Genomic DNA, 72,089 nt, shown 5'->3' with positions numbered 1-72,089 from the left:
CTCGTCACCATGGCAGGCTAAATTCAAGGGCGCCGTTTCCATGGTGTGACTGATTCTCTTATGCATCTCAAGAATTAAGTCTCTATGAGAACTGATGAAAAAATATTCAGGCAATATTGGAGTCGGTATGCTTATTTAAAATACATACAGCGCTGAAACTTGGCCGAACGTGACTCACATTTCAATTATCTAGTATGCCACTATACGCTAAATGCACATTATTTGATTGAAATTGGTTCAATGAAAAATTAGAAAGTTTATATTCCAATTTCCCAAAGATCAGTTTGTTGGTGGTGGTCAAATGGCGACCCTGACATATTTTAAAGAGTCGCATCATCGTCATCACTGCTGCAATTGAACCTTAACTCAGTCAAGCGTAAACCAGTAAAACCCAATTTTCTAAATTTTGATTCATTATATGATTAATTAATTTATTTAATAATAATTTGACTTGTTTTATTTAAGATTCAACAGTTTAAAAGTATAAATCTTGAATTCTTTCTTCTACCCTCCAGGGCCTCAGTAATTTGCCTAGTTTGAATATAATTTTCCGTTTCTTCCTGTATTTTTGTGTGTATTTACGCCTTTTATTTCGTTTAAGCCAGGTACATAAACTTTTCAAAAGTATTTTTGCTCTTAAAATGTATTACACACAACATTTAAGGTACATATATGTTCTTTTTAATATTGATTTTAGTTTAACAAAAGCCAGTTTCTGATTACTACTATGGAATTTCTAGTAATTTTCATGTCAGCTACCACTTCTACATGGCACTCTAAACGCCACCAATAGGGTGCACGGCAGGGGGTGATTCCATGCAAAGTATGCAGCGCCAGGGATGTTTTAAATGTTAGTGATAAAATAAACATGCCGTAATGTAAATAAAGGAGGGAATGGATAACATTTCAGACAGCTACACTTGTTACGGTACCTAAAAGTAAAATATTTACTATCTATGCCAGATGAGCTGCCAGTAACAAGGACAAATAATTAAAAATTTCTCAAAAAATATATCACACTGGGCTTCATAGAATTAAATTATTTTAACCGAGCACTTTCATTTTTCAGAATGGAAATTACACATTTTTTAGGGCTGTCAAACAGGATGCCTTCCTGCACGGGTACGACCGTCGTGGCTGAGTTTGGTATTATCGTATCCGGCAGTACTTTACCTAGGTTTTTTCAAATTCATTTTAATATTATTTTTGCCTAGCATCTCAAAAGACTTAGTACCTCTTTCCCAATGTCCATTCCTTTCTTTCTTTGAGCCGGTAAGTTCCCGAGATTCTCTTAGCAAACCTCGGGTAAATATTCCATAATAATGGAAAGATGCATGAACACATGCCTTGTGTTCCTTAGGGTGGCTGTAGAGTAATGCGGTCGTAAGCATAATCTAGAATAAAAGGCTCTGAATAGTTGAAGATCAGTTTTAACACAGTCATACCATAGGATCTAATTAGAACAATGAAAATAAATTGGGAAATGCTAGTATCACTGTTTAAGGTTTTCAAAATCAACAGGTTTTCTATTTTGAGCGAACAAAAATAGCATTTGGCAAATATTATGACAATAAATTTTCTTCTCTCTCCAATGTGTCGTCGATTCTTACTATGAAAAATAAATGGGAAAACGCGAGAATAGAAATGAATGAAAATGTATGGGTATCGTGTTTTCAAACACAGCTACCTCGATAATTAAGTACACCCAGAAATTTACGCTTCCTAGTTGGATGCTTTATTCGTGGACTTCAATATTGAAGCGAGCTGTAGAAAGAATAAAAATTTTAAAGGGTATTGAAAATATTTCTCCAAGTCTTAATTGTTGGTTAAATATATGTTATTGAAACTCATTTGCTGTGACATTATAAGTGCTAATTCCAGTTAATCAGGCCACGCATTACGGGTGACGTAACTTGCAGCCATCGTTAGACGTTCGATTTATGAAATAGTATGCAATACAAAGAAGGTCAGATAGTTTAAAAAGCATGTAAAACATTTACCATTGGAATGCAACAATTTCAGAGCGTAAAAATCATTCGCCTTGACCGGGATTTGTCGTATTTTGTGGACTATTATGAGCATTCTATAGCTTTTTTAATTCAAGAGTACTGGGCGAAACATGATAGAATGAGTAATATATTATTTTTTCTATTTTAATCCTCATTTACACGTCAATAAGGCCGTAAAATTTAGTGAAGAGTTCTATCCCCATTCGTTGCAAGTTCAATTGAAAACTGACAGGGGACAATTTAAAAGCGGAAGTTTATTCGAATAAGCTTATCCCCACGCCAATTTTTTCCTTATATTCTTTGATTAAATGTTTTTCTTAATTCCTGCGGTAAATCACACACGATTCAGGTGACATGAACTGGAATTCAACCTTGAATTAGGTTGAATTTGATCTATTTAACGATTTTAAAATAAAATGATTATAAAAAGTAGGAATAGGAATTACTTTGAGTAGATATCAGTTTAAAAATCACGCAACGTAATTTATGCACGGTCGATAAGGTATTTTTTCATTGTTGTTCCACCGCTTTCATACGCCTGTAGTTCAGTAAAATAACCTCGTCTTTGAAATAACTGAACACAAAATACACTCAAGACAGGATTTATTAGAGATGGAAAAAGTCCAATGCATTAAGTGGTCAAGTCCACAAATGCCCAGGCCGGGAAGGAGTCTTAATACGAGGTAGCAACGTGTAAGTTTGGATTATCCTAACTAAAGTTGGGATAATTCAAACCTCCAAATGTACTAGAACCTGCAAACAAAGAATTCCGCAGTGATCAACCCAAAAGTTATTTTGATAGTTGAAAGTAGAGAATATCTCTTTTAAATTCTTCGACGTGATACAAATGCTTAAGAGTGAAACTTTCATTCCCATTGCCATCTGAAGTTTCACAGGAATGTTTTAGCTTGATTTTGAGTTTCTAAAGGATTTCAGAGATATCAGCCAGGACCTTCAAGTCAGCAGACAATATCTCCACCTACAAAGTATGTCCCAAAAGTAGTTCGACTGATTTTACTTAAAAAAATATCGACAGACTTAATGCATTCACCCAAAATCTTTGAATTAGCACCCTTGTGCGTCAACACACCGCTGCCAGTGGGGTGAGTCCACGCCTCGTACGCCTCCTGCAACGCTTCCACTTGTGACATCCCTTCAACATGGATTCGAGACGGGGAAAGAGGGAGAAGCCTGATGGAGTAACTTCAACTGTAGGATGGCTAGGTGGAGGGTGGTAGCAGGGTCGAGAAGCTCTCGTCTGATCCGCGTGCGAGTTTCCTTATGCTTGTCCGGGAGCACTCGCGACACCAGCTTCGCGCACACGTTTCTCATGCCTATGTATTCGGTCACAAATTGATGCACATCGCTTTTTGGGACGCTTAGTTCATAAAAAATCATGCGATCCCTTAATCTGCGATCCCTGTTCAACAAAGTCTTCGCTCATGCAAGATTTCGTCATTTTTCAGGTCGAAGGGCGTCCTGAACCTTCCGCAACTTCTACATCTTCCTCCCGAAAAACTTGTGCCACTCAAAAATACCCAATCTGCCCGTGGTGTTTTTACCATAAGCTGCCTTGAGCATGCAATGAGTATCTTTCCCGATTTTGCCCAGTTTCACGCACAATTTGATGGCGTAGTGCTGTTCCAACTGGTATTGGTAACTGGTATATGACGGAGAGTAACGAGGTCAAGTTATAGAGGTTTCGCAAAAGAACGATCCAGTATATTAAAAAAGCAATGATGTGCTTCACAAAAGAAATAAAAAAATACAACTTAAGTAGGGGGTGCAGCTTCGAACTGATAAATTCAATTATATATTTTTTTACTCCTCGTTCAATGGACCACCATAACATATGACACTTCCGTTAATTTACAGAATATTTACATTTTCATATATGTGGTTCTGAAACCTATACAACACGTACTCTCTTTCACGTGGAGAATTGCGGAAATATGTGCAACTGTAAATATTCTACTCACACATCGCGAAAATTTTTAGATAATTGTTCCTTTTTGAAAGGCAAATTTTGGACACTAGTGGGATAAATAACGAGTCATATGTTTTATCAACTTTTACCAATCAGTAAAAAAAACTTATTAAGTATGCTTAAATATTCAGATTTAAGATTTCTACGGGTAATGCTAATTTTTGAAAAAACCCATTCTGGCCTCTCTGCGTGTTTCTTTTTCAGTTTAGAATGATAACGAAGTTTCACGTCTCGTGCTGAGCACCCAGCATGAAGATAGTGATGGGCGCAGTATTGGACGCGCGAGGTCGTTATCATTCTAGAATACAAAAAAAACCCACAGGGAAGCCGAAAAGAGCTACTCGTTAATAACATAGTATCAGGCGGAATTGCTAAATGAATTCCTAGCATGAATCTCCCCACTTCGCGGAGGCGAACCCCGGCCTGCGGCGCGGAAAGTCAGCGCCATCAGTTTTCCCTCCCTCGCCCACCATTTGTGACATTTTTCAACGCCGCTGTCCCGAAGAAGAGCCTGCGTAGTTCTCGGGGCTGATCAAATATTTATGAGTGCGCCTCCATTGCCTCCACGACTACCTACTACTCCTTTCACTCCTCCTACCCACACTCCACCACGCCCTCTCTTCCACCCCTCGCAACAAATCCAACACCGTTCATCACACTCCCAACCCCCGTGTCCGCCCACCTCTTTTGACTCCATTCTGCTCACTCCGCGTAAGCCTCTCCCTCATCCCCCCCCCAACCCCCTACCCTCCACCAACCTCACCCCCCCCCCGGGGTATGCATAATCTCTTTGTTGACACGCTGGCCTCTCTCGCGCCAGTTGCCCGACTACACTTTCCACCCTCCCGCGCCACGCTTGAACCCATACCGCCTTCCTCCACCCCCCCCTTCCTCCCATCCCTCCGCCAAAACATGCGCCACTAAGGGGCCAAGTCTTCATCCTGATGTGGGGAGGAGGGGCAAAAGGCGGGCCAGCGCGAAGTGGGCGGCCCCTGCTCCCGAGTAGCGGAGATGGGACGCGGTATCGGTCGGGAGACGGAGGAGGCGAAGGGGCTGGCGGAGAGGATTGTGGGGGGAGAAGAGAGGTTGCAGAAGTTTGCGTGCGATGGGGACTAGGATTGCAAAGTAGTTCCCTTGTCGTGACCCACATCTACGAGTGCATACGCCTATCGGTCCTACTTCCGAAGAGGGTGGGCACGAGGAAGGTATTCCAGTCAGGGACGATGGATTTCCCTATTTTTTCATAGCACCTGGGAATTTCTGGCACCGCGTTACTTTGGCGTTAAGCTTTCAGTACGCGCACACTAAGGCGCATGAGCGGAGAGAGAATTTATATTATTCGAGGAGGAGGTGCATAAAAATTTCCCCGTTCAGAATTATCAGCAGGCATTAAGCGGGTAGTAATATTTCATTACTGAAGACGATAGAATAAGTTATAAATAAGCATTGAGTGACGACTTAAAAACATTCTTTGGATTAAGTGAGGCATAATTTTTCAATATTTTTTTATATTTTACCTTCATGCACAAGGTTATTGATAGTAGTTATGGCATTCGAAGCATCAACTTTCAAAAATAGCGTTCCTCATTTCGCTGATTGAGATGACGCTATTCTGCGACATCTCGTAATATCATGGTCTTAAGCTGTTCAATAAATGACACACTAATAAATATTATTTATTTTGAAAATAACCTTCACTTTTCAAAACAAGCTCAGTAAGTAAAAATAAAATAACTAAAGATAATTTGCCATCCTAAAAAGTCCATGAAACCGTGGGAGATGCCGCGACAGTAACTTTTGACGGAGTCATCCCATAATGTGCATTTATTTGCAGCAGTTTCAGAGAGTAGAAATCATTCCCGGCCAAGGCGGATGATTTCTTTACTCTGAAATTTTTGCATTGCTATCCTACTCACACATTGATAATAGTACAGACACTGATGAGGATAAGTTATGCAATTGAAATGACATTTTTACACAACTGGCTAAGATATTCATGAATTTATAATGCTAAAATGCTGAAAGTGGATTATTAGGTTGACACAAAGAAACATTTTCCACAATAGTGACTTCTGTGGTGAGATTATGGCGTATTTTCTTTGCCCTAATTCATTCAGATACTCTTCGTAAACAAATCTCCCAAAAATATAGATGATACTAAGGGGTTTTAGGCAAAGCAATCGAAAGTCCAAAAAGCTAGAAAATATTACTGCACTCAATAGTTTTGATTTAAAATTTTGTGTATTAGCGTGAAAATCATTCAGAGTAACTTGTTTAAAATATCCAATAAATACGCCTAACTTAAAAAATTTAATCAAAGAAAGGTGCAAAATAACCCACGAGGTTTTACAGGCTACACAGTTGCATAGAAATAGTGTACAAAAACAAGCATAAAGGAAATGCTTGATGAAAAGCGTGAGACAAAAGGTCATAGAGTAAAGAAAAACTATTTTTATACTATAAATATATTTTTTATTGGATAATCTACTGGTTAAGGTAGGTTTTTGATGGACACAACTACCAAATAAATATTTTGTTTCTCCTAACAAAAAAACCCAACATCCTACCCTACAACAAGTCCCTCTTCATCTCTGTGTACTTCCTTCCTCCGTTCATCCCGTCCAGCATCCCTATCCTATTCCTGTCCTTTCCTCGTTTGCCTAACATCCTCCCCTCTATTACAATTTTCAACACCCTACTATCGATCAATATGCTTTTCATCCATATTTCCTGATTTCTTATGATTACTCCCAACAATCCCCTCACTTCGCCCACCATACCTAGAACTTCATTTGTTTGCCTTTCGAAATATGCAATAAGGATAAAGCTAAATACATGTCTAAAAATGCACAGGATTAGAAAAAAGAATACTTTTTGCATCTGCTAGAATAACAAACATTATAATCAGTTATTCATGATAGTATAGACTTTTGTCGTGTAAATAACAGAATCAATTTATTTAATCAAAACAACGAGCAAAGACAGTGAAATGTCGTAGAACGTTACTGACGGGACCTTGAAACTTGGAAGTAAAAGGATAGATTTTATTTAATGAAATTCATGAAAATTAAGAGTGCCTGTTTCAAATGAAGTTGACTGCAATGGTCAATCTGGTAGATGAAGCTGCTTAGATCAAAATATAAATTTATTTTTATGAAAATAAGGGCAGGTGAATAACCAGAAACCTTTCGAAATTCCAAAAACTCATAATAAACGGAGAGTATACTACCTTGAACAAAAAGTTCCCGGAATAACCACCGTGTGGCGCTCCCATCGTTCCGATTTGAGTTCTGTTTTTTTGTTAAATTGGTACATCTGTTGTTGATATTCCCTTTAAATCTTAGTGTCATAACTTGACATTTGCAAAAGTTACGTAGCCAATAGTACATCTATCTCTGTATGTGTTGGCGATTTTTTACAATTGCAGAAATGGATTTAAATTTGAAACAACGAACTTGTATTAAATTTTGCGTAAAAAACGGATTTAGTGGCGCGATGCCGACTCCAACTTTGGTTACATCCCTCTCTTCCATCCTGGAAGCATTGACGACCTCTGCTGCGCTATTGCAACAACAGCTGCAAGCTTTAACTGTCGCCCTTACCACTATTTTCCCAAACCAAAATGGACCATAGGCGAGAATTAAATAAATCTATCATCCTAGCCACATGGAATGTCGGCGGCGCATTGAAGCGAAAGACCCCTGAATTGCTTGCCTTTCTACGGAAGGCAAGAATCTCAATCGTCTGTCTGCAAGAGACTCATCTCCGTCCTGGAACTTCATACGGCGTTCCAGGCTATGCAGTTTACCGGGATGACCGGCAAACAAGAGGAGGGGGCACGGCGGTCCTCGTTTCGCTTGACCTGGCTGCGAGAAAAATTGACCTACCAGCTCGACTGCATCTAGAGGCGACAGCCATTGAAGTAGATACTTCGATCGGCTCTCTCACAGTGGGGTCACTCTATCTCCCCCCAAAACGACCTCTAGCCACACAGGATTTCGAAGTCATCTTCTCCGGGTCACGGCCGTCGCTTTTTCTCGGGGATCTAAATGCAAAGAATGCTGCATGGCATTCAATTACACCGAACCCTCGGGGTGAAGCGCTGCTCACATGGGCTCAGAACAACGGAGTACGCGTCGCGGGTCCACATGGGCCAACGCATCAGCATCACGGCAGGAGCGAGGACGTCTTAGATATTGCGCTGCACCGTAGGCTCACGAGTTCGCTTTCTCTCGTGGCGACACCGACGTTGGACAGCGACCACTACCCAGTCTGCGCCTATCTGGGATGCTGCCCAACGTTACTCCCCCCACGGCCGGTGCGATGCCTGGACAAAACAGACTGGACAGGGTACAGGCAGATCCTGTCCGACATTTTACCGGAACAGCCGCCATCACTGACGTCACAAGCTATGCTGGACGAATATGCTTCTGTCATAACAGCTGGCGTGGACCAAGCATTACAGAACACCGTGCCAATAAAACTGATCCGCCCTTCTGGACATCTGACGCTGCCTCATTCCATCCTTCGCCGCATCCGCGAAAGAAATCGGCTTCGACGACGATTTCAAAGAACCAAATGTCCCGCGGATGGGGCACGGTTTAGAAGAAAACGAGCCGAAGTGAGGCAGCTCATCCAGGACCACAGGCAGACGACGTGGGAAAGGAAGGTTGCTTCCCTCCGAACCGAAGATGGGAGCATCTGGAGAATGGCAGCTTCTCTTCGCCACAGCATTCGGATCGACCCACCGATCGACTCACCTGGTGGCCCTCTTATCACGGAAGACGAAAAGGCTGAATTTGCAGCAACTACGCTGGAGCCCACTTTCACGTCGACTCCGGATCCACTGGTACCGGATGATCCTAGCGACTTTCCTGAAGAGGATGAAACAACGGAGGAGGGCACCATGACGGTAACGAAGGTTACCGAAAACGACCTGAGAGCAGCCCTTGGACGACTACGCTGCAAGAAAGCACCAGGAGAGGACAACATCCCGAACGAGGCCCTTCGACAGATGCCTGTCTCGCTCGCAACTCACCTGATTACGCTCTTTACGGCCTGCTTCTCCATGGGACATTTTCCGGCCATCTGGAAATCGGCAAAAGTCATCCTATTGCCGAAGCCGCCGAAGTCCGCTAGGAACGTAGAGAACTACCGCCCGATCGCCCTGCTAGCGACCCTGGGAAAGCTGCTTGAGAGGGTACTGCTGCCACATCTCCTGAAGCACATCGCGGCCTACTCAATCTTGCCGGCATCACAGTACGGTTTTCGAGAGGAACACTCCACCACACACCAGCTCGTCCGTCTCGTGGAACAGGTGACGGCCGGATTCAATCGGCGATGCTGCTCAACGGCGGCGTTCTTTGACATCAGGAAAGCCTTCGACCGGGTATGGCACGCTGGTCTCAGGCGAAAACTTGCAATACAGCGGTTTCCAAATTGGCAGCGCCGCTTGCTAACATCATACCTGACAGGAAGGACTTTCCGTGTCGCCTGGGGACGCGCGCTGTCACAGCCGAAACAGGTCCACGCAGGCGTGCCGCAAGGATCGGTGCTCGGACCGATACTTTTTAATCTATATACGGCGGACCTCCCGGTAGACCTTGGACGACATACCATGGTTGCCCTGTATGCGGATGACGCAGCAATAGTGACCACTTCGCGGAGAGCACACATGGCGGCAACATACCTACAGTGAGCAGTAGACAAACTGCTGGAGTGGTACGCCCTGTGGCGAATCAGCGTCAACAGCGCAAAGACACAGACGATTCTTTTTTCACCTGGAGGACTGCGAGAACCAGGAGAAATCCTCGTGAGCACCGAGGAGGCGCCATGGAAGGAAGAGGTGACCTATCTAGGCGTGATACTGGATAAAAGACTGACATTCAAAAGTCACGCCCTCGCTGCCACCAGGAAGGCAAGAGGAAGACGACTACAACTCTCGCCGCTGCTGCGTTCACCGTCCCTCTCTATCAAGACAAAGACGTATCTGTACGTGGCGGCAATTCGCCCAATCTTGATGTACGCTTCACCGGCATGGAGTGTCAGAATGACTCAGACGGCCTTCCACCACTTGGAGGTAACGGAAAGAGGGGCACTCAACAGTGTACTTGGGCTTGGCTGGAACTATGCCGCAGAAATTCTCCACGCCTTAACTGAAACTGCGCCCATTGGAGATGTCATCAAGACTCGCGCGACGGCCTTTTACGAGGAGCTTGAAGGCAAAAAAGAAGAGCACTTGCGGTCGATCGGCGGCTTAAAACCTGTCTCCTGGGAAAGGCACAAACGCCCAAGAGCAGCAACGGGACGGGACGACGACCAACCACCATTGAAAAGGAAAAGGAGTTGATTGGACCTTCAATCGAGTTAAAAAACCATTACGGGGAACGCGTTTTAGCAGCCGAGAGGAAGTAATGGAAAAATCGCAGGAAGCACTGATGGACATACCGAAAACCGACCGTAACTTTTGCAAATGTCAAGTTATGACACTAAGATTTAAAGGAAATATCAACAATAGATGTACCAATTTAACAAAAAAAACAGAACTCAAATCGGAACGATGGGAGCGCCACGGGGTGGTTATTCCGGGAACTTTTTGTTCAAGGTAGTATATAAAATAAAAGCTTTTCCATCTTGTTTTAATGCCAAGTTTTGCTAAACCCATGAAAATTCGACTACAGTAACAAAGTTTAAAAAAATAATATCATTGAGATTAGCCCTTAAATATAAGGTTTCCTGCGCATATGTAACAAAATATAAACTCCTTAAAGATTTAACCAAGTTCCGTTTATGGTTCGACCTCCACAGAAGTTACATCAACGCATAAATTAAGAAAGTCAGCAGTGATAATCGGGCATCAACCTCCGATGAAACTTCCTGAAGTAGTGCTAACAGTTGCTAGCAAAGCCGAATTTAATGAGCAACAGCCAAATAATTTGAACCTCGAGTGTATTGCCTGCGGCTAAGCGGAATAAAATTACCTGCATCAGCAATAGATGCTCTAATACTTGGTTTTAACTAAAAATCCACTAAAAATGAAGGGAATCGATCCTTCATAACGCGCTCTTCCACAGCAGGAACGCAGATATGAATGTTAGGAGTATTAAAATCTCGGGCACTGTCACAATGCTGCGGACTGCATTAATAGAACTTCTCTTAAAGTCGGCACCACTCGAATATAGAGATTCTCTACATATTTTCTGAAGAGGTGGGAATGAGGGCAAACAAAAAGAACAGGGACTCACAAGGAAGTGTAAAAAAATGAGTTTTTAATGCGGACGACGTAAGAAAGCTTTCTCGAAGAATGCGAGCTGGTAGATCCGGGAAGAATTTTTATAGGCACCCGAATTCTAAGAAGCTGCAGGATGAATTCTTAATCTACGGTCACGTTCTCTTATTTTTGTCACGAAAAAAACAAAGGCGATGAGAAAGGGTGTCTATTTCTATAATCTGCGCATAAGATAGGAATTCGAGTCCCGCCCTTCCGCCCCGGGTGCCCAGACCGGTAGAACCCGAAGCTCTCTCTCGCGACCTCATTGAGGTTCCGATCACTCCATATCTTCGCTCATATCATCCGGGCTCCAAAATGTCTGTTAACACCCCTATAAACCTCACGTCCAATCTTCGGGTCCAATTTACATTACCCGAGTTGCCAACCGTGAAGATTTGTGTGAAGGTCCAATTTCTGAATGGTTAAAAAATATGCTATTCGCAGTAATGCATAGATATAATTATTGTTACCATCTGATTGCATATAATGATTCAACCTCTAGACTAAAAGGACTGTTGGTGTATATGTATAAAATTCCAGAAGCGTACAAAATGTACACATCAGGGCAGGGGAGTCATTTCCTTGTTCTGTTCTGTCTGCGACTTCAAAGAAAGAACTGCTCCTCGAAACATCACGCGGTTCGTGCAAATGTGATGGTCTTAGGATATAGCGATAATGCGAGTAAATTGCCATTTTAAAAATCCACAGCATTTTTATTTCTGCAATTTCAGTGCAGTTTATTCGTGCAACTGTTACCCGTTAGTAGCAATCTGAGGTTATGTGCTGACGACAAGGTGGTATACAGAAGGAAATGAGGTGCCAACTAGATCGCGAGCTACTCTCTAGACACTTAGACACAATCTCGCAAGTGTCGCAAGAAATGGGGATTAATGCTTAATATAGACAAATGTGCAGTTTTGAAATTTCGGAACAAAGGAAGTGGCGAACGGGACATAAACTACGAAATAGAGGGTTCAGTACTAACTACGGTCAATCAAGTTAAATATTTTGGGGGTGGTTCTAACTCCACGCCTTTCATGGGGGGCACATATCAGGACAATATGCGGATTCACTTTCAAGAAACTCAGCTTCATAAAACGGGTGGTGGGGAAATGTAATGAAAAAGTTTAAGAAACGTGACGTAACGTGTATTGAAATGCACATTAGCGGATGACTCAGTTAAAAGTTACTGTTGCGGAATCTCCCGTAGTTTCTTTGGAATTTAAAGAGAGGTGTTATTTTGCTCTAGTTAAGACCTCATTTGGAATATGCCGAAAGCATTTGGGATTCTTGGGAGAAAATTTGGCAAACAGAATTAGATGAAGTCCAGAGAAAATCCACCAGATTCTTTAAAATTTGTTATAATAAGAGCACAAGTGTGACAGGACTCTTAGGGGATTTAGGCTGGGTACCACTTGGAATACGAAGGGAACAAGCGATACTTAGACTTTTAGAAAGGTTCAGAACAAACGAGTTTAACTATGACACTGAAGGAATCATAATGGCCCCACACTGCTTAGATAGATCAGACCATAAAGATAAAATAAGGGAGATAGATTCCAGTACAAATAGATACAAATGCTCATTCTTTCCCCAAATAATCAGAAATCATTATAGTAAGGTACCGAAGTCACTTTAGAAATATTAAAAACATTTAACAGATATATTAAACATTTACAAGTCGCAACAAAATTAAATATTGCAAAGATATTAGGTATATTTGTAGGTGCATGTATATATTAGTTGGTAGTTTGTGTATTTGCGTGTGTGTGGGGTTTGAGTGTTCTTGCATGAATGTATATCATGTTTTGTTTGTGAATAATATAAATTTGTGGCTTTTGCATACGGTTTTTTCTTTTCTTAATTACGGGTGGTGTCCTAACACCCCCTTTCGGCGGCTTGTGGGGTGTTGGGTACATGTGGAAAAATCATGTTTTTCTATGTCTACATCTATATAATACCCCGCAAGCTTCCGCAAGGATGTGTGGAGGGAGTGGTAGGGTACAGGCAGACATGAAAATTACAAATAAAGTTGTATAAAACATTAGTGCATGCATGGGTTTAAATAGGTACATGCCAGCTGATATAAAAATGCACACGTGGCTATATACACTATGCAGTTGATAATGTCTTTGTTTGACTAAGTCATTCAATGTCAGTCTTTTAGTCAATATATTATACAATAATGGGGTGGAGAGCGTTTCATCTTGCATGTCCATGTGATGGTAGAGTTTCACATTCTTGATTTTCATATTCTGGCTTGCGCGTTGTTGGATGGATTCCATACTGCATCCCGGGGCACAATTGTTTGTTGGATGATTATATGTTTTTGCGTGTGTGTTGGATTAAGGGATTTTTTCATGAGTGTTTACGTCACTGTGGGTATAGTTTTGCATGTATGTGTTGATTTTGCACGTGGTATTGTTCCTTTTCACGGGTGGTGACCTGACACCCCACACCACACGCCCTTGCGGCGGCTTGCGGTTTATTATATAGATGTAGATGCAGATGAAGTGAAAAGCTGCGTCTTGGATTTCACCAAAGTTTATTTTTTACCGTTAATCAGAGGTATTCCTCCAAGTAAGACCACTTTTTCCAATCGTTTTTTAGGATGAGCTACGCAAATTTTAATACAGGTCCTCCGGTCAGGGGTCAAAGGCTTCACCCTATACTTCACTACGACGCATGAGAAAGGCAAAAAATAAATATGGAGAGAAGAATATTTGATTATCCTAATAGTTTGGAATCCGATGCAAGGAGATGGTGACTGACGATGCTATGTAAATTACTATTGGATAAGTCAGTTAAGGATAAAATATATTTCGTAACCGAAAGTAGTCTTATGAGCCATCCATTGAGTATAAGTATTCATCAAAGGATGGCCACTAAGCTGGAGCTACATTGGGTAGCAGCAGAAATTACAAGAATTTCAGAGGCAAGGCGTCAGAAGAAGGAAAGCGTTGCGGCAGTGGACTCGAGTGAATAATAACATTGGACTTAAAATTACGTATTCCATAGTTGGTAGAAACAGGCATAAGCAGGTAAATAGATTGGTGGTATACCAGATTTAAAGTTATATGAGATATGGAGATTTGAAGAATCAACAGGTTTTTAAAACAAAAACTTATGAACTACCCGGAGGAAATAAACTCAACAAATGAAAAATCAAGAATTTCGGTGGGAAAGTAATTAACGGCCACGTAAAAATTAGATATAATTTTTAAGGAAACTAATCCAAGGCGTAGTGCAATAAAAGAGCTATACTGTGAAATTGTATTTGAAGATTAAGGGAAATTAAAAAGAGTGAATAAAACGTTGAAACAGCTCCTCAGCAAAAAAAACTACATTACTATAGAAAATGGAAGAATGCTGAAAGCATTATAGGCTACCTTAAATATACCGTATAATTTGAATCCAGGAGTAGGTCCACCAAAGATTTAAACGCCTTAGATTTGGTGAAAGAAAGTCAAATCAGTACTTATCCAACAATGAAATCTTGCATTATAGATGAAGAATCAGCCAGGGATATATTGTGAATAAGTTGGCGCTATCGCTAATAATAAATAGATTTTCCTTTGTAATATTATTATCAATCGTGGCAAGAGTCACAGTCTAAATAGGCTCTTGCCACGATCGAAAAATATATTGCGGAGGGATACCCGGGGTAGTCCCTGAAATCATTGGTCAGAGGCCCCGGGGGCTTTCTGATACCGAGCCGAAGTCGATTGAGTCGATTTGTTATTTCATTCGATAAAAGGGAATCATTTACATTTAAACGTTTTCAACCACCGTGCAACTCGTTCGTGAGTACGTCATCACCGCTTGAGTATTCAATTAACGGCTGTAGTACGTTCGCGTTCACCTGGTCGAAGGGGGGAATAAATGTATGAGAGGGGGTAAGTTTGAGATAAAAGCTAGAAGTCATGCGCAGTGAAATTTTTTTCTCGGAAGAGCCCATGTTTAGAACACTGGCTTGAGGGAAGTGCATTTCGTGGGTACATAATTATCTTTAACAAGCTTACCCTAGCTCCAATGGTTTGGTGCTCATTTCAAAGAAATCACAACGAACAATAGAAATATTGACATAATACAAGTAGGAGGGTAGGTCAATAAATAACTCGCAAAACTGAATAGGGGCACAGGCAAAAATAATCAAAGTAATTTTATGAAATTTATTTAACTTTTCTACATATTCACTAAATCACTCATTGCATTCAGAAGACACCTATCCAATCTCTTTACAAGTTCTTGACACCCGGTAGCAAAGAAGTCTGTTGTCACATACAACGAGCAATCTCTTAGACTACGGCCACCCAAATGATTTTTAGTAGCCTGAACAGATGAAAACCAATGGGGGCTAAGTCAGGACTCTACAGCGAATGTTCCTTCCCAATGAAATGTTCGTAACTTCTGATCTTCTCGTTTAAGCTCACGAAACACACCAGCCATCTTGCATAGAAATTTGCACGTTATTAGGTAGATTTTTACTAAATATTTTTCCCTTCCTCTTCCCTCTTCCATATCCTCCCTTATCACCTACCCTTCCCACCTGGTGCTAGCACCCCTTGCCACACGCCGTTTTGGTTGATCGCGGAGTATTTCTGTAGATGTCGATCTTGCACTGTCACTGATAGCCACTGACAGACTGAATTACCACAAGATATTACGAGACTAGCATTTCAACAGTAGTTTATGACAACCAGCTCCCCTACAAGAAAAATATTGACACAGACAAGCGGGGCTATAATGAATTAGCTTAGATATTCTCTTAACATAAAAAAATGATCTCCACTCGGGAGCTGGCTAAAATAGAGGACCTCAGAACACGTATTACCTCCTCCAATATCCGAGATAGAATAATACTAAATACTCGTACGCCTGCGTATTAGATCGGAGGGCCGGGTAACTAACTAATCCGAGTGATACCACTGGTACACTTGCCTCACTTTGCCCCTGTATTTATCAGGTCACATTATCTTTCTGAAAACCGAATGAGACACGTAAAATGAAAGTAGCCCAATTGTGTGAATTTCTCACGTTAACCCTGCTTTCATCTACCAAGCCAACCTTCCGCTTGGCTACTCTTTCTGATTGACATGAACAGCATTAACACGCTCTTAAAAGAGATTACAGGAACAAAGGAAAAAAGTCAAATAATATTAGCCGATTATTATTCATGGTAAATTATAACGTACGGTTCACGTGCTTTAAAAGCATTTTGCTTGATGGCAAATGCATTATTATTGCCACTCTGTTGAACTATGATTAGCCGAGAAAGAAATGAGTGGTTACCGCGGTTGTAACTACGAGAGTGCATACTGCCCCTTTCGTCCTAGTGTTGCCATAGATGTCATGCCAAAAATAAATAATAAACTAATTAACGTCAGTGAATTAGATAAGGGTAGCGAAGCGAGTAATGCTAGAGTCAATAGCCGGTTCAAAACTTTCGTAACTAAATGGACGCGTGGAGGACACAAGGGGACCGATACAAGGGTAATATTATGTTACGCATTACAATATCTGTGTTCACGAAAATGCACCATAATGAGTAGGGTAAGCAAGATAAAATATTTTAATCTTAGACGCACCATAAAAGAAGATAAATTAGAAAATAATATCTATAGCACACTTTAAGTTGAAATGGAATTGAACTAAATCAATATGTCCTATTGTTTCAGGCTTCACTTCGTGGAAGTAATTGATATCCATTATTGAAATAGAAAGAAAGACTCGTACTTTTCCACAGATTTTATTATACGGCACGACGCGTTTCACCGACTTGCGGCATCATCAGGTACAAATTTGCAAAACAGACAGAGCAAGCATATATACCCTCAGGACAGAGTGGGGGCGGGGAGGGTTGGAAGGATTTGAGGGGGGTGGGGGCTCGCAGGTGCGTTGATGGATTGTTTTGACCATTTCCAGGCTAATTTCTCGGAGAGGAGTGGGGAGGGGTATGGGAATAATTGCTCATTACAAAGTGTCGTGTTGGGGTTCACCAAGTGCCTTCTAATCTCTAATTGCTCGAGAGCGTCCATTTTTAATCCTTTTGGGAGTGTGTGTAATATCTCAGGGACAAAGTCACTGCTGTGGTTGAATTCTAGTAAATGCTTGGCGAAGAGAGAGTTGTTATTCTGATTTTTGTGACACCTAGCGTGTTCCTTGACTCGTAACTTGATATTCCTGCCGGTCTGACCGACATAAACGCTGTTGCAATCCTCGCATTTCAGTTTATAAATGCCTGATTTGAGAAGGCTATCCTGGGTGTCTTTTCCATTGGCTAGAAGTTTGGAGAGGGTTATGGGTGGGTAGAAGGCTGCTTTGAGTGAGGTGGGTAGGCAGTTGGAAATCCTATATGAAAGATCTCCCAGAAACGGGATCGAGCACCACTTAAAATCTTTAGATACTGCGGGCTGAGATACGAAAATGCTTTTTATGGCCATTGCTTTTTGTTTTTTCCGTAGTAATGTGCCAACTAGTTTGGGGTTGAAACCATTGTTGGTAGCTATATTAGTGATATTCACGAGTTCAATTTTGAAGTTTTTGGGGGAAAGGGGGATGTGTAGGAGGCGGTGGATCATGGAGTGGAGGGCTGCGTGTTTGTGAGAAAAGTGGTGTGCGGAATCATTAGAAATTATATGGTCTGTATATGTGGGTTTCCTATAAATTGCAAATTCGTGTCTATTATCCCTAATTGTGATTGTCAAGTCGAGGAAGTTGATGGTGCCGTTGACGTCTTTTTCCATGGAGAAGGAGATATTCCGATGAAGAGTGTTTAGGAAATTAAGGAAGGAGTCTAACTGTCGGTTGGTTCCGGTCCATAGGCATAGTATATCGTCCACGTAACGAAACCAATAGCCCACGTTTTTGTTATGCTGATTGTCAGCATTAAAAAGATGTTCTTCTACAGAATTGAGGAAGACTTCGGCTAGGATGGGGGACAGTGGGGAACCCATAGCTAACCTATCCGTTTGGCTGTAAAGGGTGTGGTTGAAACTAAAATAATTCTGGTTAACTGTCATTTTGATGAGGGGGACCAATTCGTCTGAGATATTTTGGACAGTGGTGGAATCCTTGAGTAGTTCTTCAACCCTAAGCAAAGTTTCCGATATTGGTACGCAGGTAAATAAATTGCTAATGTCGAAGGAGACTAGCCTCGCTTTTTCTGGGACATCAATATCTTTCAATTTTCGGGCTAGCTCTATAGAGTTTTTAACTCCATATTTAGGTTTAAAACGTGCAATATTTTTCGTATCTGCAAAACTGCATTTAAAAAAATGAACCTGACCCGCTTGGAAACATTTGATCATTGAGATAAGGGATTCAACGAAATTCTTCGGTGAAAACCTTAAACACCTCGTCAAAATTCACCACACAACTTCTTTTTCACTTGACATCGATGAGTGGAAGTAAAATTTTGACCGGTATTTGTAAAATGAAAGTGCACCATCGTTGTAAAAGCGGCTTTCCGCAGGAATATGGCAAAACCATGAAATTAAGTTTCATCACAAAATGCTGACTGCCCACCTCATTCTTCCTTCACTTGCGCTAGTGTAGCCATGCAAAATATCCTACATCGTTGAAAAACCCAGAGCACGCAATTTAATTCCCGGAATACGCTAGATTTCATAATTAAGGTAAAGTGCCTCCACGTTATTCCGCGGTGTACGTCAGTTCCTTTGACAACAACATGGTCCCTTTTGAAACATGACATTTTCAAGCCCAAATTAACCAGTTTCCCTTTTAGGCCCCAAGACTCATGAGATATTGCCCTGGGTGGCTAACACTGCTAGCTGTGTCCAATTCCATGATTCAGGGATCGTCCTAAACTCCCTCATGGAGGGTCAGAGAGGATCAAAGGTCGTGATAGTAAGATAAGGGAAAAGATAAAAGGAATGGGGGCAATGGGAAGGGAGAAAGTGGAGGAAAGGGAAAGAAAAAGAAATCCAAAAGGAGATGAAGGTGGCGGACGATCTAGTTGGGGCGCTGCTGAGAGGTACCTCGACAATGGAGTGATAACGTGCACGTTTTTGAAAGTCATGCGTAGGAAGCTTCCTTGACTCGATCCGTCTCTGTGGTAAGCCAATCCTTTACTGTGCCATCACCAAGGTATTCGAATGTATGCACCGACACGTATGCTCACAGACTCTCGATACTACAGCTTTAGGAAAGACAACAATAAATTGATGCAGTCTTTTCCTCCATAACGGAGGCTGAGTTACTCTGTGAAAAATGCACTCTGGTGAAGCTCAACGTAGGAAAATGTCGAGATACAAAGTGTGTACAAGACAAAGATATCGTCAAATTTTTAGTTTGTATCAACTGATTATTTGAGGAATGTTACTTAATAGTTTTAAATTAGATAATACTTATCTTCAGACAATATTGCATCGTAACATATTCACTTTCATCTAAGATTTAAGGTATTTTACCTATTATTCACGTGAAAATACTACCGTGTTTTCAAACGTCTTCCTGGAAATTTCATTATGTACAGACTTAAAGACGCAGGTTCATATTTCCAAGTGACTCTTTTGAAGTTTTGCGAAATGGTACACTGCTTACCGTAAGGTTTTGGGTTGCACTTAATGGTACCTTTTTATATCCCCAGCTTAAATAAGACTATGGACTTTTCTGGAAAGTTCAAGCCACGGTAAATGCTTGTCCTTCACTGAAAGCATGAATTTCACGTAATATAAGGTGCGTCGGCAGGCTAACTCCACCGTTAAATGTAAACCCGACTTTGGGTTGATTACTGCGATGGTGTGCTCACCATACACTTGTGTCAAAGATAATAATCTCCTTAAATCTTCAGAAGCTGAAGAACGTTAATTTCAATCTTTAGCATAAAATAACCTATTTAGTTTTAGTTCAATTGCCTACTGTTTTATTAATTCTCGTATTTGCCACATCTTAAAATCTTTCAAAATACATCACACACTCGATCGTTGGTTTTTCATTTTATTGAGTTGGTGTCATGCTGACTTCATCAACTTTCAATGATTTAACGAGGAACTATGAGCAGGGAAGTTTTTTTAGTGGTCCTCAATTACGAAATTTCGTAATGGTATAAAAAATGGTACAAAAAGTGGAATCAGTCGATAACATCACTGGATCTAAGTTTATTAAACTAACTGTGATACTTATTACGTAGAATTCACGAAGACTTGACATTTTACCATAGAAAAGAAATTCCGTACGTCTCCATTTTTGGCAATAGTTGAGAAAGTCTGGGAAGTGCAAAATTGCTAAGTAGCAAAAGTGTTTAAGTTAATTTATGGAATCCTTCTTTGAGTAACACGTAAGCACAACTTTTTAAGTCTTATATACCGATAGTTGAGTAAATCGGGAAAATGCAATTTCGCTCAGGAAGAGAAGAACCGCACTCCTGCACCAGAGCCCCATCATAATACCACCCTCGTCCCAACTCCGCGCAAACGCGCTTATTCGCGGTTCCCTTTCCCCGACCTCGACGCCCGGGGCCTCGTGTGTCACCCCGGCGCCCGCAGAGTGAAGACGACGGGACGGGGGAGTGGGAGTGTCGGCGGAGAGGTTGCAGCAAGGGGGAGGGGGCGGAGGTGAGGAGGAGGCCATTCACCGAGAGCTCTTTAGCGCGCCCGGGGAAAGAGATGGCCTCGATATCTGGTCTCGATGAAGTCTCTCCCGAGGAGCCAATCCCATTAGCAAGGTATGGAGGGAGATATTAGGGAGATGGTGTTGGGGGCGGGAGTGGGAAGCTTGAAGGGAATGGGCGAAGGGAGAGACCCTAGGGTTGCAAAGGGTGTGCACCATCTACTCAGGAAGCGAAATCACCGTCACGGTGGGACGCCCTGAGTGGACAGCAAAATGAGAAGACGACACTGAAAATATATCATACTCCATTGTTATAATGTTTCTTTCATTCGATGTGGCTCGAAATTGGAAAAAAATTGAACCCTGTGGGTTCATTTTTCGAGGCGAGAGAAGAATGCAAAACCCAGTTTAGGGCATTGAGATGTAAAGAAAAAATGAGATTTTGAATGAGCACCTGGATACAAAGAAAGGTTTTACCAGGGTTTGGGATCAAAGTAGAACTGATGGAACCTTCTACGCATTTTATAAGACTATAATGTCCGAACACGTCCTGCAAAATGATTCTAGGTTGAAATAGGAACTATCGCATTCAACTATAAGAGTAGGTGAAATTCGTTATTTGTACAATAATTTATTTTAAAAATGTAACAAACTACTACATACATGTACGTCTTGGGCATGATTTTAGGCCTACCCTGTCTTTATTTTATGTTAATGCTAAGTAGTAATTTTCCAAAATTACTCCTTTAATAATACTCGTGTTTAATCAAAATTATCAAATTCTTTAAAAAAGAATATTAGACATCACACAGCAAAATTGCCTGTCATCCATGTTTGTATTCAATAGAATCTTCACAATGATTTTATAAATACCGACCATAGTTCCTACACTGCGTATATTTGAGAATGTTGAGGAATAGCTTTTTATACCATAGTTGCAATTCATGCAATCCTTATATGCACAAATTGAGTAGCTTCAGACGTGATGAGGTGGAAGTCGAGCATAATGAATCGTAGCACTTTTACACTTGATAAAATATTTTTATTTTACGACCGGGTTTCGATGCATTACATCATCACACGATTATGATGTAATACATTGAAACCAAGTCGTAAAATATAAAATTTTATCAAGTGGAAAAGTGCTACGATCAGCTATCCATCCTTATTCCACCAGGGAAATATTTTGGCAACCATGAAAGAAATTCACTTGCAATGTTAGTTTTGGAGGAAATAAAATTAACAAATTTTTCATTTATAGAATAACACTCGTAATAAAATTTGTTCACTCACTAATCCTTCACAATCCAGTAATGCATGTATTAAGTACTTTTGGGGAAAAGGTCTCGACTGGGAAAACGCACTAATTAGTATATATTTTCCGTAATATTAAAAAATATGAAGTAGTGCCAATTTCGATGGCAAATTTCGAATCAAACCATTCTTGCACTCAGAGAGATATTCCATACCTAGTTTCTGAATGAGTTGTCTTGGACTAAAGCCTTAACTTTGAAGTTGAAAAACAAAGACAGTGTAATCTCTCCATAAATCACCAAGGTGAACCAAGTTATTCTAAACTCCACCAGAAGGACCATCAAAGTAATTGGCTCGGGACCTGATACATTTTCCTCGCACCTCAGGGAGGACATAACGGCAAAAATCTGAAAAAAATGATGATCTACTCTTTAAAACGGTAAATAAGTATATAAGGAAGTCAGGAGTGAGGTTTCCCACCACATTTCTGTAATTTGTACCAGAATCACCCCTGTACGATTGCTGTTCATATTATTGCATCTCACACCTGAAGTGCAGTTGCAAACCGCGATTGAGCATGCCTGGTGAACTAAAAAGAAATGGCAAAATCACAAAATGCAAAAACTCAAAAAGGAATAAAAAGAGACGTTTTAAGTGTGATATAGTGGAATATCATGATTAATTAAAAATTGGCAGTTTTCAACAAAATAAAATGTATTATGACCGGGTACAATATAACTACATCATCTAAGATAACAGTCATCACTCAGAGTCCAGTATATATACAAAATAGCAAGTAAGGGTAGGGTAGAGGAAAAGAGGGGAAGAGGGAGGTAAGGTGGAAGGCAGCATGGGTAACTATGCGAGTGGGGGTGAGGAAGACAAAGTAATTGGGTGCAAAGACCTTCAAAGTACGGAGAGAACGTCGTAGCTGGTTGGAGGGGAATTTCCCGTTGGGGGTGTGTCCCACGGTGTGGTGCTATACTCCTAGGTCCGTGGAGAAAGAGGGTGAGGTCGGGACTTTTCCCCGTGGTCGTTGACTGGGAGCATGGTCTCAAAGAAGCGCTGCGCAAAAAGGGTACAAACCGGTAATTAGAGATTTGGGATCACTTGTATATTATGGTTCGAGGGGGCACCCCCTAGCGAGGGTTTGCGGAAGGGTGGAGGAAGGATTTTCCTCACTTTCATATTGCCGATGAAGGGGTGTCCTGCGGTATAGAACTTTCCCTCCTAGTCCATGAAGAAAGAGGGTGGGAATTCAGGGCTTCTCACCTTAGTCGGGAAAGCATGGTCTCCGTGTGCACAGGAAACCCGACGGGAGGGGAGAAAAAATTCCTATGAGTAGGGACAAGGGATCACTTAGCACATGCTCGTCGTGGGAAGGTGATAGAGAAGTAGGGTAAGGGTGATGATACAAAATTGGAGTTCATTGATAAGATGGGATTTTTGCCCTTCGCTCTGTGATTCTTGATTGCGCAGTGCTAATGAAATTAGAGAGATTAAGTGTAGAACAGATAGATATAAGATGTCATTTTTTCCACGAACGATAGGGGATCATAATAATATTGATCGACCGCGGTAGGTTCATGTTCGGGTGAAATTATTAGGGTGGGTATTCACCCCCTGCCACACACTCTAGTGGTGGCTGGAAGGGTATATATAAATAATAAATAAATAAATGAAATTGTGATAATTTCATATGCCGTTCAACTTAGTATTTAAAGCGCTCCAAATATGAAACAAACCTTAAGGCTGAACATTTGGAAAACATAATTGAAGAGATGTAATTTACTAAATTATTGTTTCCATTTGATAACGACATGGTCTCACTGGATGAAAAGTTTCTTCAAAAGCTGAAGGAATTCCAATGCGTACAGAACTACGTAAGACGATCTCGGTTGACAGCAAAGTTTCACCCGCAACGAAGGGATCGCACGCAGCCGCCTTCGACAGATTGAGGTCGGATTAGAGACGCTGCATATGAAAACGAACACACACACGCACAGACACTGCGGGGGATGGGGAGGAAGTGGTGGGAGGGCACAACTCATAATCCGCCCCGGCCCAACAGGTGGTGGTGCTGGTCCCGCTCCATCCGGCGACCTACTCTCTCCTTAATCCAACTGTCGCAATTTCTGTCACGCCTCGGCACTGAGTTCGTAATATTCGCATGCAAATTTAGGCAAGAAGAAGATGAAAATTAGCGAAAAGGCTATGGGATTGACGGGAATGGGGAAGGACAACGATCTGCACCTAACTTCAAGGCCGACCTTCGTTCTCGTACTTGGTGCCGAGTTAACTATTGTACGCCCTTGCTTTTCAGGGGAGGAGGTACGAATTCAGATCCCGGTAGGGATTCTAGAAGGGTTTAATTGTATTTAAATGCCCGAAAATGATCAAACTTTAGTTAGTCAGCCAGCCAAGGGGCTACAATCATCGCTGAGCGCACTAGGGAATCAGAGCAACAGGCATAGGGCGAAGTTCAAAGTAATTAGACGAAAGGTTGTAATGTTTGCGAGGAGAAGAAAGAACAAGTCAAACGCTAAATTAGAAGGGCAAAAATTAGAGAAAGTGAAGCAGATTACCGATCTCGAGAGTGTTTTGAGCCAAGAGGGTCAAACAAGTAGGGACGTCCGAAGAAAAACTGCGTTAGGTGAGGAATCTTACACAAGGATGAGGAAGTTGATGACAGGAACGTCGACTAAGGATGCTAGGAAAATATCAGTGAACACTTTGATATAGAACGTGGGTTTGTACGGTGAGAACAGATGGTCGACGAAGCAAGATGAATATAGTAAATTGGATTGATGGAAATGAAAACCAACGATGAACTGCTTAGCATAGTGGGGAGAAAAGAGTATTGTTAGAAGAGGTTGAAGAAGGCAGGAAAGGTGACTGCAAAGTATTTTGATTGGGAATGGAATACTGAATACTGAAATAGTAGGTTATTGGGCAAGTGAGGTGGAGGAGGAAAGAGATCGGAATGTAGGACAGAATGAAATAAGATTATTCGGGATATTAATACAGTTTAATATAATGTGCCTGTTTGACAGGCTGGGAATTGTAGCGATGATCAGTCTCTATCAATGCAGTGCACTTTAAATGGTAGACTACCAACAATAATAAAAAATTTCCGTGAAGATAAAGTTTTGAGGTTACCTTATACTGAAAGTTAATAGATAGGCATTGAAAGTTCTAACTTAGAGGCTAATCAATGAAATAGTGTCTACGGCCGTTGAAGCAAGTTGATGAAACAGCCCCAATGCCGAACTCTTTTCCAACCACATGTGAATCGTGACAACGTAAATGCACGTAAAAATTGGACACTGTGTGTAAATGCCTATCACAAACCCGAGTGAAAGTAAGTCTAGACTGTCTGTCATTCTTGCAACTGTTTTTTCTTGCAAAATTCTATTTTCTTTTTGTCCTACCAAAGGAAATGACCTTGGGGCTATGTTTTTTACTTAAAAGTTAACCCTCGACACCCACAGTGTCCTGACATTAGTTACGAAAATTCGGAAAAGGTGTGACGGTTCTATGAAGACAAATTAAAATATAAGATAGGACAAATGGTTAACCTAATAACACTCGAGAAAGCAAATTCACTGTTTCCACTTCTATGCCTAGAGTTTATTAAAATTACAAAGATTTAAATTTAAAAAAACTTGACAAATATTAAAATACTGTTCACAAATTATAAATGTTTCAGGGTATTGCTATCTTTGTGACATGAAAAAAATAATTTGGTGAGATTCAAGAATTGATTCTTGAAAACTCTTCAGGCTTTGATAAAATACATGATTGGACCGTTAAAAATTTCGTGTTAACTAACACGAAATGTCTCGCTCCTTATTTAATCCTTTCGCCCTCCTATATTTTTTGCGAAACCGCTGAAACATCAAATTGTGAGCAGTATCAGCAATATTTTTAAGCATAGTACCCAAGGATTAAAATCTTCTGATAAATAGTGTTTATTCATATGATTCTGATTATTCATTTCCAAAGTATGAATAAATAATTATTAGACATATAGTGCAGAGAAAAATCACACGAAGGTTAGGCGCGATGTATAGAATTGTTAAAAATGACGAAGCGTGGAAAGATTTATGGAAAGAGGTAGGAAAGCCTAACTTCAGGGGAAAAAACGACTACAGTTTTAAAATAAAAATACGAACGCAAAAAAACAAATAAGAAAAAATACTCTCTTTAAACAAAAATATTATTGATTGGAATCAGCTGCCTGGCGGTTTGTTTGAACCCTTTGCGCCAATTTTAGGAGTTATAAGAATACTATAAGTGTGAAGCAGCCACTGGGTGATAAACTTCATTGATTAGTTATTATTATACTATTGTACAAATGTATGTAAAATATTGTGTGTGTTTAATGTGCACGGCGTGAGATATTGTATTGCAAGAGTGAATGATATGTTAACGGTGCGTGATTTTGAACGGTGTATGAAATCGAGAGTGCTTGGTTATGGACGGAGTGTGGCAATGGACGGAGCGTTGTAGGTATGGTGTGAATCTAGGCCATGTGTGAGGGGGAAAGGTATGGTTGGTTATCTGAAAGTGTCATTGCTATTATATAAGAGCATTTTGTGCCATATCTGTTCTTCTTGTGTATGTATGTACGTGAATTGCAAGAGTGACCATTGACCAGGCTTGACCGTTGCCACCAGGACAATTGCCTAATTACAACAATATAAATTCTTAAATAAATTAAATTGAAAGAGGAAGAAACAGAAACATAATTGGACACATTTTGAGATATGATGTCTAGATGAAGATTGTAAAAAAAGAGCCAAAATAGGAAAATAAATACAGAGGAAGGCCAAAGGCCGAGTAATGAAATTAAAGATTGGAAAATCAAGAGCTACTACAAGCTAAGCTTTCGTTTGATAACCGATGATAACGATGATGGCACGTTTTGTACTAATGCTCGACACATTCTTTGACCAAAACCAATAAACCTAGTCGTTTGTAAAGTTCAAGAACTTTTGACGGAACATTTTTGGGCTCTGTGCCCCTCTCTTGCTGCGGTGCGTTTTCCAGGAATGAAGCGATGTCCGAAATGCGGAAATGTCTCTCTGCCTGTAAGAACAGCCCAACTCGAATACCTCCATTTCATTCAACCAATGTTGACTATGTATTATGCCAAAGTATCACACAAAGCCCCGCTTGGCTACGCCCAGTGACAGCATGCGCTTTCAATGAATGACTTGCTGAAGCCATAGTCGGAGTGTACTCGATATTCGCCGCAGATAGATGAAGAAGAAAGAGATGAAAATTCGGAATTATTGATGTGCTGGGCAATTTCGTTCCGCCGGTCGTACGAGTTATTTTTTTTCACAGTCTACTCCTGAAACAATAGCATCGAACATGAAGTTGTAACATGTTGGGAATAAATTGTGAACGATTATTTAGGTCATTGACAGCGATCAAGGGAAAACTTGTGACCCGGGCAAAGTGACTGGTATAGTACTTTGTTGTTGATTTTAATTGGGCAACTCAAGTGCGAGCTGCCCCGCATGAAATTTCATGATTGAGGATAATATCATTAAAATTTTAAATAGAGTCAATTGTGAATATTACACAACCCACGGTTGGGTTATCAGATTAGGTGCAAATGCTAAATGTACAAAATAAAAATAATCAAATAATTTCATGAAGCGGCACTCTCCTCGGAAAAACCCAATTGAAACGTGAATTTATTTATATTACAAGAAGTGAATTAAATGACGACTATTAGTCTTGATTTGTGGAACACAATTATTCAATTAGAGTCTATTTAAAAAAAACATATTGATGGTTTATGGATGCCATGGGTCTTGAAATTGGAAGGGTGAATTACATAGGGAGGGTGAACTACGAGACGGGAGTAATGGAACATCTTGGTGAAGGGCGATATGAGAGAATGAAGAGATTGGTATGATACATTCGCAGGATAGTTTGGAGATCTGCAAAAAATCAATCCTTGGATCGATAACCCATGATGAGGATAGCCATTACTAAATATCAGCCTTAACTTAATAGGAGTAATTCTTGGTGAATAGATCATTCAGAAAAAGTGGCGCTCACCTTGCGCGGAGCTTTCGCATTCCTACTTCTTTGTACAAGATGTTTCGCACCCTTTCTTCCAATATCCCCACGGCCTTAGCTATCTCACTCACCTTCACTCGCCTATCGCCCAACACGGTATCTTGCACTTTTCCGATGGTTTCTGGTGTGGTAGCGGTTTTTGGCTGTCCTTTACGTGGATCATCTTCGGGGGATGTACGATCATGTTTAAATTCAGCTGCCCACTTTTTAACGGTTGATATTGAAGGAGCAGAGTCTCCGTACAATTTTGCCAGCTTTGAATGAATTTCCTTGCGTAGTTAATCCATCCAAAACGAAGCATTTTATGACATGACTAAATTCAAGTTTTCCCATTTTAACGAGAAACATGAAAGACATCTACTGCAACAACACGTAAAATAAAAACAACTAAAGAGAACCAGTTGCAACTTGTCTGACGAAATAATGGCACGTGCATCCAGGCAGGAATTATGAATATTTGCTGATTGGAACGCAATCTCTGTGTCAGGCTGAGAACGTTTCACCTTACCCTCTAAAAACTGGCTGCCCCAAATAACACACCTTCCGGAATCATCAGAAACTCATGAGATCTGTATCTTTCCTAACTTTAAAGCTTGCCAGTTCCCTTAGAGTTTAGTGATTTTAGTTTTATTTAGCTTTAGTTTTAGCAATTTTTAGTTAACCAAGCAACCCCGTCGCGCTTACTTAATCTTTTTTGCAACTTTTGACCATTCTTGCTGACCTTCTCTGACATTTACCTATTTCAGAAATTATAAGTTTCTACGACGAATGCTAGTTACTAGCCGCATATTTTAAATGTGGCCTCACCAATTCAACACAACATCCTTTAATTTTTCATTGCATTTTTTCTCTGCCCTCCCAACGAAACTAACCTTCTCTTAGGATTAATTTTTTCATCTCAACTGTGAGAAATGACATATTTAAAAATAACAAAATCCACTTTATAAATCTTAGGCAATTGGTTAAGCTACCATATTTAGTTACATCTGGTACTTGATTGTCATTATTCATGGTATTCTACCAGTTAAGGTAGATTTTGGATAGACACACCCAAAAACATGCATTGCAATGATACATTTATTGACTCTCCTAACAAAACTTTAGGCAAAATAAAAAAGGGGAATATCAAATTGGGGATTTAGCGCCTGAATCTCGCAAATAGTTCGTAATCTAACATATATCGGTCGCTTGGATCATGTATTAATTTATATACTACCTTGATCAAAAAGTTCCCGGAATAACCACCGTGTGGCGCTCCCATCGTTCCGATTTGAGTTCTGTTTTTTTTGTTAAATTGGTACATCTGTTGTTGATATTCCCTTTAAATCTTAGTGTCATAACTTGACATTTGCAAAAGTTACGTAGCCAAGAGTACATCTATCCGTGTGTGTGTTGGCGATTTTTTACAATTGCAGAAATGGATTTAAATTTGCAACAACGAACTTGTATTAAATTTTGCGTAAAAAACGGATTTAGTGGCGCACGGACGTTGTAAATGTTGGAAAAGTGTTTCGGCAACGATTCTCTAAAAAAAACGGTCGTTTACCAGTGGCACGAGCGGTTCAGAAGTGGTCGTGAGTCAATCGAAGATGATGAACGCAGTGGCAGACCATCGACATCGAAAGTCGGTGAAAAAATTGATAAAGTAAAAGAAATGTTGGTCAATAACCGCAAATTAACCATCAGAGAAATAGCGGAGGACTTGAACATTGCCTATGGATCCGCCCAAGACATTGTGGTTAATGATTTGGGTTTCCGTCGTGTAGCAGCAAAAGACCTCAATTTCATGCAAAAAAGAGACCGTGTTGACGTCGCAAAAGACATGATTTGCGAGGCTGAATCCGATCCCACATTCATCAAAAGGATCATTACTGGAGACGAGACGTGGGTTTAAGAGTACGACACGCAATCCAGACATCAGGCAAGTGAATGGCGTTCACCAAATGAGCCGAGACCAAAAAAACCACGTCGTTTTCAGTCAAAAAAGAAGGCAATGCTGACGGTTTTCATGGATTACAACGGTGTAGTGCATCATGAATTTTTGCCAGAAGGCCAGACAGTAAACAAAGAGTATTATTTGGGCGTTATGAGACGTTTGCGTGAAGCAATTCGCCGAAAGAGACCAGAAATGTGGGCAGAAAACTCGTGGATTTTGCACCATGATAACGCACCGTCGCACAGTGCTATCATTATTCGTAATTTTTTGACGAAAAATGCAACAAATACCATCCAACAGCCACCGAATTCACCTGATTTGGCTCCCTGTGACTTCTTTCTGTTCAATCGAGTTAAAAAACCATTACGGGGAACGCGTTTTAGCAGCCGAGAGGAAGTAATGGAAAAATCGCAGGAAGCACTGATGGACATACCGAAAACCGAATATAAAAAATGTTTCGAGGATTGGATCAAGCGCTGGCATAAGTGTGTTGCAGTCGATGGGGATTACTTTGAAGGGGACAATATAGATTTAGATGAATAAACTTGTACGATATTTTTAATTTTCTGAATAAATTCCGGGAAATTTTTGATCAAGGTAGTATACCCTGCAAGCCACCGCCAGGGTGTGTGACATGGGGTGAATACACACCCGAACAATTTTACCCGAATATGACCCTATCATGGTCAAACAATGTTATTATGATCCCCTATCATTTGTGGAAAAAATGGCATCTTAAATCTATTTGTTCTACACTTAAGATCTCTAATTTTATTAACTTGATCTCTCCTAGCGTAGTACGATAGGGGTAATAATACATTTTCAACATCACTGCTAAAGAGACGCCCTTCCAATTTATGCAAGAGCTTCAATCTGTAATTTAATCTTCGCTCCATGAGTGATTCCCAGCCTAGCTGCTCTAATATTTGGGATACGCTCCTAATTTTATCTTAACAACGTTTGACAAATCTAGATCCCCTACGCTACACGCGATCCAGATAACATTTCCCTTTGACTTTTTCATCACATCTACCTAGTACGCTTCTAATAAATCCTAATTTTTTGTTAGATTGTCAACATATTCCGCGTATGTGATTCACCCAGGAGAGATCGTGAGTGAGGATAATGCCTTAGTATTTAATTGAGTCTACACATTCCATTTCGGTGTTCCCAATGCAGTAGGCGTTTTGGTGGGAATTTCTCTTTTTCCAAAAATTTATGACTATGCACTTTTTTTAAATTTAATCCCAATTGCTAAGTGCCGCATCAGCGTTGTTTTGCATTAGGGCCATCTGATCAAGCTGCTCTGTCCTCAGTTTTACCGATATCACAATAAACCACTGCAGCGTCGGTAAATAAATTTATCTTACTGTTGACTGCGGAGTCAATGTCGTTAACGTAAAGGAAGAATAAAACACACCCTGGCGGTGGCTTGCAGGGTATATATAAATAGAAAATAATTATACAATACTTCCCTGGGGAACATCTGAAGTAACTTCCACTGCATTTGAGCTAACTTCATCTATCACTTCTCTTTGTACCCGACCATTCAAAAAGTCTTTATTCCAACCCCGGATATTTTTATCTATGCCATTTGCTTCTAGCTTGTAAGTAGTTAACTGTGAGGTACTTTGTCGAAGGTTTTCTTAAAATCTAGAAAAAATCGCGTCCACTTGAACATTGCTCTCTTCCGATGTCATACCATGGACAAAAAGCGCATATTATCTCTCGCAGGATCTACCTTTTAGCAAACTACGCTTACTTTTCATTAATAATTCCTGATTATCGAGGTGTCTCACGATCAAACTAGCAGCACTATGTTCCATAACTTTTCACGAAATGGGCGTAATTGTTAGCTGATCGTATGGTGTATTTGCATGCGTGAAACATGAAAGGGTTTCAGCATGGATTTACGGGGAATAGCAGAGGGAAGGGAGAGGGTGTGTATAAAAGGTCATTGGAAGTATAGTATATAAAGGTATTGTATACGCCACGGTGAGCATAGGTTTGCATGGATGAGCTAATTATGCATGTAGTTTTGTTCTCTTTTACGGGTGGTGGCCTAACACCCTCCTCCACCCCGCCACACACATTTACGGCGACTTGCCGGGTATTATGTAAGTATATATATATTTGTCGATATTTTATATGATTCTAGAGAGCATGTTATTCCCTTTATTTAATATACCTATCTTTTCAACAGTTCTTCAGCTTGATTTGAATGTGGGTATCCTGTTACTGAATAACGTTGAATATAAATACTTTTTTTCGTGTGATTAAGTTTTTTTGAGTTCATGACTAAACTAATATTTGTGTAATAGTAACATGATTTGGTATTTTATGTGGTTTTATCCTAATTTACGGGTTGTAACCTAACATATTCTGTCCTTTGCGGCGCCTTGCGAGGTGCGTATTATGTGGATGTGGATGGATGGATGAAAGGTGATTTAGTCCCTTTTTATGAATACCTGGTATCATTTATTTGAACACTATAAAAAAAACCATAAACACAGTAATCAACCCGAAAGTCGGTTTAGTAGGTGATGGTAGAGATCACTAAGCCCTATACGGCGTGTGAAAATTCACACATCAGGGTAGGGGGGCCAGTTCCTTTCCCTGTGCCGGTTATGGTTTCCCAGCAAGGTACCCGAAAAATCACTAAGCTTGGGTGGAGCTGTAGGTGCCCAGAGTGCTTTGCCCGGGAATCGAACCCGGGACCCTCCGGTCAACAGTCCAACGGTCTACCCACTGGACTACCGCGACCCTTGAACACTATATATACTAAAAAATAAGTAAGTACACAAGCTCAGGTTGTAGGCTGTTACAAATTCGTGTATTTTTATTTTGTTCTCACTTCGACAAGACCTTTTCCCCGAAAAAGTATCCTGTTGCTCTTTCGTGCTTATCTGTTGTTCACACACTTTACCCAACGGAAACGAAGATTTTCCACAGAGGGGACAATGAGTAAAGGGTACCCATTCTTTGACCAAGAAGGATTAGGTGAGTATAGATGGTTTGTATACAACGTATCGGGAAAGGTTTCGGATAATAGATTTATTTCAGATATTGCTACTATGTCTCAAAATTCTCCAAATCCGTTGAGCGTCAACACAACTTTTGCCAGCGGCTTTTTCACGGCTCAAAGACTCCTACGTGGCCGGGTTTCGGAAAGCCCTTAAGGGTACGTGTGCAAACTGCTTTGACGTACTTAGGACCTCGTGCTGGTGTCCTTGGAGGGAGGATTTCACTCTTGGGAATAGGAAAATTTTCTACTGGTGCCAAGACCAGGTGCCAAGCCAAGTAAGGGGGTTGAGGAATCGTCGCGAAACCGTTGCAGAAGGTCTTCGTAGGCAGACACTCGACTACACTCTTGGTCATCCGTTAAGACCTTATGGAAGTGTAGCGCAGGTCTTCCGCATCGTCAAATTATCAGTGATATTGGCGTGCACTGTCATCTTATCAATGCCCAATACGATCAACGTTCACCCGCACACTTGACGGACTGAATTCAGCACTTCACGCACACGTCAGGAAATATTGTCACCTATATTAAATACACGTAGTGTATTCATCTATTTATCTACGCGTATAAAATATCCTGCAAGCCGCCGCAAGGTCATGTAACGCGGAGTGTTCGTCCATCAGCCATGAATCACATTCACGGCATATCCACACAAATATCAGTTTGATCCTGTACTGGAATAAAGCCAATACATTAAATTATGTATGCCTATGGAGTGGAGCGTAACTGCTGCTAAACACGATGAAGAGTATACTTCATACTGTATTTCTATATTTCTTTCAATTGAGGGAGAAATTGACTTTACAAAACTCTTTTGAAGCTTCTACCATTCCTTTCTGAAAAGAACCAACATCGTTACTTCTGAAATTCAGCAATATATGGGTTACGCATTACAATGCGGCAAATTGTTGATATCACTTGAGAAAAAATATTAATTTAGCGACATTACGAACATTTTGCATTGAGCCAAAACACACTGAAAGCCGTTGCTAAAGCGCCGTAAAATGTGCAAATCCACCGTTGGTCATGCACCGTAATTTGATTCTCCATTTAATTTTTTACAATGGATTGAATGTCGGATGAATTCAATTCTTTTTTATTAACAAGTTTAAATATTCATAATATTAGGTATGTTAATTTGACAACATATCACATTTGCATTGCCTTTTAAATTATTTACTTTAAAACATTTTGTTAATGATCCAATTAAATTAATTTTTCCAATAAAAGTAGTTACCAGTAGCTAGGGACTGATTACAATCAGCTGTATTCATTTAAAATATTATCTCCATTCTGCAGCTAATGGAGTACCAGAAACATTTTCGGTAAGTAGCTGAATAGTATTGGCAAATTATTTCCTACCCTGCCAGACCCTCAAACTTGATTAACAATTTGGCGATAGGGCATCGGCATTAAAATGTTTACGATTGCAGTAACAGTTCCTCTCGTTTTCTTATAAAATAAATTTTGGATTGACAGAACGTCTACTTTGGCAAACATCGACTACAGTGCCGGGCCAATAATACGAGTAATCAAATTAGAGCAGACGAATGCATTTGAATTTTTAATTACATTTTCAACAAAGCATTCGAAAATAACAGGTTAATTTGAAAGCTAAATTTCGGAAATCAACATTTAAAATATTCTAGAAATGGTCAATTTTACGTGAACGTACTGAGAGATCTGCTTTAACTCAACTCTTGGGAAAATATACACACCGTAGCCTAAGAACTTCCGCAAAAGGGCGTGGCGGGGGGTGATTTCATGTCAAAGCTGAAGATGCTGTTGTGAATTTTGATCATCACGTTTTCTCACTCAAAGTAGAAATGCACAGAATGATTCCCTTCCCGGAGGCGAGTCAAGTAGAATCCGTCTATACTCGTCATCCGCCCTGTATTTTTGCGTATTAAGGTAGTGTTAAAAAATTATCCACATTAACTACCTGGGAAATTCACTTCGGAGGATGTCATGCCGTTGGAATTGGCTGGTTTCCCAATGAAAAATCGGGAGTCCTAATTCAGAGCAAATCAAAACGATTTATTTCATCCTCATGGAATCTTGAATCGACACCTTTAACATGTTGTCCCCTTCCTTCAGCTGCCTTCGCATCCCAATGCCCGACGTGAAAGGAAGAAATGCTCGGGGGGTTAAGGGAGCGTTTCAGAGGCCCTAGGTGCAGCCAGCCCCTCTCCACATTTCCCCTCTCTCTCCTCCAGCGCCGCCTCTTTCCAGTCCGACACACGGGCGGCAAACCCCTTCCAAGCCACCCACTCCCTCCCACTCACTCGCCTCCTATCCCAGGAGATAAGCCCTTGTCCTGAGTTGGGCGGGCGCGCTGTGGGGACCAGTGGAGGGGGAAGGGGTAGAGGACTTTAAGCTGAGAGCGGGGGGGGCATAGGTGGTAGGGGGGAGGAGAGTTGCCGTGTGCGTGGGTGGGAAAGCGATCCCTATGCACCCCGCCCCTTCCTCCGCCGAACCCCGACGGACCCGTCCCGCATGGAAATTAGAATCCCATCCCTCTCCAACACCAAACATTCCCTCCTCTCCCTTTCCTTCTCCCTCTCTCCTTTTCTCTATCTCGCACCCCTCTCAGTTCTTCACCTTCGCCCGTCCAAGGCGTCTTTTCCACGGCTACTCCTACTCATGTCCCGGGTACTTCCTTCTGCCCACCCCGGTTTAGTAGGCATTGGCACCCATGATATTCCGTGGTCCACAGTATTTTGTGAAAGCAGCGATAAACTCTTGCGGAGAATAGAGCAAAACTTTCTCTATTTAAAAATATATTGTTGGGATGCAATGCTGATGTCTCCGATGACATTATAATATTATTTTGACCCAAATTTGTTTTCTTTCTTATCTGATAATGAGGAAGCTAAAATTTAAATTACTAAAATATAAACTTTTGCCAAAGTTGTATAAAAGATGCTATCAGAGCTCACTTCGCAGTACCTTCGAATATGCAAGTGAAACTTAGGACCTTCCAGGGAAACTACAGGTGGCAGGGAGAAAGGATCGGAAATCATAATCGGAGTGTGTAACATCCGAAAAACTAAACATTCTTGGTTATGAAGGCATAGTCAAGAGGCGTCACCAGGAATCGAACATAGGACATCTAGTTAGTAGCTGATAGCCCAACCCATGAGGTTGCCACGCTCCCAAAATGTTAATAGCATATGTATAATGCCCTTAGCTTTGTAGTAGCAGTTGGTTTTGCAGTAGTATTTACATCTTTAATCAATGATAATATTGAAATAAATATCACATCTGACGCACCGATTAAATTTGACAACTAATATAAAAATAATGCGCTGTGCCCACTTTTTTTTAAGGCTAGGATGCCGATGGGAAACATATTACAATAGGCATGATAGGAAAGATATTGAAATATTCTGTGTCATGCTACCTCATCTCTGCGTTTGGGTTTGTAAATCTAAAACATGTTAAGAAAGGTGTACACAAGAAAAAATTATTCAATCTATTAATTTCAAGTTTCTCCTCGGTAAGTTTCATATTTCTGAGAATTTACTGTGGGATAGATGCTACCGTTCCGGAAAATTTAATCTGAGTTGAAACGTTCGGTATGCAAGAATTTTTGTTTTCCCAAAGATAAGGGTCACCTCTATGCTCTCTTATTTTGACATATGTTTGTACAAGAAGCATATAATGTTATTTGGTGAGATAAAGTCTTAATTTTTCAGTAATGACCATCTCCTAAGGGATCCCAGACATTTGTCGGGTCCGACGGTCAGGTCACCTTATACGCAAATACATTCGAGTCCCTCACCCACCACTGAAGGCTTTAAGCACACACTTGCGTGTATTTAAGCCAAAGATACGCGACTGGAAGAGGGCTGGAGGGAAAAAAAACGATGAAAGTCTAGGAATTGACGCGAAACGGATTGAACGGCATGAAAAATAAGCATATAAGGAAACCGGGGAAAGTAATATGCTGGAAGGATTTGCCTTTAGATCCAAAAATCAGCGCAACTTCATCTTTCCCATTTCCAACTTTTTCCAAGCGCGGGAGACAGGAGTGAAAGGTGTTTACGGCTCGCCTCCCACTTCCTGGCGCCGCCGCCCCTTGGGAAAGTGAGACCCCGCGGGGCGTGCGAACGAATTCTTGGTGAGTTGGTGGCCTTCGAACCTGCCGCTGACACCGGGGCAAAATACTTTTCGCGATTGGCTTTGCAAACTTCCTGCCTTCCGAAGGAATGGCGGGGAAGGACTAGGGTTATAATGGGAGTAGAAGGGGTTCCTGACACGGGAATAAATATATGACTGCATAAAATCTCTTGAGGGATCCTTCGTCGCGAATCGCGCTCGCGACGACTCCTTAGGTCCCTCGTCAGGTGTCTGAGTGGCAACGAGGTGCCGTGGAGTTCTCACTTCAGGAGAGAATCGGCAGACCTTCTGAACTAGTCGCCTAAATACACGGGGAGACCCCCATGGTCATCTGTCAAAGTCAGCGCGTGGCCTGAAAATAAGAAAGCTACCTTTGGGAGGCAGTATTTCCCACCCCCAGAGATCCACGCAATAGATTTCGATATACGAACGGCATCCGATTCCCGTGAATTTATTTATTCGAAATTTATCGTCGTTGAATTATTCACGTGTGGATATCTCGAGGGGATTCGAGCACCAAGAATATAGAAATGTCGTCTCAAAAAGATTATAAATTATTTACCTCTGTCCTTACACAGTCATTAAGATAATTTCATTATAGTACCTTTTATAAATTATTTCGCGAATGAATAACCCATGTATTTCTTTTGATGCAAATGACCTCGCCCAACAACAGTTTCCATGATAGCATAAATCAAAGAAAATTATTTCAACGAAATGAATGAATTAAAAACTTCAAGTAAATCATATACCACAATACGATAAGTAAGTACCTTTAATGGACGTTCATCATTTTCCCGTTTCCCCGTGCCTCAAGTTTTTACTGACCGCATTCACAGGCAATATAATTATTATTATTTTGACGTCAGCCTTCAGATGAATATATTTTATTCAAAGCGCTTATAATAATTATGTCAAAGTAATTGTATATCAGATTATAAAACGAATTCGTAGTCTACGGAAAAGAAATGTACATCTTCTTGGGTTGCAATTAATAGAGGTATGGCAGCCTCAGGGCTTGTATACATGCTATCTCCTTAAGGAATATGAACCAATTATATGAAAAAATTCCTTGATTAGCTGAAAAAACAGTCATAGAAATATTTCTCAATTTTAATTCATTTTAAGTTACATTTCAAATTTCAATTTCATTACATTTTAAAGATTTCACAATAAATAAATGCCAAATTTGTGATAAAATTATGAGGTACATGTCCATTTTGAAGGCAGTATAGCTTCTTGGTTGAAGTATCTTATCAATATATTCCTCTAAAACAATATTTAATATCCATAGGTGTACATTTAAATATCAAGGTCAATTAATAATAACATTAAAAATTTTCCGATCCAGGCTAGTGATATACATTGACTTGCTTTCATTCAAAATTTAGTGTCTATTACCCTTTTAAATAATGGGGTAGTGCACGTTATCTCGGCCCAATAATCTTTTTCTTATAAAATTAAATAATAAAATGAAACCATGGGGTATTTTCTGGTGAAAGTGCTTTACATTGGTGCCAACATAGGGAAGCGGCCGAGCAAACCCTTGAGTAAGAATGAAAACGTAGGTAATATTTACAAAATATATTTCAACAAAATGACGCAACGCGTGTTATAACGCCTAAGCGTCATATCATCTAGTGTACCGAAATACTTGCAGTATCCATCCATATATTATGTATTTTGCCACTTCGAATGTAATAAGCTACTATTGCGCACATATTTCAGGTTCGATTTAAGCTCGTGGCATCAACTTCTAAAAGAAATGCATGAAACTTTCATTTTTACTGCTTATTTGCTCTCCATTTTTTTGCAAAATTTTACCATAAATTATAACAGTACAAAACCCATAAAAATGTAATGAGAAGTGATGGCAAATAAAACTTATAAACACAAAAGAAAGAGGCACATACAGTTTTGGTTTTTGAATATTTTGGGTGGAAAAACTACCTTTCTCAACGAAAGGAAGACAACAATATGTATATATTCCTTAGGGCGGGCATATATATAGTCCATAGGTATAGGAGTACAAAAATCATACTTTTTATTACTGAGCAGAATTATATGTACATAGATCGATTTTACGGAAACACTCACACGATCAGTATAATATTGGGACGGTACAATAGAACACAAATAAAATAGTAACACTTAAAAGGACACTCACACGGTTAATTGTTTAAGCTTTCGGCCTTCTCTGAGGCCTTCTTCAAGTAAGACTCAGCCTCACCCTCAGAGAAGGCCGAAAGCTTAAACAATTATCGGTGTGAGTGTCCTTTGAAGTGTTACTATTTTATTTGTGCTCTATTGTACCGTCCCAATATTATATATATATATATATATATATATATACATATAAATAAATATACGTATACATACACAATACCGTCAAGTATTATAGAAGTATGATTTTTGTCTTCCTTAGGATGAGCGGCGGCTGGCCCAGCTTCGGCGACCAAGTCTTGAATTTTTTCTGTGTTCATCTAGAAAGTGGGACGATCTAAGGTGGTATGGAAACAATATTTCAGACAGCTTTATTCAAAGGGAGAGCTAGGATGGGTATATAGCATACAACCTCATTACAAATATATTTTATTTATTATTAACAGGGTAAATTCCTACTGCTCCAATGGTCTATGTCCCGTTCTTGCTATATGGAGGGCTCGCGACGTGCTTGTGATAAAAAAAGGCTACAGTATCACCCATATAATCATTTTACGCTACCGTATCACAATTAAAACTACTAATTAAAATTTAAATGAGTTCTCTGCAGTGCGTTTGATTGGTGAAGGCGCTGAATTAACAGAAATATCGTACCATTTTTTTAATTACACTCATTCGTTGGATTTCAAAATTATTTCGTTTGTTTCCTCTACGGGGTTCTCGATCCTTATGCATTTTTCGTTTAGAGATCAAAGCACCTTTTGAAAAATAAAAACATTATGAACATTTCTTATTTCTTGAGAACCTCACTGATATTGTTTTATTTACAGTAATAATCAACATATTATATACATATATATATATATGACGGGAATAATAAATATATATATTAATATTTCATTAATGATAAATATTTAATTTAATTAATTACACTGATAAATAAAATGCTAATAATATAATGCTTCCCCTATCAAATTTAGGGGGAGAATTAACTAGAGTAGGTAGAAAAGTCTACCTATTTCGGGTGCTATTTAGGCGAAGATGAAGGAAGAAGTAAGTATTGCATTAGGTAGATGTTATTTTGCAATGAAGCAGTTGATGAGAGGGGCCTTGGGAGCAGTTTTAAATAAAATACTGGTGAAAAGTTTAAAATAGGGCGTAATATAGTGCCGGTAAGAACTTAAGTCTTTGAGGCAGGAGGATAAGCTTAGTTTGGGGTCGTCAGAGTAAGATAGAGGATGGTGGAATTAAAATGGAGGGAAAGAAAAACTGGTGAAGTTTTGAGCCTAGCATAGGAAGGGGGGTAGTTTGAGTTGTATGAAATTCAAGTAAAAGTGGAATAAGACACATTAAATAGTATCAATGGCAATTTATTCGTACCACTGTGGATGCCTAGCCAGATGTTGTCGCTACGCTAGTGTGATTTTATCTAAATAAAACCCTAAACCAAGAGAGGCCGAGAGAAAGCCATAAGCTTCATTAACAGCTCACATAAACATTGGGATTTATACCTTGAATCCAATTGCGGCGTGGAAATAATACACATCCACAGTAATCGTTCGGATTCATTTCTGTAAGTGCTCTAAACGAGAAAGAAATGACAAAGTTACCATTTCATCAGCGACTTGATCAACACTGACGACTCTTCCACGGAAAATCAATACTGTGGTCCCGAATCCGCGCATAATTTCGGCGGATCTCTCTAGGTACTCAGATGTTTGGCCGCTGGGAATTTATATGAGTGTGGGACATTGCGAACCCTAAAAGCCACCAAGAGCCACGGGTGAGCACAGCTATTGGGCGCTCCATCTGCGTTCGACAAACGGTGACGGGTGACATGGCAATAGAGAGGAACAGGGCGGAGATGAATGGGGCAGAGCAGCGGCCGACTAATGGTCAACGTAAATGGCTTTGAAAAATGCATCAGTCCATAAACACCCGTCATCTGCACACACGGCCCACGACACTGCTCTTCATTTTTGACTCATTAATTATAGGGAGAACTCTACTCGGATAAATTGAGAAATAAATGAACAAAATGTAACCGATCCGATACAGTTGGTTATGGCCGCAAGATGGTGGAATTCACGTGATGTAATTGAAATGGGCATGAAGAGACAAATAGAATGTATACTATTTTTAAAGTCTCAATAAAATGGCGCCATAAATTATCATCAAGACTAAGTAATACATTCTTACACGCTGTTAAAGGTAAATGATAGGAATATGTCCACTTGTTATCTTTGTTTAAGTCCATGCTCAAGGAGATGGTCTGTAGAATCAATAACAAATGCGATTCGGTGGGCGCATTATTTTGCCCCGCCAATCCTGTTTTAAATACTAACGTTGAACACACATTAATTATAAATTTACACTAGTATATAATATTACCTCAACGAGGAGAAACTGAAAGACAAAATAATTACTCAAAATGTTTAATACTTACTTATTATGTCTTCCAAATAGATGCACATGTTACTAACGACAGGGAGAAGCAATAAAATCAACTCAAGTAGGATGTTTCTCTCCGAATCTATCTTTAAGAAGTCCTGGAATTGAGTACTTAAATTATCGTGATATTATGCCTGAATAAACATATGCATGAAGCACTCTTTAATGGATTTATAATTACCGATTAAATTTTTAAGAGAGTTTTGGGATTTATCCTAACAAGTATGGTATATTTTCAGGAATTCCCATACACTAAACTCCGTTTTGCGCCACGTTATTTTCTTCTCACGATCATACTTTTCACCAACTTTATTGGAATGCTAATGTAGAATATATAATTTAGTTGATTTGTATTCAATTATTCCCGGCTCAACTTTGTGGAAATTCATGTCTATTAAATGTAGAATACAAGGTGTCTTTCCACTGTCCTTAAGGACAGAATGAAGAATACAATGTATCTTTCCACTGTCCTTAAGGACAGTGGAAAGATACATTGTATTCTTCATTTAATAGTTGATTTGTCTTTGCCTTCGTTGGTCCGAAGCCAACGTGCATCTTAATCAACCCTGCATCTTAATATCGCCCCAAGGGCCCCTATGCTTATGACTATGATTATCGTTACATTTCGCCGTAAGTCAACCACATGTGTATTATGAGAGTTTTAAACGTACCGCCATCACTGCTTTGACCTTTGCAGCCACCTCAACAAGACGTTAAGTCGACCGCCACTCGTCTAGCTCATACTCTTCGACCTGCCTCGCCGAAGTGACTCAAGCCATCTCTTCCGACAGTATAGCCTATCGTAATGAGCAAGCCCATCCATTTCTTCAGCTTTGTACGAGGGTCATCCGGAAAGTAGTACCCGTTCGTGCCGCATGAAGTGCTGACGACGCGAGTAGCCGCTGGACGAGGTCAGATAGCTTCAGTGGCTTGTCTGCCTTCTCTGAGCCAAGTTGCGTGACGCTAGCATTGCCTGTGTTGTTTCTGTGATTGTTTACAATGTTTAAAAAAATTGAGAACGCCGCCAGTTGTGAAGTGAGGGCAGTGATTAAATTCCTCAATGCAAGAAACGTTCGCCCATGTGATATTCATCGCCAATTAAAGGAGGTGTATGGAGACAATGTAATGGACGAGTCGTCTGTTCGGCGGTGGTGTCGCAACTTCAACATGGGGAGGGGGAACACACACGACGATGAGCGTTCGGAGAGACCGTCTGTCATTACAGACCAACTGGTGAGCTCAGTTGACGAATTCGTGAGGAACGATCGGCGCGTCACAATTGATGACATCTGTGAGCATTTTCCCAATGTTTCTCGAACAATTGTTCATGAAATTGTTAAACACCATCTGCATTATGCAAAAATTTGTGCAAGATGGGTCCCTCGCGTATCTCAATAAGCTGGCGGCGAAGGACTATGCAGCAGGAATACAGAAACTTGTCACACGTTATGACAAATGCCTTAATTTGCTTGGAGATTATGTTGAGAAGTAGTTTAAAGTATCCTCTTTCAAATAAAATTTTTTATGTTTGTTGATATTTACTTTTGTGTCTTTATTTCACGAACGGGTACTACTTTCCGGATGACCCTCGTAGATCATTATGGGGAGGGTCTTACACATAACTGGAGAACATTTCATTTACAGCATTCACTGAAATTGCGTGGTCAAGGGAAGGTGGGTTTATATTGATCTTATAAGATAATATTAATCCCGCATTGCATATATTCTAGGGTGATAAAACATTTAGCTCCAAACATTGCCCCGTACCTTGAATTTATATTTAACAAATCCCTCACAGAGTGCAAAGTACCTAAGATTTGGAAAACCGCGCAAATAACGCCTATTTTTAAAAGTGGTGACAGGGAGGATCCCAGTAATTACAGACCTATATCTCTCACTTCTATCTGTTGTAAAATATTAGAGCACATAATTGTCAGTTCAATAATGAGACACCTTGACAACATTAACTTTTTAAGTGACAATCAACACGGATTCAGGAAAACCCGCTCCTGCGAAACCCAATTAGGATTATTTACACATGATTTACTTGTATCTGGTGAGAGAGGTAGGCAAGTGGATGCCATCTTCTTAGATTTTCAAAAGGCATTTGATAAGGTCCCACATGGTAAACTCATTCATAAATTAAAGGTCGCGGGTATAAACAAGGGCGCTATAAGTTGGGTTAAAGATTTTCTTTCAGAGCGGGAACAGAGGGTAGTCCTTGATGGCGCTAGTTCCGACAGCGTTCGAGTCACGTCGGGGGTACCTCAGGGAAGTGTGATCGGGCCGTTACTTTTCTTGATTTTTGTTAACGATTTGAACCGCGAAGTGAAAAGTAACATTAGGATGTTTGCGGATGACACGGTGATCTATCGGGAGATATCTGGGGATGAGGATCGTTTTATTCTAGCGCAGGATTTAGATTGCATTACTAAATGGTGTTCTAACTGGGGATTGACTCTAAATTATAATAAATGTTCAGTGGTAAATTTCTTTAAAAGATCAACGGGATTTGCTTACAAATTAGCTGGAGGTGACCTAGCAGTAGTTGATACGGTAAAATACCTAGGTGTCACATTCACTAAAGACTTAACTTGGGGGACTCACATACGTAAAGTCTGCGGTCAAGCAAATAAAAAATTGGGATTCATTAGACGCATTGTCGGCAAAAGTGACTCAAAGGTCAAGGAACGTTGTTACCACGCTCTTGTAAGGCCTCATTTAGAATACGCATGCAGCGTGTGGGACCCGAGTGAAAAAGGTCTCATTCGGGAAATTGAGAAGGTTCAACGCCGGGCAGCCCGTTTTGTAAAAAATTCCTACGATAAAACGCAAAGCGTTACCGAAATGCTCATGGATTTGGGGTGGGAATCATTAGAAGAGAGACGATTCAATGCAAGACTGAAATTATTAAATAAATTCAGATCCGCATGTTTCAGCACCGAGGTCTCGCAGATTATTCGTACTCCTACATACATTGGTCGCTTGGATCATGCATATAAAATTCGGGAAATAGATGCCAGGACTAGCCGACTCAAGGACTCCTTCTTCCCACGGACAATACGGGATAGCAACTGTAGGATTATAGATAGTAAAAATTCCACTTGCCACCCTCAGTGTCTAAAAAATAATTAGTTCTACTTAAATGCATGCTCCTCCACTAACCTTATGTGTTTTGTTATAATAACCCATTCTTTCCGCATGATATCATTCGTGTTCTGTTCATCTGTTTTTAAGTTTCCCTTTCAGTCCCTCTTCCCTCCCGGCGGGGGGAAATTCCTGCTACCTGCAACGTTGGGTCGAATTCCCTTCCTTTTACTGTCTCTTTGGGGGGTTGAGTGTTTTGTGGTGCATTTTCATGTGGTAGTGATGTTTCACATTCTTGCTTGTTGTGTCCTGGCTTGCGTGTTTTAGGATGGCTTTCGTGCTGTATCCTGGGGTGCAGTTTTTTGTTGTTTTGCGGTGTATGTGTTTGCATGAGTATTGGATGGAGGGAGTTTTGCATGAGTGTGTGCGCTGCTGGGGTGTAATTTTCCGTGTTGTTTTTTGCATGTGGTATTTTTCGTTTTTACGGTTGGTGACCTAACACCCCCCGCCACACGCCCTTGCGGCGGCTTGCGGGGTATTATGTAGATGTAAATGTAGATGTATTAAACCTATTTTTGGAAAGGTTAGAGTTATTATCACTTATCAATAACCCAGACAATAAGAAACGTTTTTGGTTAATTAGTAGGACTTGAAAAAGCAACGACTAAAAGTGCTGCATTTTTTATTAAAGAGTTACAACTACTTCATTCAACTGTAGGAAGCTTTTAGAGCTATTTCAAGCATGTAAAGAGGAATGGGAAAGGGTAGGTAAGTGTATAGTAGAGTAACTGTAGAATAGAGTGAGTGTAGAGTAGAGTAAGCGTAGAGTAAGCCGCCCAGGTTACTTCCTCCTCCTAAAATATAGATATTTAAAACGCAAAAACACAAAAGGACACACACCTTTGTAGTTTGGACGTTCCGACGGCCGTGCCGTCGGAACGTCCAAAAAAAAAATATATATATATATATATTTATATTTATATATATATGCATAAATGATAAACCATAAACACAGTAATCAACCCGAAGGTCGGTTTAGTAGGTGATGGTAGAGTTCACCCAGTACTAAGCACGACGGCGTGTGAAATTCACACATCACGGTAGGGGGGCCAGATCCTTTCCCTGTGCCGGTTATGGTTTCCCGGGAAGATCTGGTCCCCGTAAAATCACATAGCTTGGGTGGAGCTGCAGGTGCCCAGAGTGACTTGCCCGGGAATCGAACCCGCAGCCCTCCGGTCAGCAGTCCAACGCTCTACCCACCGGACTACCGCGACCCACACACACATATATATATATATATATATATATATATATATATATATATATATATATATATATATATATATATTTACATACATGGGTATATTTATATATCGACTATACGGAAACACACGAGCAGTATATTAATGGGACGGCACAATAGAACACAAATAAAATAATAACATATATTCTTACTTGAAGAAGGCCTCGGAGAGGGCCGAAAGCTTAAACAATTTACCGTGTGAGTGTCCTTTTAAATGTTACTATTTTATTTGTGTTTTATTGTGCCGTCCCATTATATATATATTTACACACATATATATCTATATATATACATATTTTAAATATATATATATATATACACATATTATATATATAATTATATCTTTTGTTTTTAAAAAAATGTAGCCAATGCCATTTAAGTACAGTGAATATTTTTGTATATGTGTGAGGATATCATACTGCAGTATCTACGTAGTGCAGTCGTATCAATCAACCGTCCATATAATTTCAATTAAATGTCATGTAGAGCGTAAGCCAAATAACCGTGTCGTTTTCATTGATGAAGGAAGCACCATATTCCACACGGCATAATTTCCTCGCGATGTCTCTTCATTGCAACGGCACGAGTCTATGGCTTGATGCAACCACCTCACCTCTAAATCAGACCAATGAGGAACCGAGAAGCTATGGAGAGGCAGCCAGATGCGACACTCCCATGAATAACGTTAACTACATTACTAAAGCTGCTTAAACAACTTCAGCTTCAAGTCCCCAGGCATAATCCCCTTTCACAGCGAAATGGATGAGATCCAAAACTAATTCGATAGTGTACTTTGTAGAAAAATTCCGATGGAATATTTTCTCAGGACTGGTTTTTGATGCGATAGGAGCAGCTGCTTCCAGGTTGATCCAAAGTGATGAGTTTGCACGCTTAAATGTGCCAGCGATGAGTTAGAGATTTGATTGTTTGATTAATGGTAGTAATCTAAAGGGTTAGATTAGGTTTTCGATGGTCCCAGACATTACACATCGCTGACAGAGATAATCTGAATAACCTCATAATGCACGCATTACAATAATGCGTTCTTTAGCCCAGCATACTTTTCATCCCTTTGATCCATCCAAATTGTCTATTTTTCCATCTCTCTACTACGTTTCCCCAGTATTATCCTATCTTTTACCATATTTGAGCGCCCTATTCACTCTAAGTATTTCTGTATTCGATATTCAGTCTAGAATCCCCGCACTTGTCCGGCCTAATTTGACTTATTCCCAAAGATGTCCTCTCCCCGATCATGCATGAAAATTCTTCGTTTGTTTTCCTTAATAGATAAGTGAGCTGAAATTTATTTACTCCATTTCATAGGATCATGACGGACGGGAAACAAAATAAAAATTTAAAAATCTTCTTGTAATTAAAATATAAATAAAAGAACTGTAACAATTTTTATAGATGGCATGTTACCCAGCGACGTACAATTTAATGATACGCCATTTCCCCGCGGCGATGCGTCCCCAAATGGTCAAATCGACCGGGCCTTGGCCGAGGACGCAGCAGACAACGAAAACCAACAATCATTATTATCAACAACCACGGGAAAAACTACGCTCTAAATTCATCAGAAGGAATACCCCGGCAGCAGCTGCTCTCCATTCGCAGCATAATTCTTTTTGATCGGGTGTTTGGACGCATGGCGCCACACCACGACCCGCCCGTCATAGACGAGGGTCATCGAGCTCGTTTGCGCCGCAGCCATGGTCGCGCGCCGCGGTTAAGTGAGCGCGACGAATCCATCACGCCGGGATTTCGATGTCCACTCCCATGGTTTGGTGCACACGGATCGGTGGCGCCAACGACACGAAGGCGGCACGGAGGCGGTAGGGGAGGAAAGAATCGAGAACCTCTGTGGGAGAGGGAAGAGAAGGGGGATAATTCGACACAGCCAGGATGGTCCCCTCACCCCACCATTCACCATCCAGTTTCTTCTCCGAGCGATCAAACGGAAGTGGGGGATCGGAAGCGTAAATAAAAATCGGGCGCGCTCATTGAGGCTCTCTCTTATGAACTTGGATGGGGGGGGGGGTGACTCCCGCCTCCTAAACCCCAGCGGAAGAGACACCGCCGCATACCTTTCGAGTCGCCGGGGGTGTCAGAGAATCCTCGGCTCATTCAAAGGAGGCTCCGATGCGAACCTCTCAACTCCCTTAGACACACACATACACACACGTTCCTTGTCTTTGTCTCGCATCGCGCTAGCTCAGGCTATTATTTAAGTGCCAAGCATTCACGACAAAGGCGAGATCCCGGAGATTCGAGCACTTTGACGAGGGTTCACCCCCTCCACCACCATATTCGCGAAGGGATGGGGGAGGGAAAGCCTAACCTCCTCTTAATGGAACGCCCTAGGGAAAAGTCGTCGATATTTAGCCGCTTGCCGTTCATAATATCATCACAAGAGCAATATTAGTGCGGAGGGATTTCGAAAGTCAATCAAAGGTGTTTTCAGCATCTAAAATATTTCATAGAGAACATACGAAATTATTCGATATTACCCTAAAACAAGTCAGTTTTCATTGGGAAACCGCAATTGGAGACGAATGTAGTAAATCACAGATTTAATATACCAAACATTGTAGGCATTGTGGGTCGCGGTAGTCAAGGGGTAGAGCGTTGGACTACTGACCGGAGGGCCCGGCTTCGATTCCCGGGCAAGCCTCTCGGGGCACCTGCAACTCCACCCAAAGTATGTGATTTTTCGGGTGCCAGATCTTCCTCGGAAACCATAACCGGCACATGGAAAGGAATTGGCCCTACTACCCTGACGTGTGAATTTCACACGCCGTCGGGCTTATTATTGGGTGAACTCTTTCATCACCTACCAAGCCGACCTTCGTGTTGATTACTGTGTCTATGGTTTTTCATGTTGGCATTATGCAGTAATAACATTCTGCAAACATCCGACAACATTAACCTTTTATCGTGGTTTACCGTGATATCCGTGATCCTGAGGACACAGCATCTTTATCAGATAAACTTAACAACGTTACTGTGACACTTGGCAATTAGAATTAAACTTAAAAAAAGTTCGTGGTGATGAATTTTTGGAAAAAGAGCAATTCCCTTCCGAACGCCCACTGCATCGGGAACACCGAAATGAAATATGTACACTCAATTAAATACCCAGGCATTACCCTCGCTCGCGACCTCACCTGGGGAAACACATGTGGGGAATATGTGGACAAGCTAACAAAAAATTAGGATTTATGAGAAGAGTACTTGGTAAATGGGATGAAAAGGTTAAAGAGAAATGTTGTCTTTTGTTGGTTATGCCTTATTTAGAATATGCTGCAAGTATATGGGATCATCACGAAGTTAGATTAATTGGCGAATTGGATCGCGTGTAGCCTAGAGGAGCTAGATTTGTAAAACGTTGTTATAATTAACTTAGGATATCCAAAATATTAGAGGAACAAGGCTGGGAATCACTCATGGAGCGAAAGTTAATTTAGAAATAAATTTCTTGCATAAATTGGATGGATGTCTCTTCAGCAGTGATGTTGAAAATGTGTTATAACCCCAATCGTAATACGGCAGGAGAGATAATGTCAGTAAAATTAGAGAAATCGAGTGTGGAAAAGATAGATTTAAGATGTCATTTTCCCCAAACGATAGGGGTTCAGAATAACGCCGTCCAACCGCGGTAGGGTCATGTCCGGGTAAAAATATTCTGGTGTGTATTCACCCTCTTCCACACATCCTGGCGGTGGCTTCTCGAATATAAATAATACTAATAACATCTTGAACAAAGAATTAGGGATGCGAAAGCTCTGCGCAAGGTGGGTGCCGTTTTCTGAACCGTGCAATAATTTAGTCATTACTCCTATTAAGTTAAGGCCGAGATTCCATAAGAAATAAAAAGAATGGAAGCACTACAATATAGTATAAATCTGAAGCACGTCTCTATACAATAGGAAGACCGGGACTATAAAAACAAAAAAATAATTAAAAACACTGCAAATGTGGTGTTACAAAAGAGTTAAGAAGATTAAATTGGAGAATACACTCATTTCTTTATCCTACAAGGACATGTGCATGCACTAAGGACAGTGAAATATGAAAGAGGTCTAAGGAAAACGGACATATTTTCAGAGACGGTCGTCGAAAGAAAAGTGAAAGGGAAAAACTAGAGAGGAAAGTACCGGATTAGATATACGTATGTATGGAACAAATGGTAATAAATGTCAAAACGAAATCAGATAACATAATCACATTGAGAGATAGACCAAATCCATCTGAGGATTGGTGACCAGTTATGATGATTTTCAATGGAGAAAAAAGAAATTAAAAAAAGTAAAATAGAACCTTAATAGGTTATATTGCTGCTGAGGTGCCTGTTTATGATTGCTGTTCCAATACTGTATGGTTTAGGTAGCCACCAGTTCAGTATCCTTCATTTGGGCCAAGTAGAGCCGTCGAAAACAAAATGGACAAATTTAAAAACACCCGCAGCCAAACTAAGAAGCCAGGGTTAATCACGTACTTCTTACTCCACTCAGATACTAGTCAAACTGAGAGAACCAGATCTGTATTTCCGAATCCCCAGTATTAGTAAACTGGGGTTTCATTAGCCGTTATTTCAGAGTTTTTCTTCAATATTGAGTATATTTCAATATTAGCATTCACAAATTTATCCGAGGTCGTCCTAAATACAGCAACACTTGATGGACTTCAAAGAAGACCAAACCTTCGTCGCCAAAGAATAGTGATAGTTAAATTTAACTTGATGGCCATGAAAAATTAGAAACCCAAAACAAAAATTTAATTTTTAGATGGTTTCTGACTAAGCTTTGTGGAAGTTAATGTTCAAGAAATGAAGAAAACAATGCATTTTTCCACTGCTCTTTATTTTGGTACTACTAATTTCAACGCTCAGGCGTCCTCATCAGGTACGGTACATCATCGGTGGCTGATGATGACGCCTAAGCGTTGAAATTAGTTGTACCAAAATAAAGAACGGTGGAAAAATACATTGTGTTCCTCATTTAATGAAAAATTTACTTGTTTGATTAGGCCGAACACGAAGTATTAAGGATATACTTACAGCAGTCTTATTTTACATTTAAGGAGAATGGTAGAAACAGAGACAGTGAGAGTTTGCGGAGTGCTTTTCTCGGCGTCGCACGCTACAGTAAAAAAGCACATTCCTAGTAAATTTAAAAGTGCAGGAGGGAACCAATATGGTACAACGTGGAAGTTCGTAGAGCATTAAAACATCAAAGAGTATGGTATTCAAAAATGAAGAGATCTCGAAAGGACGAATATAACAATAAACAATATAAAATAATACATAACTACAAATCAGCCAAATCGTTAGCATGAAAAAACATGCTGATAGGCGTTAATAGAACTTAAAGATTGGGTGAGTGAATTGGGTGATTGGGACGATATCCAAGAAGCGTTTTGGTTATATGTAGGTGAGGTTCAGGGAAACGAATCGATAGTGCCATCCCTAAATAATAACGAATAAAAACTTAACACAAGTTTAGAAAAAGCTCAAACATTAAACCAATATTTTCAAAGTATTTTTGATAATTACTCACAGAAACAATTCGAGTCACTACCCGATCGCTTCCATGTACCCATGCCTGAAATTCAAATATCTTATCTTGGAATCGAACGCAAACTTAAAAGACATCAATTCAAACAAATCGCCGGGCCCTGATTAAATCCATGCTCGTGTTTACAAAACGATGGCATCAGGCCTAGCTCTTTTTCTGAAAATACATGCAATATTTGATATATTCCTACGTGATCGCGCAGTACCCAAAGCCTGAAAAACAGCCAATGTCACTCCCATATTTAAAAAAAGGCAACAGAGAAAATCAGAGTAATTACCAACCAATCTCTCTCACATCCGTCTTATGTAAAATTTTAGAGCACATAATTGTAAATTCAATCATTAAATATCTCGATTCTCAGAATTTATTTACAAAAAAACCAAATAGGTTTCCGAAAGGGTAGATTTTGCGAGATCCAACTGGCACTTTTCGTTCATGATATTTTAGTTTCGGGAGAAAATAACTTTCAGGTCGGTGCTATATTTCTAGATTTTAAAAAGGTATTCGACAACGTTTCTCATAAATAGTTGCTCCAAAAGCTGAAAAGCTATGGGATTGGCAACCGTGTAATAGATTGGATTAATAACTTTTGAACAGGCCGCGAGCAAATGGTCGTAATAGACGGGTTAACATTGGACACAGTAAGCGCAACATCGGGTGTCCCACAGGGAAATGTTATCGGTCCGCTTTCGGTTCTTTTACACATTATTGACATCAGGTCTCAGATTTCTCGAAAACTTCCGTCTATTTACTGACAGTGCCGTGATAGATAGGGAAATATCCAGTCACGAAGATAAAGTATCATTAGCTAACGACCTAAATGCAATTCAAAAGTAGTGTGAAAAATGGGAGCTAGAATTAAATTTAAATAAATGTGTTTCGATACATTTTTGGAGAAAAAGTACTTCACCAGAAAACACACGATACAGGGAACCAGCATTAAATGCGTGGAAATGGTAAAATACTTGGGTGCAATGATAACTACGGGTATGTCCTGGGGAAAACACATTCGTGAAATCAGTGGAATAGCAAATAAAAAGTTAGGATTCATAAAAAGGATACTGGGGAATTTTAATGGAAGGGTCAAGGAGCTTTGTTATTTCACGTTAGTTAGGCTCCACCTTGAGTGCACTGCAAGTGCATGGAATCCTCATGAAATGGACCTAATTTGGAACTAGATTGAGAGCAACGAAGAGCAGATAAGTTTGTGAAGAGTTGTTATAAATAAGGTGGCAGTTTTACGAAACCATTGGAAGAATTAGGATGGGAGCCTTTAGTTGACCGTAGGCTTTAATACAGGTGAAATTTACTACGTTAATTTGAGACAGGATACTTATTAGAATGTTAAAGACATATTACAGATCTCCACTTATTATGGTAGATTAGATCACCAACGTATAATAAGGGAGATTTATTGTGGAACGGATGGATTTAAAATGTCGTTTTTTCCTCGAAAAATTAGGCCTCATAATTGACATGACAGCAATCGCAAAGGAGACAATTAGAATTAGTAGTGCATGCACATGTATCTGAGGATATCTCGCCTGTTGCTTCTCGCATGATATTCTTTTAATCAATCAATCCATCTTTTTAACAGTTCTACAGAATGATTTGAATATATGTATCCTGTTATTAAATATTGCTGCATGTGTGTACTTCCTTTCGTGTGATTAAGGTTTCTCGAGTGTATGAACAAACTAACATTTGTGTAGAGGTAATATGATATGGCTTGGCATGTGGTTTATTCTAGTCTACGGGTGGTGACCTGACATTCCCCGCCACACGCCCTTGCGGTGGCTTGCGGGGTATTGTGTAGATGTTGATGAAGAATATATTACTCTTTTTTGCTTGTCATTAGAGGAAGCAACCGAGAGCTAAGGTCAATTTTGATTTCAGTATTACGTGTGTAATTTGGCTGCTGTGGAATTTTCAGGGAATGGGGGTAGTTCGAGTAAAAACCTGGCGTGGTGTACTCTTAACGAAGAGCTCCACAGTTGAAGGTCCCCTCTGACGGGCGGCCTACTCCACTATAAGTCCTCTCCACATGGCACTAAAGCAGGGATTCAATACACCAGTTCAAGGAAGGCAATACACCGGTCACCTCATCAATCCGATCTCCATTTCTCCTCTTTGCAGCTTTGTGAGACCTCACAGACAGTCTGTTGTCTCCATGACTTACGTGGCGGCGAGCCCTGCCCTTATGACTCTTAATTATTATTTTTATAAATGAGAAACAAGAGCTATTTGAACACGTAGCTTAAAGCTTTACTCTAAGAGTGATAGAAAATAGTGGAAGCAAAAGTGATTTATCACTTGCATAATTTAGAATCCTCAATTAACATTTGTGGACAAAACGCAGCATTTAGAAACTGAACGCGTTTCACGTACAAGACCACCAGTGAGAAATTTGAGAATGCTGATGAAGGTCGTCAAAATTCCTAATTCTGATCTTATGAAATTTATCTTTCCTAAATTTTCAGTTAGCAATACTTTTCAGAGTTGATACAAATATTATTTTCCATCATGACTTCTTTTAAAATTTTGAGCGCAGTGGCACAATTTGAAAAAAAAATGAGCTTACAATCAATAAATGATGAGTAATATATTGCTTAAATAATATGGGTATGTAATTTAAATAATTTAAAGAACATTGTTATATAATTTAGAATCAATATATTTCGTAAACATTTTACATTCTGTGATACCTCATTTAAGCTCAATGCTTTCATTTAGGAAAGACAAAAGCTGATCTAAGGTTCGCACATGCGCACATAACTGGGTAAAATAATGAAAATTTCACAGTTCACGGCCGATGGCAGCAGAGTGAACAATCACATTAATTCACCAAAAAATGTTAAGCGTCACGTGATTTAGTAAACGGCGCTTTATTGAGCGCATGAAAATGAATTATTTAATAACGTTGGGTCTGCAATGGCATTATTTTTTTTTGCAAGGGGATGTTTATTTGGTTTATCAAAAGAGCAATCCACATCAAGCTTGAAATCTCGTTAAGGGTCAACGACGTGTTGAGCCGCTGGTATACAAGCGATGTAAATAAAATTAATAAGTTTTGTTACTACTCTATTAAATGCACGTTAAAGGTAAATCATCGAAATGGCCGATTTCCACCAAACGAAGAAGCAAGGCTATTTATTTTAACTTAACTCTGCGGAGCATTCAGCTGGATAAATTTAAGCTAGGAGAATATATATATATATATATATATATATATATATATATATATATATATATATATAAAAGAAGCATGGTGGAAGACGAAGTGCGAGGATATGGAAAGTCTGCAGAGGAAGGGAGAAATCGGTGCGCTGTACAGCAAAGTTAAATCTTTATCGGGAAGTAAGGAAGGGAGATCAACAATAGCAGCTAGAGATAAGGCGGGTAAGGTAATAGTTGACGCAGGAAATATCCAAGAGAGATGGAAGGAATATATAGAAGAACTGTATAGTAAAGAACTTAGACCAACAAAGTTAGACATAGGAAAGGAACATGACGTAGAGGAAGATAGCTTAGGTCCAGGCATACTAGACAATGAGATAGAAAGGGCATGAAGGGAGATGAAACTAAATAAGGCCGTGGGGGTGGATAACATTCCCGCGGAACTTTTAAAATGCTTAGGAAAATGTGGGAGGAAGTGGTTATATGGTCTGATCCGTAGTATTTATGAGGAAGGAATCTGGCCGGAAGACTTTGTGAGATCAGTTTTAGTTCCTATTCCGAAAAAGGTAAAGGCTACATCATGTGAGGACTACAGGACGATAAGTTTGATATCCCACGCCACTTAAGTTTTTCTTAGGATCATAAACAAAAGGATAGAGAGTAGGGCAAATTATCACTTACGAGATGATCATTTTGGGTTCAGGAAGGGGAGAGGTACGCGTGATGCCATTGCAGTAATGAGATTGTTAATCGAGAGGAATAATAATAATAATAATAATAATAATAATAATAATTGGGCCCGTTCGAGCACGATCGGGCATTTATTGTTTCAATTTGTTTTTTGGGGTGCCTTATGTTTAAACCCCCAATACAATTTCGTAAATTTTACAAAATACAAAATATGAGTTACATGCCATTCCTTTCCGTTACTCTCCCCGTTCTTACTTTATCTTTTGTTAATAAATCTTTCCAATATTTTCCTAATCGGTTCCTCATGTTGGTATTGCCCAATTTGTTGGACGTTGTGCAAATACCCAAGGATAGCTTCCAGTTCGCGTCTTTCCTCGGCATAAATTGGGCAATAAAGGACTCTGTGTATTGCCGTGTCCTCCTCCATCATGCATTCACACGTCCCCTCCTTTTTTTTCCCTATTTTCTTGAGGTATGATCTAAACTCCCCGTGGCCCGTTAAAATTTGCGTAATACCGTTGTAAGTTTTAAAGTTGATCTTCATTCTTTCCTTCACGCTAGGTAAAAATTGTCTGGTTGTTTTACCCTTTTCTAATGTTTCCCATTCCCGTTCCCACAAATCCAGGAAATACGCTCTTATAAAATTCCTGTTCCTGCTCCATTTCTCAGTTGGAGACAAAGCTACATCTCCCAGAGTAGCCTCTTCCATCTGTTTCATCCGTACCTTGATTCTTCTTTCCTCTATTGAGAACATTATCGGCTGTATCCCAATTATTATTTGTAGAGCTTCATTACAGACCGTATTGTAGCTCCCGGATATTGCAATTAGGCAAGATCTTTGGGCCTCTTCCAGTTTTCTCCGGATTCTGCTGTAATTGAGTCTCTCTCCCCACACCTCACTGCCGTATGCCAATATTGGGATGGTGACTCCGTTGTATATAGTTCTTAAGCTATTAGTGGTGATGCCAAATCGGTTTCTGCACAGCCTTCTTAAGCAGTTAAATATTTTCTTGACCTTGCCTGCTGCGTAATTTGCGTGCTCTTGGAATGTTAGTCTCTCGTCGAATTCAATGCCCAGGTATCTGAATGTGGAGGATCTTTTGATGTTTTGACCATAGATTTTTATAGTTGGGTTTCGTGACAATTTTTTCCCGAATACGACGTACTTAGTCTTATTCACAGAAATTTTTAATTTCACTTTCGTACTCCATGACTCCACTATATGGCAACATTCTTTTGCGATTTTTTCTATTTCTCTCCTGGAATTTGCAGGCATTGTGATCACAACGTCATCAGCATAGGCTGTCCATCTGCAGTGTCCAGGAAGGGGCTGATTCAGTAAATCGTTCATGGAGATGTTCCAAAGAAAAGGACCGAGTATGGATCCCTGTGGTGCCCCTTTTGTAATGTTCTTTTCAACTTCCAGATTATTTAGTTGTATTTTGGTGGTTCTATTCAAGAAATAGTTTTTAATAAGTTCTACTATTGGTCCCGGGACTTTATACCTTTTGAGCTGGTTTATGCAATGGGGCCACCATAATGAATCGAATGCTGCTTCGTAATCTATGAATAAGGCCACCTTATACTTATATTTACGATTTTTGATTTCTTGCAGAAGTTTTATTGCCGCGGCTGCGGTGGATCCGCCTCTTCGAAATCCAAATTGGCTTTTGTGAAGTAGATCATCCTCACCAACTGCTTCTTCAATTTTCATTTTGATGATTCTTTCGAACATTTTCCCCATTTCGGGTAGTAGTGTTATGGGTCTGTATGCCTTAGCATCAGAGGGATCCTTTTCCTTAGATTTCAAGATGGTGCATAGGACACCCTTTTTCCATGCCGCAGGGAAGTACTTGTTTCTGCAACAGTCCTTTAGCAATCTAGTTAAATAGTTGAGGATTAACGGCTCTGCTGCTTTGATCAATTCAGCGTTTATGCCATCAAAGCCTGGGGCCTTTTTCACTTTCATCTCTTTAATCGCGGTTCTAACTTCCTCATCGGTGATATCTATCTCCGTACTTTGCAGACAAGGGAGGTTAGCCTCACGCCTAATTACTTTTTGCTCTTCAGTTTCATTTTCTGCTGTGTCATCCGGCACTAGCGTGTTGATGATGCTGGAAATGGTTTCGTCCAGGAATAGAAGCTCCCCTCTGGCGTTGGTCTTAGCTGAGTATGCTGGTAGGGTTTTAAATTTTTCCCTCGCGATTTTATATATTAACCCCCAGGGGTTTTCCTCAATATTTGACCTCGAGAATTTCTCCCAGCTTTTTTCCTTGCTTTTTTGCAATTGTTGTTCATAGTTCTCCTTTGCCTCATAGTATCTTCTTTTGTTGATGGTACGTTCTTCGTGGCTAATGCTTTTCTGGTAAGTTCTCCGTAGGTTTCTGCAAGTTATCTTAAGCCTATGAAGTTTCTCATTCCACCACACTGTTTCGTTTCGTCGTGTTCTGGTCAGAGGGATCGAAGCCAGAGCGGAACCTTGCAGCGCCTCCGTAAGAGATCTAACTCGAGCATCGATGTTGTCATTGCTTGAATCCCATGGCAACAATTCACATTTGTACCAGGTGTTCTTTGATAATATCTCCATAAATTTTCTCCAGTTTGCTGCACCGATATTAAATCTTCGATGACAGCGTTCATTTTCTGTAGTCGTGCCAATCTGGTATGTGACTAATCTGTGATCGCTGATAGATAGTTCGGCATGAACCTCCCATCTGTACACGTCTCGTATTAATGCCGAGTTACTGATGGTTAGGTCTATATTTGAGCAGCCTATTGTCGAACTAAACGTGTACGGTTGCCCCGGTTCGTTTATTATATACAGGTCCTCGGAAGCTATTAAGTCCTCCAATGCCCTGCCTCGGTCATTGGTTTCCTTACTAAACCATATTTCGTTCTTTGCGTTCGAGTCAATTGCGACTAGTATCCTTTTATTTTTGAATTTATGTATCAGGCTCTTTAGCTCTGTGATGTATTCTTGGATGTCCTCCGATGGTGGCATATATCCGGAAATCAATATCAATGGTTTCCTATCAGCCCGAATTTCTGCAGCTGCGAAGTGATTTGTTGTGCAGTGCTCAAAACTCAAGAAATCATAATTTTTGTTGAAGACCATGATGCTTGCAAAAAATTTTTCTTTGACATTTGCTGGTGTAATGCGCGTTTGCACTCCGATCCCGGGATTTTCCATTTTCTTTCATGACTGTTGCTGTACACATATGGTTCCTGCGTCAATATAATATCTAGCCCAAGATCCGATTTTTCTTAATTCATTAGTATTAACCTTTGCCCGTTGAAGGTTGATTTGCCCTATTTTTATAATGTGGTTTTTAGTCCCCATAATCGATCAGCTCTATGATGCGTTCTAGTGCCTTCTTTAGACAGGGGCATTTCTTGTCACTGGCTTTGTGGCTAAAATCTTTTATGTCTGCTTTCTTGCAATTCATACAGCAGGGTGGTTTTTCTACAGAGTCGCATTTCCTGGAATCATGGTTTTCGGAGCAATGATCACAAACATCCTGGTCTGCATAGCACTTTTTGGCAGTGTGCCCAAACTTTTGGCACTTGAAGCACCTCGTTGCTACAATGAAGTCCTTCACTCTATATGAGCATAGAACACAACCAGGAGGTATTTTCCTGTCTCTGACAGGACTTTGACAGGCGTTTAACCATCGCACTTATCAGTGAGGAGACCGGCCTCTCAGTCGGAACCGTCCAAACCATTGTAACAGAGGATCTTACAATGAGGAAAGTCTTGAGCGAGGAACAAAAACTGTCGCGGGTGGTAATTTTGGACTGCGTTCAGGAAGATGAAGATATTTTCGACAACGCTATTACCTCAAAGGATAGCTCAAAAGGAGATCAAAGGATATCGGTTCGACTTAATCGAGGTGGTTCAAGTGGCGACGACAAAGGCTCTCAACAGTATTCCACAAACCGACTTACAGCGGGCTTATGACGAGTGACAGACGCGCCGAACTATGTGTTTCGTTGCAGGAGGAATGCATTTTGAAGATTATTAAGTAGTTGTAATGACAACTGCAATACATTTTGATTTTTGGAACCAGTCCCGATACTTATTATACGGACCCTGTTTATACACATATGCAGTAGTACTCATTGGCCGAAGTCTACATGAGTTTTAGTGAAATTAATAAATATCGTATTGAAAATTACGAAAGTGTAGGACCATAATGCGGTTAGCGAACCGTTTATCTTCGACGTTTTATCGCACTTGAAGATTGTATATAGAAATGATATGAAATATGAATATTTTCGTAGCTGAACCACCGACGTGTAGACTCAAGCTTTAATGATTTAGTTAACAATCGTACAGAGCTAATAGGTTCATGATTACATTAATTAATATTGCTAGAGCATATACTAATATTGTCCTATTATTGGATTCATAACCATGAGAATGAGATTGACACGCATTATGAAAGGTTTACTGATCGCTTTACTTGGGATACAAAATTTATGATAATGGTATTTTGGGAATGTATTTCGAAAGACCCTTTTGACTACAAATTTATCAAGCATGGTATTCAAAGGTGTTGCTTTTCAACGTAACGCTACATTATAAATTCATTCGCCATGCTTATTTTTTCCTTCGTCCTTTACAATATTTCCACTTATTAGAGCAATTAATAAAAAAATTAAGATGAAATAAGGTAAGAGATAACATTTGAATAATAGCCAAAAACTCCGCTTGTTCCATCTTTTAATGCTCTATTTTGCTTAAAATTAAAGAAACCACTAACCAATACTGCCAAATGCCACAGAATGTATTTTTTTTACGAGTACGCCTGCAAAAGTTTTCATAATTAGTGAGTGGCTATGGCCTGATAGGTTTACATAGTCATTATGACAGTGGCAAAATACCGCGTAGACTATGGTGTCCTTGAGGTATTTCTGTATACCTGACTTCTTTCAAGCTACGTAATTATATCTACAATTTTTCTCAATAGAAGCTACATTTCGACGATTTCATTAGCCTTGAACTTATAAAGCCCCAAAATTAAAAAAATAATATGCATGAATTACGTGATAGCAGTTATGATGCAGCAATGGGAATGTGAAGAGAACTACCGCGTGCCTCAGTCTAGCGCAACTCATGCATGAATGGCAGCCGTTTGTTTGTACATTTTGTTCTAAATTTAGTATCGGAATCGGGTTACTTTAGAATCCATTCATTTTGAACTCATATTGTTTATGCGTATTGTGCGACATTTTATGTCCATCCTCGTCCTAACTTACGAGGGATACAAATTACTTCACAATGCTCTTAGTTGGCGTAGTGATAGGCAACAGAGTCCACCACCATACAATTGAGCAAATAGAAAAAAGTTTCAGCTCTGACTAAAAACGGCTTCCCTGCAAAGTTTTCTTTTCTACAATGAAAATGACCCTCATACGACTACTCTGATTTGCTAAATATATTTACATACAGTATTTAAATATTTATATATCCATTTTAGTGTTTAGGAAAGTAAAAATTAGTCTTTCGAAAAGTCCCACCCCTCCTTATTTGGTGGCCGGAAAAAAAGGCCCCGTTCATAAATATGTACAGGTGGTGACCCCCTGAGGGCTGATTAGGGTGATTTCGAGCCGGTCCGCGAATGAAACCATCTCTGGGAGATGTGACCCTGCGCCGATTCTTTGGCTGAGCGCTGTCGCTGTCTGCTAGACATACATACAGGTATATACCTACACCGCCTCCGCCCTCCCTTCCACTTGTGCAACCTACCACTCATCTTCCTGTGTATACGACTCATCCCCTAAAATACAAAACCCCCGAGCAACTTTGAGTAGTGCGATAATCGGTTCGTAAAACTTAATTTAGTAACTGTTTAATAAATCGCTTGAACACTCAAGTGACCTTTCGTTACTGACAACATTATTGAGGCGTTTGAATGTTACCTATTTCCCAGCTAGAATAATTCGCCTACAACGCCAACGAAATCGCTGCCCACGCTCTGTGGACTTACGCGAAAGAGGTGCCGGAAGATTCAGATCGTCAAAAGCACCACACCGTCGAAACCTTGGCAAGCAACTGAAACCTTTACATTACTATTCGTTTTTCCATCCCCATTGGGATTAGGACTTCTATGATAGCCTTTTGTGAAGAATGGCATTCATATATCTCCTATCAGTTAGAGATAATATTTACGGGGCGTGGTACGGACATATAGGCAATTCGAATGTTTTATATTAAAAAAATAATAAGGATTCCCGGTTATCATGGATTGTCGAAAAAAAAGATAATTTTGGATTATAAAAGAAATATTCCTTGAGGTTACCATGACTACGATACAAAACATACTACATTCATATCATCCAAAAGTCATACTAGATGCTCTTTTAATATCTCAAAATATGGGAAACAATTATAAAAATCATTTTTCATGCAGTTATAAAACTAAAAAAAGGATGTCTGGAAAATAAGAGACAAGAGGTTTTTTGGTGAGCTAGTTCAAGGACGCGTGCATATTTATGTAAAATGTGGCATTACAATGGCGTGTGCTAGAGGCATATCTAATTCTTAACAAAATTATGTCAACCCATTTATTTTCAATGAGATATCAAAATATTGTAGTCACTAATAATGATGGTGTCAATATTAAAGTTTTGAAATACCAATTTAGTCATTAACTTCATATATTTTATTAATACTTCCAGTTAAGCTCGCAAGTTAAGTCAGTAGTATTCCATTACGGCATTATATTAGAAAAGTTCCTTATTTCAGTTAAATGTTATGATACAAATATACAGCATAAAATAATTCAAAAAGAAGAAATGATTACTAAGCAGCGTAACTGGCTGGTCGTGTTCTGCGGGTAAGAGATTCTCTTTGTAATTGCACCTGGACTAAATTCCCGATTCCCCGCTTTACTAGCATTGAACCAATTTAATTTCCACACGAATAATGGAATTCTCATGAGCCCTCAGTTTACGTTAAGATGAAGACTCCTAGATAGTCGCCCCGATTTAAACTCGGGCCGTATCCAAAATACCCCAACTACCACTACGCTACCTCGTCAAGCAGTTGTTTTTTTGCACCCGTTGGTCCCACTCATTCCCACGAATTTGAAAAAATTCGTGATGCAGAAAAATTATAAACTGAGATGAATATTTTTATTCCAATTTTTCGTTTGGGAAAGGTAAAGCAAAAAGGGTAGTACTAGTGCTGACTCGCAGGCTAGGGACGCGTGACTGTTTTCCGGAGCGAATTGTGAGGAATTGTCGTGTTTTGGGAGAAGCACCCGGAAATGGGATAATGAGTGCGAGGTGAGGGGTCCCGTGAGCAGCGTGCCCCACCGAGCCTCTCCGTCCGCCGCCGTCAGCCCATAATCTGTATGTCCCGGCGTTGCGGCCCTAGTGTCCCGGCGACGTCGACGCCCTCTGCCGGCGGACAAACGCAATTTATATTTCCGCGGGGGGGTTACTAAATTGAATTTGTGCGGAAATTAGCTTGTCGCGCGCCGAAAAATATATTTTATTAGCGCCCGCGCGGTGCAAGAGGGAGTGGGGGGAGGGGGTGGCAGTACCCGCCGAGCGCGCCATCCGATTCGGCGGTCATTATTAAAATGTATTTCCAATTAGCAGACGGAAAATTCGAAACCCCAGAGCGTGTTTGAAGAGGGCGCTGCAATTTTAAAGTGGGTGGAATTTTGATTACTCGGATAAAAGGCAGAAATGGGGAAAAAGACCCCACCCAGGAGGGGAGTGGTGGTTTTTGAGGGGGGGGGGGGGCTGGACCATGTGAAAAAACGCCAGTCGGGAACAAAAAAAACGAACGGTCGTTTGACCACCCTGCTACTGCGTTCAGGTCTCCGTCACGTACCTATTGAAAGGTTGGATCATTGACCCATATGGCGCAAAAATCCTGCGACCTTCCTGCTCAAAGAGACTTATCACAACGAGCTTTAAATTATCACTTTTGATCAGCACCGCCTACAGTTATTCAACAAGCACGACGTGCATGTGCGTAGCGTTGAGCTTGAACTGCAACGAACACTGCATCCACGGATTTCACACCACCCAATAAAGGTCGTTCGCTCCTGTTCCAAAAATTGTGACTGAAATTATTATTTAAATATATTAAAGTGTAAATCTTAGTTTACGTGCATAAATAAGTGGAACATTTAGCGATCTTCATGATCAGTACTTGTCAACAGATTAAGTGTCGAAGATCAGAATTGATATTCTACCAAATATACGAGGGTCATCCGGAAAGTAGTACCCGTTCGTGCCGCATGAAGTGCTGACGACGCGAGTAGCCGCTGGACGAGGTCAGATAGCTTCAGTGGCTTGTCTGCCTTCTCTGAGCCAAGTTGCGTGACGCTAGCATTGCCTGTGTTGTTTCTGTGATTGTTTACAATGTTTAAAAAAATTGAGAACGCCGCCAGTTGTGAAGTGAGGGCAGTGATTAAATTCCTCAATGCAAGAAACGTTCGCCCATGTGATGTTCATCGCCAATTAAAGGAGGTGTATGGAGACAATGTAATGGACGAGTCGTCTGTTCGGCGGTGGTGTCGCAACTTCAACATGGGGAGGGGGAACACACACGACGATGAGCGTTCGGAGAGACCGTCTGTCATTACAGACCAACTGGTGAGCTCAGTTGACGAATTCGTGAGGAACGATCGGCGCGTCACAATTGATGACATCTGTGAGCATTTTCCCAATGTTTCTCGAACAATTGTTCATGAAATTGTTAAACACCATCTGCATTATTCAAAAATTTGTGCAAGATGGGTCCCTCGCGTATCTCAATGAGCTGGCGGCGAAGGACTATGCAGCAGGAATACAGAAACTTGTCACACGTTATGACAAATGCCTTAATTTGCTTGGAGATTATGTTGAGAAGTAGTTTAAAGTATCCTCTTTCAAATAAAATTTTTTATGTTTGTTAATATTTACTTTTGTGTCTTTATTTCACGAACGGGTACTACTTTCCGGATGACCCTCGTATGAGAATTTTTCTTGATAAACTCTAAAAATTATCTTTTATACTTTCCATCAAATCTTGTCATTGACCAGGACTAAAAAAATTCATTTCTTCTTCTTTGAAAGAAATTCGGAATTAATATCTTTCCAAATTCCAATGATATCGTTCGGATCTATTTGTCAATAAATGTTCTCGTCGGATATTTTCTCACGGCGGGATTCTCAGCGGGAAGATCTGCTTTTTTGCTTTAAAAAAAATACTATCTCTAGATAAAAAGGTAATCTTTCATTCACTAAAACCCACGCATACAGCATTAACACTACGAAAGGACTCTACTATGGCGTCAAGTACGGAAAAGAGCAAGCGATTCGTCGAACTGATTACCCTTTAATTTCCTGCACAGAAAAGCAAGTAATAGCAGGAGTCGAAGAGTGACGTGATCTCAGTTTCAAAGCGCGGTATGTACTGTAACATGCATCAGCTTTATTTTAGGACCTCATCAACTCTCGCTCGATGGGAACGACGGCCGTGCATTTAGGGGGCCTGTTTGCGACTGTGCGTCCGTTTGTGTGTGTGCGCGCGACTTTGCAGGAGTGGGGGAGAGACGATTCTGCGCCACAAAGAGGGCGATCGGCACAGAATCAGAAGAAAAGAATGAATGGGGTGTGAAGTAACCAACCGCATGCAGTTAACGTGCTAAAAACCGGGGAGGAAGGCGTTGTCACCGTCATCAAGGAATAAATAATAACCTCTGGCTCGGTGGTGGCGACTCGAAAATATCAGGGTCGTGGGAGGTTAAAAGACCGCTCCACCGTCCACAAAAGGGGTAAACAGCCAGAGATATGGAGGGTGGGACGAGGGGAGGATGGGAAGGGTGATAGTATGCAAGGAGAGAAGAGCTAGAGGATGCGAGGGGAGGGACGGTGAGCGCGATGACCAGCGAACCGGAAGGAGACGATAGCGGGGTTTTGGTGTTCCCGAGGAGGGGTTGATGGGAAACAAAAAAACGGAGATTAGGCGAGATATATATATATATATATATACACACACACGTAAGGAAAATGGAGTCGTTTACTGCCAATGTGCTTTGCTCGTTACAACTTGACTTTGAGTGGAGTGAAGGTTGAGCGTAGTAATAAATAACTCTTTTTCTTTGTCTAAAAACCATAACACAGTAATCAACCCGAAGGTCGGTTTAGTAGGTGATGGTAGAGATCACCCAGTACTAAGCCCTATGCGGCGTGTGAAAATTCACAAATCAGGGTAGGGAGGCCAGTTCGTTTCCCTGTGCCGGTTATGGCTTCCCAGGAAGACCAGGTACCCGAAAAATCACTTTAGCTTGGGTGGAGCTGCAGGTGCCCAGAGTGCCTTGCCCGGGAATCGAACTCGGGACCCTCCGGTCAACAGTCCAACGCTCTACCCACTGGACTACCCCATTTCATTGTCTGCTTAAGTAAATTCTAACATAATTGTTAATTATCAGATACATTAACCTTTAATTCAAGGAGAATGCTTCATATTCTATTTTAGAATATAATAAATAGTCCATGAATATCTCCCTTGAAGACTAAAAATTGTAAGGATTTAAAATGTGCATTCAGGTAGGAAACGGTTCATTTCGGCAGGAAACTTTATCATTTTTCGCCTCATTTTACCAGAAAAACACATCTAGAAAATTATTACTTAAACAAGGGATGATCAAAGAGTGAAATGAAAATAATAGACAAAGGTTTTGTATAGTAAAGACAGGCTAAAAAGCTTAAACATAAAAAAATATGATGTCGATGGGGTTAGTTTGGTCCGAACGTACTTAATTGCAAGATAGAAAGGCTAGCGGAACAATAAATTTTCCATATAAATAAAGACAATTATTTAAGAGCTGGGGAAAACGTAGGCGGGTCTTTGTGGTTAATTCGCAGCATTGATGAGAGTGGAATTTGGCCAATAGATTGCCTCAAATGAGAGTAAACTCCCATCCTAAAGAGAGGACTATTGAGCAATAATTTTAATATTCCACTCATATAACATAATACTTAAGGTCGTCAGTGAGAGGATGGAGAGTAGGGCAAATGATATCTTAGGGGATGGTCAGTGTGTGCTTAGGAAGGGAAGATGCACGCGTGATGCATAGGTGTTCTGAAATCACTAGTAGAGAAGAAGATAAAATACAATCAGAATGTATTTTTATGTTATGTGATTTCGGAAAGGTTTTGAAAATATAAAATGAAGATTGTAGAAAATAGAAGTAAATTGGAAAGATTTGCGACTTTTCTGCAATATGCGTCTGTCTCAGACTGGTCAGGTGTGAGCGAGGGATGAAGATTCAGATGGGCATTGATAAGAAGGAGTAAAGACAGGGGTGCCCCTTGTCACCTGCGCTGTTCAATATATATGCAGTGAAATTGGCAAAAGGGGCTTGGGAAAAACTGGAGATAGGAATTAAAGTCAAGGGTGAATTCATAAAATCAGTGGTGGGAATATTCTACCTAAAATTGGCTAATCAGGCAAAGGGTTACAATAATTGCTGGGGGCATTCAAAAATTCATTGTGGCACGCATGACAATAGAATACATGCAAAACAAAACAAGAGTTATGAGGTTTTCAAGTAGATAAAAACTTATTTAACGTTTAAACATTTGTTAAAGTAAAACATAGGACAGATGGAAGTTTATCTATCTCAAAAGTGTTTTGGAGCAAGTAGGTCGATGTAGGTTAGGTATTGCAGCTTTTACAAGGAGTAGGGATTGATGACAAGATGTTGAGTAAGAATATTAAAACAATATTTGTGAAAACCTTGATGTGGAGCGTGGTCTTAACCGGCGCGGACACATCACCATTTAACTGAGCTGATAAGTGTATACAGAAGGTTTTGGAGATGTGGGTGTTGAAAATGTTAAATGAACAGAAAGGACAACAAACGGGAAAGTGCTAGAGATTGTAGTTCAGGATAAAGGATTGCTGACAGAAATTTAAAAGGTAGGTAGGTACGGTAGATTCAGAAAATTTGGATTAAAAATGGTGTTCCAAAGAAACTGCGGGAGATGCCGCAACAGTAACTTTTAACGGAGTCATCCGCTAATGTGCATTTCAATGCAACAATTTCAGAGCGTAAAAATCATTCGCCTTGACTGGGACTCGAACCCAGATCCCTCAATATCCGGTCGTTTAAGTGGCTAAAGCACTCGACCGGATATTGAGGGATCTGGGTTCGAGTCCCAGTCAAGGCGAATGATTTTTACGCTCTGAAATTGTTGCATTAAAAATGGGGTGTTGAAGACTGATTGCGGGGAGGACGTTGGCAAGAGAGGAAGGGAGAGGAAATGATAAGCATGTTGGATGGAATGAAGGAAGGAAGTATGCGGCATAGAAGAATGGTTTATTTATATGTCGGATGTCAAGTTGAGTTTTCTTTAGGAGAGGCAAAGAAATGTATTTGTTAAATCTGTTCATAAATACTCCTTAGAAACACTTCCTTAGAAAGTGAAATATCAAAAACACAAATAACAACAAACTGCTTAAAAAAAACCCCTTTTTCCTTTGTCAAACAAAATATAATACAGTTTCTGCGCTTAACAACAGCATACTTACTCGAATAAATATACTCGTTTTCCATAATTTTATGGCAATTTCAGCCCCCTAGAAACCTTTTCTATCATGGATAGTCTCAGGTTATCCTTGCTACCATCCTCGACAGCTGCATTTGCTCCTGCTTGGATATTGGTTAAATGACTAGCTGTAATATAGACGTATATATGGTTTGTAATAAAGGTATCGGGAAAAAATTCGCAAAGATTGATTTATTTCCGATATTGCCACAATGCCTAAAAATTTTTGGAGTACATTCCTTGAGCGTTGACTCACTTTTGCCAGCGGTTTTTTCATGACTCGAAGGCTCTCTTGTAGGCGGATTTCGGATGGACCTTAGAGTACGCGTGCAAGCTTCTTTGACGGCACTAAGGGTTCCAAGGTGGTGTCCTTTGAAGGAGGATTTCACTTTTGGGAAATTTTCTGCTGGTACCAAGTCGGGATGATAAGGGGGTTGAGTAATCGTCGCGATGCCGATGCAGAAGGTGTCCGCAAGCAGAAACTTGACTCTGCTCTTGATCGTCCGTCAAGACCTTCGGGACGAGTTGAGCGCAGATCTTCCGCATCGCCAAATTCCCAGCATTAATGGTGTGTACTGTCATCTTTTCAATGTCAACACGATCTGCGCACAATTAACCGACGGTCTAAATTCAGCACTTAAGGCATGCGTCAGGAAAAAATTGTTACCGATACTTTTTATACAGACTTTGTAGACATGAGGCTCCAAGGTTTTAGCTAAAAGCCCTGGTTCATATGTGTGAAACTAGACGCCATATAGGTCTGTACAGCAGACACATACCAGATAACCGATGTAATAACAATAACTTAATCGACAGTGGCCTTACAAAATTTCTTGGCGAGTTAGTATGCAGCCAGATACCATATAAGCCATAAGATCATTCCCAGAATTTGCAGTTCACCAATTTTTTCCCTTTACTGAAACATCAAAAGCTGCGGACGTATTGACCCTTTGGATATAGGTTTAGGCCACTTTTCTGAGACCTTGGGTTCAAACCTGGTGATGCCTCTGGACACCCGTAGCTATAATAAACCTGTTCGATTAGATGACCCTGGGCATAGCAGAGGAATGCCACCATAGTCGAGATATGTATTTCACATGCGGATTGTCTATAAGTAAGCTCTCTCCTTGCCTTTGGAAATACATTTCTGATTGATTTTATGGTTTCTAATATCTTCGGTGAACAGTTAAAAATACATTGAGTGAAAACTTCGGATATTCTAGTGCCATATAGTTCAGTAGGCTTCATATGGAAATTATATCCAAAAAGTAATTCAAATTAATTTAGCTTTAATGAAATAAAAGTAATAATAATTACTGCGCGGGCCAAAAAATCGAACTTAGTTTTCCTTGTTTCACTCACTGTTATTTTGGTAGAAAAGTAGTACATTTCGTAGCATTTTTCCGGCGAGATTTTCATGACAATTTGTAGTTTATTATTCATTATTAAATCAAATTTCAATCCAAGACTATATGTCCACAAGTATGGAGAAAGTAATATACTCACTGACACGGCACATGACATAAAAAAATATCCTTTTTATTACTTGTGTATTGTCATGTGATGTATTTGTCTCATTGTTACGCTAAGTAACTGCATTCATAAAAAAAAACAAGACAGTTATAAATTCGGGATTCATTTTAGATCGCTCCCGCAAAGTAAGGATGGCGCAATAAATTTCCCGAATCGGAGGTCGTTCTAGGAATTGTTCATCAGGAGAGGGGAGGAAAGGGGAGGAGGGAAGGGGCGGAGGGAAGGGGAGGAGGGAAGGGGAGGAGGGAAGGGGAGGAGGGAAGGGGAGGAGGGAAGGGGAGGAGGGAAGGGGAGGAGGGAAGGGGAGGAGGGAAGGGGAGGAGGGAAGGGGAGGAGGGAAGGGGAGGAGGAGGGGGGGCGTGAGGAAAAGTAACTCGCCTCGCGCGCTGCTTGGAACGTCAAGGGCGTGTGCCGCATTGCCGCCTCATTATTAACAATAAAAATAATAAAATGGCGACGACGACCACACAAAAATACTTCCTCCGCAATATTTAAATTGGCCCCTCTCCCCTTGCGAAAACGAGATCGCCACAGATGCATTCCACATTCCCAATGAAATTATTTAATTCTCAAAAATTAGAATTCACATTATGTCCATTTGAACCTCAGGGTTTCGCAGTGCTAATGCGATATCAAATGCTAATGCCATATCAAGCTGATACGTTTGGCTGACACAATATTTATTATCATACTCGTATTATACCAACAAGAATATACATACATGTATTAGCAATAGGAGCTTTTGACCTTTGCAATTATATGTATATATATATATATATATATATATATATATATATATATATATATATATATATATACATATATATATTTTTATATACATATATATATTTTTATATATACATATACATATATTGGCACACATGATTGGGCAAACTACCAGAGTGGAGTGGAGGATGCACGGAGTTATGTTGTGAACTCGCCATACTTCTATTTGGGGTCAACACTCTTGGAATTTGTAAGCCAGGCTTCGAAATTTCTTTCTAACTTATCATTCTGCAAATATCTTTCTAAACCAATACATCTATCTGTCTTTTATAACGCAGAAAATATTAATTCTCTCTTATTTTAACATATTTTTATAATTTTTAGCCTCGTTGGTGGACAAAAATGTTTCCAATTAGGATTAACAGAAAAATTGTGAATATGATACGTCATTCAAGCACGCTAATCTCTGATTGATTGATGGCTCATTGCGAATTTGCGCATACATAAAAGAGTCGGGAATATATGATTGGACAATTTTGAAAATTATTTCACAATTGTCTTAGAGCGATATTTCAACTAGTTAGAACTGCATGCCTGAGAATTTTGCCTTCCAGATTTATCAAATTTTACCAATTCCGTATAAAATCCATGAAAAAGCACAATTTAAGCACTTACTGATTTAATTAAGTATCGGTCCCACTAACAGCTTATAAAACATCAGAAACTTCAAAATATAAAATTGGTTTTTAACGGTCAATATTGTCCAAATTGTAGATCTAAAACGTTGTATTTTGGGTATAATAAGAATAGATGAAGTTTTGGGTATGAGGGTGTAGCAAAGAACGAATGAACTAAGTTGGACAGAGGGGATTTTAATCTTAAACTTTTAAACTTGGTGGTTGAAGAGGGAACGTTACAAGGGAAAATCCGAAAAGGTGGAGATCGTGAGCGGAGGAAATATCAAGAAGCTGTAAAGCGTTGAAGCCAATGTACCTACCTGGAAAATGGGTTAAAAGAAGGATGAGGGTAGATTTCTCAACAGCAAGAAAGCAAGAAAAATTTTACGAAGAAATATAGAAGGCAATAATATATGGCAAACAAAAAGGATTTTTAAGAAGGATACGAAAAAGATAATAGCAAGTAGCGACCGGTCATAAACTACCTTTAAATAGTTAAAAAACGGATGAACTATCAAGAATATTCGATCTGGAATAAGGTGAAAACATTTCATTGTACATCATTCAATCAAAATATTTCTACGAGGTACTTATTATTCTAAGTTGAAATAAAGATCCGAGCGACATTTGGAGGCACTATTTGGGTCTTCATATTCATAAAATTCATCTGACTAATATCTAGTTCCTCAATATTAGCCGTAGTAGTCACTACTACGCCACTTTTTGCGTAATCACTCCGTTTTCCCTTATAAAAAACTCAAATACATTTCTCTTTCAGTTAGGTTTAATTAATACTTGGCCTGATAAATTAATTTCTGCTCGCATTTCTGAATGCATTATTCAAATTAACACAGGAAACAGCGAGATTAATAA

The sequence above is a fragment of the Hetaerina americana genome, unplaced genomic scaffold (assembly GCF_022747635.1).
Source record: "Hetaerina americana unplaced genomic scaffold, ioHetAmer1.1.p SCAF_8, whole genome shotgun sequence".
NCBI lineage: Eukaryota > Metazoa > Arthropoda > Insecta > Odonata > Calopterygidae > Hetaerina > Hetaerina americana.
Note: the sequence above shows the minus strand (reverse complement) of the source record.